The 72,089-nt window shown below is 39.7% G+C and overlaps 2 protein-coding genes across 4 annotated transcripts; one reads left to right on the top strand and one right to left on the bottom strand.

Annotated features, from left to right (window-relative positions):
- Positions 1 to 6,802: 6,802 nt before the first annotated feature.
- LOC140863764 (protein HIGH CHLOROPHYLL FLUORESCENCE PHENOTYPE 173, chloroplastic) lies at positions 6,803 to 11,483 on the top strand. Its single transcript, XM_073267405.1, has 13 exons — positions 6,803 to 7,524; positions 7,942 to 8,154; positions 8,802 to 9,006; positions 9,113 to 9,188; positions 9,526 to 9,661; positions 9,772 to 9,876; positions 9,979 to 10,059; positions 10,210 to 10,299; positions 10,379 to 10,444; positions 10,552 to 10,608; positions 10,686 to 10,763; positions 10,938 to 10,985; positions 11,254 to 11,483. Exons 1-13 carry the CDS (start codon positions 6,979 to 6,981, stop codon positions 11,323 to 11,325), a joined length of 1,773 nt encoding a protein of 590 aa, XP_073123506.1. The 5' UTR covers positions 6,803 to 6,978; the 3' UTR covers positions 11,326 to 11,483.
- Positions 11,484 to 13,913: 2,430 nt separating this feature from the next.
- On the bottom strand, positions 13,914 to 16,936 carry LOC140863884 (protein HIGH CHLOROPHYLL FLUORESCENCE PHENOTYPE 173, chloroplastic-like). 3 transcript variants are annotated; one of them, XM_073267658.1, is made up of 10 exons: positions 16,273 to 16,936; positions 16,017 to 16,152; positions 15,813 to 15,917; positions 15,666 to 15,739; positions 15,510 to 15,559; positions 15,365 to 15,430; positions 15,201 to 15,257; positions 14,799 to 15,123; positions 14,478 to 14,529; positions 13,914 to 14,204 (listed from the first exon to the last, which is right to left on the bottom strand). In XM_073267658.1, exons 2-4 carry the CDS (start codon positions 16,140 to 16,142, stop codon positions 15,692 to 15,694), a joined length of 279 nt encoding a protein of 92 aa, XP_073123759.1. In that variant the 5' UTR covers positions 16,143 to 16,152; positions 16,273 to 16,936; the 3' UTR covers positions 13,914 to 14,204; positions 14,478 to 14,529; positions 14,799 to 15,123; positions 15,201 to 15,257; positions 15,365 to 15,430; positions 15,510 to 15,559; positions 15,666 to 15,691. The 3 variants fall into 3 exon arrangements, with proteins under 3 accessions (XP_073123759.1, XP_073123760.1, XP_073123758.1); XM_073267659.1 differs by lacking the exon at positions 14,799 to 15,123; XM_073267657.1 differs by having other exon boundaries at positions 14,478 to 15,123.
- Positions 16,937 to 72,089: the final 55,153 nt, after the last annotated feature.

Consider the following 72,089-nt stretch of genomic DNA (forward strand, 5'->3'; position numbering starts at 1 on the left):
CGCATAGACCCATACTTCTTTTTCACGAACAGAACAGGCGCTCCCCAAGGAGAAACACTAGGATGAGTGTAACCCTTGTCCAACAAATCCTGAAGCTGCTGCTTCAATTCACGCATCTCTGACGGATCCAGACGATACGGTGCTCGAGAAATAGGCGAAGTCCCTAGAATCAAATCTATGCCGAACTCAACTTTACGTACTGGAGAAAATCCCGAAATCTCATCTAGAAACACATATGGGAGTTCATTCACAACTGGTAAAGCTTCTATACCAACACTTCCAGTGGATGTATTGACTGCATAAATGAGGTAGCCTTCCCTGCCAGACTCCAGAGCTCGACAAGCTCTCATAGCGGATACCAAAGGCATCTAAGGTTGCGCCCCCTCACCATAGAAGAACCAGCTATCATCACCAACTGGATGAAAATGCACTAGTCTCTGATAACAATCCACTTAACCTCGGTATGTTGTAAACATATCAATTCCCAGAATGAAATCAAAATCTTTCATTGCTAAAATCATGAGATTTTCCATCAAAACATTCCCTTAGAACTCTAAAGGGCAACCAAATAATAAATGCTTAGCCGACGCAGATTGAACCATCGGAGTAGAGACAATAACCACTGTGTCTAGAGATATATATGGCAACTTATGTATCTTAACAAAATGTGCAGAAATTAGAGAATGAGATGCACCAGTGTCAATGAGTACAAAAGCAGATATATCAAATAACAGAAACGTACCCGCTATAACCTTCTCATTCTCATACAATTCTTGGTCATGCCTCAATGAAAACACCTGACTAGAGGTATGAGATTTCATATTAGAACCTTCTGTCGACTGTCCCTGTGGCCTCTGCTCCACTGACGCCTAAGAATCAGAACCAGAACAAGATCGGAGCCACCGATGGAGTTTGGAAGATACGGGCGAGTTCGGTGCGTCCGTACGTAGATCGGACCATCCGATCTCAATGTCATGCACGTGGCCAAAAGGTTTGCACACGTAGCTGCATGCAAGCAGATCGGAGCCTCCAAAGTTGGATTGGAGCGTCCGATCTTACCCGATCGGAACGTTGCACCCATGCATGGATCGGAGCATCCGATCCCAAGCCTATATATAGGGGTCGAGGAGGCCTTATTTTGACTCACTCCTACCCTCTTCTTGGCCCATGTTAGCTTGATTTTAAGAGCTTTTGGGTACTCTTATTTTAAGAGTTGGAGTAGGTAGTAGTTTTTATATTACGGACAGTGTTCGTAGTAGTGGCCAGGCGGCGGAGCTCTGACGAGGTGTCCAAGATTCGAAGATAGGATGTGCCCAAGCTCTGGGGCATGCGTCATCAGGGGGCTGACGATAGACAAAGGTATGGTTCTGGCTCCTTATAGGAAATAGGGAGTATGCTATAGTTTAATTTAGGATTTTAGAGCATGATAGGTGATGTTTGACATGCTAGATAATACATGGTATTTATGTATTGTAGAGCTGCATGGCAGGCTTGGACCTAGAGGGAAGCTTCTAGGTTTCTGCCTTAGTAAGGTACGGAAGTATTATTCGAGATATCCAGATTGAGTATGCATGTATTATGTGTTTGCATGTATTATGTGATTGTACGATTTATTTGATACAACATATCATGACTGTATGGTGCATACATGAGAATATTGATCCAGTATCCTTGAGATATCTTGTTGTAGTAGGGCGCTCACCCTACGAGTTATGGATGGTTGGATACGTAAGTCTTGTGTCAGGTCACCATTATGGTTGGACACTTGTACTAGCATCAGGTCACCATTATCCACTGTGTATATGAGCCACCTTCTGATGCGACGACGTGACGTGCTATATACCCTGGTCCCGGTCTATGAGCTAGTTTCTTGACCTGAGTGTCTTGGTACCCAGTTCATTTGCATACATGCACGTATAATACCGTATACTCATACTATCGTACTGAGCATTTTATGCTCACTTCCAATTATTTTTCTGTTGTCTGGATACCCCATTCAATGGGACAGATTGCAGGTAGTACTCTTGAGGACAGGGAGATTAGGTTGTGACCAAGGCAGGATTGCAGGGTTGACCATTGGATTTTACTATTCTGGTATTGGTTTATTTAGTTTCCGCAGTTTATGTCTGATTAAGTTTATTATTGATTAATTGCATGCTTAATCTTCTGATAGTAGGTGATCACAGTGCGGATCACTATATTTATGGTATCAGAGCATGCAATAAAGATTCTTTGGGACATAGTAATTGATTTTAGGTTATCCTTTGTTGGATTACGAGTCGGATTCAATGACGATAAAAGTATCGGGAATTGGAATAGCAGAATATCTAAGCTTTTCCAAGATCGTCATTGCCAAAGTTGGCATCAGAAGTTCGTATTATGTGGATTCTAGTAGGATGGAGATGGAAAAGAAGATCCAGTTTTCAATGCCAGGCGCTTCTCAGGGTTGAATGGAATGTGTGACATATAGTCATCCACTCAACTTTGTCCAAGGAATTCACCCCTGAAGACTCTCCACTAGTAGTTGGAGAGTTTGTTAGAAAAATCTTCTCTCATCTACCAGATAAGGAACCCAACAATATTAGAAGGATTTGATAGATTAGTGAGATTTAATCTTTTAGATCTTGTGAGGAAGAAGGTCTGATGACATGATGCTTTAGTGTGTGGCACACGAAAAGCCTCATGTTTAAGATCAGTAGACGGAATGAAATATTTTTGCATTTAGTCAGATTGTAAGATTTTAGTTGTATTGGGTTTTAAATATTGTATTAAGTTTTGTTGTAAACAGTATTTCAGTTGTAATCAGTTGAATCAGATGTATTGAAGATTTCAATTATTTGATGTACTGAGTTATTATTATTATTTTTTACATCTTTCAGTGTAATATTTTTATTAAGTTATGTATTACATCGGATTGTAATAAAGATTGTATTAGAACCTAGATTTGTTGTCCAAGTATTGTAATCTTTGAGATTATTTTGGTTATATTAAATAATGTATTGATTGTATGTTTAAATGTGTACCTGGAACTTAATTATGCATGTTTCAGATGAATAGTTCTAGATGTTTTACCTAGAATATTTTAGTAAGCTAAGTGTTTTCTAGGGATGATGTGTATCATCAGGGGAATTATGAGAAATTATACTAAGTACTGTGGACTGTGTGAATAGATGATTAGACGGAGAAGATAGCGCGACCCTAGGCTTGTACTACTCTGGAAGTCTCTCATGTTTTCAGATGGTTATTCAGGGGGAGGCTACCTTAGTCTAGTTTTTTTCAATAGTCATAGTGTAAGTATAATGATATTGGGAAGTATTTTGTGAAGATTTAGAGATTCGATATCAAAGATAATTTTTTATAATCTGATTTCTTCAGTGATATATATATATCGAGAAATTCTGTGGTCAGAACAGTCTTGGAAGGAAATTGTCCTCGACAGGTAATCATTCTGAACAGATAAAGTTTGGCCTTTGAATTGGGATTTCGGGATTTTTAATCCAAGTGCATTAGTTGAAGCGGTATTCAACATGATTGATTGACAGATGCTTGCAGACTTGAGATTTGAGTTGTGCTTCTGTAAAATTATGAAAATTTTCCTTGATCAATGATTTTGGTTCGGATAGGATTTATCAGAGACTCAGGGATGAGTTATACCTGGATGCTGATGATTGTCGGGCTCCGAGATGGTATAGTAAGTACGACCTTATGCCGGTGTACTCTGGAAGGATTGTTCTATTCCAGTTTGGCATTATAAAAAGAATTACCTCAGTTTCGATGAATGCACATTCATAACAATAGGTATAACTACCAAGAGGACATTCAAATTTTATTTGAGTCTTTTATAGATTATTCATGGTGCAAGGTTTGTACCAAGAGATGCGATGAGTTATCGTCTGACTTCGTCAGATATATATATTTTAGTTTCTGTTGATAGAATAGTCTTGGAAAGAATTCCTTGACAAATATTTATTCTGGACGGATAGTTCTCGCACGTGATAATCGAGGAGAACCAAGATGTTTGACCAGTATTGTATGATTATATCAGAGATACAGCTAGAGATCAGAGTCTTGATCATCATGATTAATTGGGATTCTAAGTGATGGATTTACTTAGGTAAGTTTTCCTGTAAGAATTGAAATTTGATTGTTGGGTTGTCAGGTAATGTAGTAACCCGGTTCCATTTTACAAGATTAAAGGATTTAAACGTGATTAAGGAATTAATTAAGTGACTAAATTGCAAAATGTACTCGGACAGGATCGGACCGTCAATTCTAGGATCGGAGCATCCGATGAGGTGTCAAGTTGGAGCTGACACATGGCGGAGATTGGAGCGTCCGATCGATGCCTATAAATAGGGGTCCGAATTCCTCATTTTGAATTGCAATTTATCTTCTACTTGGCACATATTAGCTCGATTTTAAGAGCTTTTGGGTACTCTTATTTTAAGAGTTGGAGTAGGTAGTAATTTTTATATAACGGACAGTGTCCGTAGTGGTGGCCAGACAGCGGAGCTCTGACGAGGTGTCCAGGGTTCATAGCTTGGCTATGCCCAGGCTCTAGGGCATGCGTCATCAACGGGCTGACGATGGACGAAGGTATGACTCCAGATGTATTTCCAGATTCTGGGAGAGTTTGTAACATGATAAGGATACTGTTCATGGCTCGAGTGCTGCTTATAATCCGGAGACTGATGATTAGTCGAAACTCACGATTCATACTCTTGGAGATATGTTACAAGTATGAACTTTGGTCTAGCTTAACAAGATCAGTTGCCACTGATTGATTTCACGTACAACAACAGTTTTCACAATAGTAATGATGTGACACTATTTGAGGCGTTGTACGGATGATGATGTCATACTCCACTATTATGAGAAGAAGTGGGGGAAACGATAGGTTTAGGGACCAAAATTAATTCAACCAAGGATTGATACAGTTGATTTACCATAAAGATATCTCTAGAGTTTATTGGTCCAATTGGAATGATGGAAAGTAAATGAGATATAATACAGATTAGCATAATATGATGTGTTCCATGTATCACTGTGGTAGTGAATTGTGGTAAACGAGTCTTACATCTTGCAATCATCCAAGATACAGTGGATAAAGATTTGACATGTGTGGAGAAACCATGTTGTTAATGAATCATAAGAAATAGTATTTTGGAATAAGATGTTCCTTTTGTGGTCCAGTTTCAGTATTGAGACACTACTGACGATTCTTTGGATTTCAGTGAGATCTTGTAAAATGATGTGAGAGAATAAGAATCTGTTGATATTATTCAAGTTCATTCGGTACTTAAGATATGATTTCAATGATGAAATCTCTTAAGTGGGGGAGAATGTAGTAGCCCCGTTCCATTTTACAATATTAATGGATTTAAACATGATTAAGGAATTAATTAAGGGAATAAATTACAAAATGTACTCAGACAGGATTGGAGCGTCTGATGAGGTGTCAAGTCGGAGCTGACACGTGGTGGATATCTCCGATCCCTTCTTCGGAAGCTCCGATCTCCTACGTGTCCAAACTCCTTGACACGACTTAAGTGTTCATGGCATAACACTGATCGGAAGTTCCGATCTTACTTCGGAAGTTTCGATCCGAATGTAGCCTCCGAACTTCCAACATTGCTTCCGAACTGATCGGAAGCTCCGATCCTGAGTTCGGACACTCCGAACTTCCCTTAGCCAAAATTTCTTATTTTTTCTGATTAATTCTAAATTAAGCCCCTATCTGTGCTTAGCCATTTTTACTTAATCAATCTTGTAAAATTGAACCGGTCTATTACAGTTTATTTTTGATTGGGTTGTATTAATTAACTCTTGGGTTTCAGTTTGATTCCGGTTGCATTCTGTTGGGTTGTTATTTATTTAAGTTCCGCAGTTTGCTCTAATTATGGTTATCTGTTTATGTTAATTGCATGCTTAAGTTCTGATGAGTATGATTCGAGACGGGTCAATAGATATAATAATTTTTCAAGAAAATGGAGAGGGTTGTGGCCCCACCCATCCATCCAAAAATTGGGTATCAATATTTTTTACACGAAAAATTAGAAATTTAGTCCCAAATGTTGTCTATTTTTTGTTTTGGTCATATATGTTATCATGTTTGAAAAGAGGTACAATAAGCCGATTATTTTTTGGATTTTATCACGTGTCATCGGAACTCGAGAGACTGCCAAAATGTTCTTTGAATTTATTATCTAAGAAGGATATATAGAATACGATTTGGATGATTTTAGAGCCGACCATTTAATTAGGTTTTTCTTTGTGTGAGATTTGTTTGAGGTAAATGATTCACATATTTTTTTCTTATATTTTCAAGTATCTTGTTTGTTTTTTTAAATATTTAATTCTGTTTATATGGAACATAACTTATACCACATGATAATTAATAGGTGTCAGGTAGTTAACCTCTTATGCTACTAAGAGAAACTCAGCAATTCTCTCGAATTTCGACAACACGTGATGTAATCCCAAAAAAAATTACAAATTATTATATATTTTTCCAAAACATAACAACACACGTGAACATACCGAACTAAATCGCCATATTTAACTTATTTTTTTAACCTTGTTATCTTATTTAATCGAAACATATCAGAAAATTATTTTTAAAATAGAATTATCGTTTTTTATAAGATATATATATATATATATATATAAACTTACAAGTTAATTTATTAAAATCCTTAACTGAAAAAAGGATTGTTGGATTCAATTCAAAGTCGTTATCAAACAAGAAGAAGAAACTAGAATATATGTATGTATATCCAATATTGAGAGGACCTGGACATATGTGCGTGTCATGTTCAAATTTGGTGCTTGGAAACGCACAACCAAATCCAAGTTTCGGATTGGCCAAATCTTATGTGGTCTGGAATCACAGCCCGTCGCTTTCCAAGCTGACTCCCTAACTCACATTTTCGATCATCTCTCGCAAGAAATTACCAGCGAGGAAAAACTGGAACAAGAATGAGTACAGCTGCTTCTGCGGCTTTGACATCTTCAATCTTTGGCAGTAATCATAGATTGAATTGGAGAGAGCTGCAGTACTCTAGCCCGCCGGCGGCAAAAGTATGCCAGAGGTCGTTTGTAACAAGGGCCGCCTCTTCAGTTGACAAGCAGAAGAAGAGGAAGAGCAAGAGCAAGAGGAAAGAGGTGCAAGAAGAGGGGAAATTGCCGCAAGAGAGTGGAGATCAGGTTCTGGAAGTTTTGCCTGCTGCTTCTTCGGTTTCGTCTATCAAGAATAGGATCGAAGAGGTGAGTCCGATAGGTCTGGGGCGGCGGTCGAGGCAGATATTCGACGAGGTGTGGCGGAAGTTTTCTGGGCTGGGGCAGATTTCGAGGACCACTCGAACTGATGACGATGAGGCGGCGCTCTTGTTGAGGGAAGGTGGACCCATGTGTGAATTCGCTATTCCTGGTGCGCAGAACACCACCGTGCTTGTGGTCGGCGCCACCAGCAGCGTCGGCCGCATTGTGGTTCGTAAACTCATGCTCAGGGGTTACACTGTCAAGGTATATCCATTGCTTCTTATCTGACATATGATGTTGCATTTCAAACTCAGATGAATGATTTATCTTTATTTGTTATTGTGCTCAACTATAGTAATTTAATGTTTCATGCTTTACCTTCTATTCGTTTTTGGCTCAAATGCAAGTGCTTTATTATAATGCATTTGGCTCATCCTTTTGCATATGATTGGCATTACCAAAGGAGTTACTCTTTGTGAAAAGCGTTCATTTTTCATGAATAATTTGGCAAAATGACATATCATGCTTCAAGAGTTGGTCCATCACGGCGAAAACACCTCATGGTTCAATGGCCACCATGTCATTTATGAAAACACACGCAGTGCTCTTCTAAATATCTTTCGGATGTGGTGAAAATCGGGTTTGATTTGTGAATGGATTTGGATCTTTAATCATTAACAGGCTTTAGTCAGGAATGATGATAAAGAAGTGGTGGAAATGCTTCCAACTGCTGTCGAGGTAGTGAAAGGGGATGTTGGCGAGCCTTCAACACTAAAAACCGCTGTTGAGGGATGCAATAAGGTTATTTATTGTGCCACGGCGCGATCCTCTATCACTGGGGATCTTAATAGGGTCGATCATCTTGGAGTTTATAATATCACCAAAGCACTTCAGGTTTGATATCCTTTGTTATATAAACTTATCTTATACTGCAAAAGAAGACTCTTGAGTTGTCGGTTGAATGTTGTTAAGGTTCACATCCATAATTTTGAAGGAAACCTTTTATCCTTGTCTAAAATAACGAGTCCCTGCAACTTTCAAAGGACGATTTTGTTGCGCTAAGGCTTGTTTTGAATGTGGGCGTATCTCAAAAAGCACTGAACTTGGAAAGTCAAAACGGGATTTTTGATTTGACTTGAATGAATTTTCCATCATTGCACGAAATTTGTTAGCATGATTCTTGATAGGAATCAAATAATATACTTAAATCCGCTTTAATGTTATTAAAATTATGATTTTATTGTTAAGAAAGATTTGCTATCAAATTTTATTTCAAGGTATTTTCACCTTTATAAAGGAGTAACAATATTAGTAAGAAAGATTAATACAGTTTTCACCCTTCGGTATTGTGTCAATGTACGTATGTAATTATTTATGTCTGAGCCATGTAAATTCTGCATTGGGTTCTATAGACTGGTCACCGTATTCTTTCTATTTAAATTTTAAAAAATTACATTCACAATGGTCTTTGATTTGGTAAGTTTACTGTTACACAATCCGAAAAATTCCACAGTTGATTCTTTATCGCTTCTGAATTGTAGGACTACAACAATAAACTTGCACAACTGCGGGCTGGAAAAAGCAGCAAAAGCAAGCTTTTAATTTCGAAATTCAAGTCTGAGGATGCATTGGATGGCTGGGAAATTCGTCAAGGCACTTATTTTCAGGATGTTATTGCGGCCAAATATGATGGAGGAATGGATGCCAAATTCGAGTTCACTGAAGAGGGAGCTGCTGTTTTCTCTGGTAAAACATAGTTCACATAAGTTGAGAAATCTTGCCTAGCTAGTCCATAACTACAGAATACCGTAAGTCACATATGATGCTTTACACTCGTTTTTGTTTTTAAAAGGATATGTTTTCACAAGAGGAGGCTATATTGAACTGTCCAAGAAACTTTCGCTCCCTTTGGGATGTACTCTTGACAGGTAAACAACTGATAAAAAACCTTCTTCCAATTCCTATTTTTGGGTTATATGGTTCGGGTTTATGACTAGCTTCTCAGATTGCATGCATATTTCATATGGTGTAGCACTCTTACTGCATGTGTAAGCAAGAGGCAAGAGCCCACTTGGGTCACATGGATGGTAGATCAGAAACTGTAACTCCTTTTTAAAAATTCTCTTTAACTATTTTCTTAAAGTGTATAGCAGTCAAAGTACGAGCATTTCAACATATTGATCGTGGGATGTTGATTCTTTGTTAGTAAAAAAAATCATTCAACTTCCAAATTAACGAATCAATTTGTTTGTTGTTGTCACTTAGGTACGAGGGTATAGTATTCTCAGTTGGTGGGAATGGAAGATCATATGTTATAATCCTTGAAGCTGGCCCTCTCGCTGACATGTCAAAAAGCAAATTGTACTTTGCCAGAATTAGCACAAAAGCTGGCTTTTGCAGGGTAAGCTTAAATCACAAAGCTGAAAATAATATAAGCTTCATCTTTCTATGAATCAGCTCAAGTTTTCATTTATAAAGTCAAAATATTGACAAGTTATTTCTTCTTTTTAGGTAAGAGTGCCATTTTCATCTTTCAGACCGGTGAATCCCGAAGATCCAATGCTAGATCCATTCCTTGTGCATACTTTGACTATTCGTTTTGAGCCAAGACGGCAGGTTTGCTCCAAATGTTGTTTTTCCTCATAGCTATTTATGTATGTTTGACCTTTGCTGATAAGTATATATACCTGAACTTTTTACTGAGATGCTACATTGCAGAAACCTGTTGATGGACCTGTTGGGGGGAAGCAAGACTTGAGAAGTTTCCAGTTGATTCTTGAATACATCAAAGCTCTGCCCGTAAGCACCAGTTTATATTCTTGGAAACTATTTTGTTGAATTTAGATTGTACTTATTGCACGCACAGGATATACAAATTTGAGATTCTTGATTAAAATGTTTCCTATCATATCCCGTTCTGATATTTGAGTGGATTTCTTATTGCGGCAGACGGGACAAGAAACAGATTTTGTCTTAGTTTCATGTACAGGGTCAGGAATTGAGCCCACCAGAAGAGAGCAGGTTCTGAAAGCGAAGAAGGTCTCTATCTTCACAATTTTCTGTGCTCATACTGAACATTCTACTATTGCAGCTGATTTTCATCGTGATCAAAATTTAGGCTGGTGAAGATTCACTCAGAAGATCGGGACTTGGGTACACGATTATTCGTCCTGGTCCCTTGATGGTAAGTTTATGGACCCAAAAACTCTCTGTATTCATTTGTCCACCGCTCCTAAAATTATGCATTCATTGATCTTCGTGTGCATTCACTAGGCATTTTTTTTTTTGCAGGAAGAACCCGGTGGGCAGCGGGCTCTGATTTTTGACCAAGGGAATCGTATATCACAGGTATAAACATGTTGTCTATTTGCACTTGTTTTTATAATTGGACCTTTGGTTTGCTTATATTTGGAAAAATTGCGCAGGGAATAAGCTGTGCGGATGTGGCTGATATATGTGTGAAAGCATTGCACGACTCAACAGCAAGAAACAAGAGCTTCGATGTGAGTATCGTTCAACTCATTCATTGTGTTACGAAGTTTGCCCCAACCAATTAGCTTATTTTTCTCATTTAAAGTGCTCTGCTGCGCCACATTTTGAATATCAAGTTCGTTCAATATATCTATTTCCTTGATTTATATAAGCACATGCAGCTAAGCATTTGTTTGACTGACCAGGTTTGTTATGAGTATGTAGCTGATCCTGGGAAGGAGCTTTATGAGCTGGTAAGAACCGAGTCCGAACTAGTTTACCTAGTTGCTCGAGCTCAATTCAAATGACAATAAATATAGTTACTTGAATCCGACATATGTAATAACCATTTCGCTATACTCAAAAAGACAACTCGAGTTTTGTCAAAATTGAGCTCGAGTTGGTCCAAACCATTCACAAGCGTCTGACTAGCAACTCGCCTAGCTTCTACCATATTGCACAACACGGATTTATCAAATCATTCATGAAATTTAACAATGTAGAATGTTGTTTTTTTGACAGGTTGCTCATTTACCAGACAAAGCGAATAACTATCTAACCCCGGCTCTCTCGGTTCTTGAGAAGAACACCTAATCTATACGTACAGGCTCTTTTTCGAAGGAAGGTACACGTTGTAAAGTAGTGTATATTTGTATAATTTTTTTTCAAGAATTTTATTAATTTTTCATTGTGCTGTTACATGAGCTATGTAAACCAAATCCCAATCATTTAAAGTAAATATCGGTTATCAAGTTGCATGCAATGTTTATCTGATAAGCACGAGTTGTATTGGCGTTCTTCATGCGTTTTATTATTACATTTGTGCTTACCTATTTTATTTTATCCCGAATTTTTGACTGTATGGTAGACTCGTAGTGCTCTTCTTTATTTTGTAAGGTAGTGTTTGAGATTGCTTCCAAAATTTTGTGAATGAAAAGCTAAAAAGCAGTTTTTGGAAATAACCTCAAACAGTACTACCTTAAGTCACGAATATGAAAGTAAATTAATTACACTGAAAAAACTAGAAACAAGCACAGCTGCACAAATAGTTACGGCTTCGTGGCTAGTCCAGATCACACACCGGAGGTGGCCAAGAAGCCGTGTGCTATGAAGTGTAATCGTGAAAGAAAGAAGCCTTGGACCGTCGTTGAATCTGCGGTGGGTAGGTGTGAGCATAATTTCGATTAAACCGAAATAACTGACCGAATCGAAGGAATTCGAAAATTCGATTTTAGTGTTAGAAAATTTCGGTTAATTCGGTTCAGTTTTCGGTTTTCGTCCAAAAAAATTTGGTTAAGCGAATTAACCGTATTATAAATAATTAAGTTTTGAATTTTTTTATTAGGATTTACATATAAGGGCAATTTGGGGATTTTATTTACATATAAGGGCAATTTGTTGAAAAATCCCCAAATGCAAACATGTTTTACTTTAGGCTCCCTAGTTTTAAAATGTGGTACAACATCATACATCATGTGGTACAAAATCATATAATGTGATACAAATTAACAAAAATTGTGGTACAAAAAGTGTTTAGGAAGTTCAGAGCAAAACATGTTTGCATTTGAGATTTTTCAGCAATTTACCGTACATATAATTTATAATATTTTTTAATGTGTTTATATTTAATATTGTAATTAATTTTTGTTATTTTAGTTTTTTTAAAGTTTAATGTGTTTTATTATGATAAAAATATCATATTTCAATCATTAATTTTATAAAATTTTGAATTTTTTAATTTATTTTGTAAAATAATCGGTTAATTCGATGACTGATCGAATTAACCGATTTTAATTCGGTTCGGTTATATCGATTTTAACATAAATTCGGTTTAATTAACCTAAAAATAATTTGGTTAATTCAGTTTCAATTAATTCGGTTCGATTTTTAACCGAATTAACCGAATGTTCACACATAGCCGTGGAGGCGTGGGAGCTACTACCCGAACCATGAACATGTACATGCTTGAAACCATGGATTCCTTGGAAGTTCAAGGAGTCGTCCGAGAAACGAAATTACAATGGGATAATAAAAACTAACGGTTTCAGTCTTACTATATCCTATTTTCCTTATTGCAATCTTTTTAATTTTTAAAAAATCTAAATACTCTTAAGGTACCGTTTGGTTCGAGTGATAGGATAAATAATACATGAATAAATAATATAATGTAATATAAAATAAATAAAAAAATAATAGTTTTTTTTAATCAATAAAAAATGATAGTTAATATAGTATTTGATTTGATTAATATATTATAGCTTATTTGATCTGATTGATTAAATTTTATATAAAAAATGATAAATTACCATTTTGTCTTTTTAAGAATAAATAAAATATGAATAATATTATTTATAATTGTAATATAGTAATTTAAATTTAATAATTTGATTGATGTAAGATAAATGATTAATAATTTGATTGATATAAAATAAATAATTAATAGATGGATAAATAGTATGACGAGAATAACGCGTGATTGAATATGATAAGTTATACATGGACAAATAATACTCGCACCAAATGGTACCTTAGGTACCGTTTGGTAGCATATATTATTAATCTATGTATAACTTATCATATCCAATCTCGTGTTCTTCTCGTCATATTATTTATCCATCTAGTAATTATTTATTTTACATCAATTAAATCATTGAATTTAAATTATTATATTACCCCTTATAAATAATATTATTAATATTTTATTTATGGTTAAAAGAACAAAATGGTAATTTATCATGTTTATATAAAATTTAATCAATCAAATCAAATACTGTATTAACTATCATTTGTTATTTATTTTTTTATTACATTATATCACTTATCTATGCATTATTTATCCCATCATACCTACCAAACGATATCTTAAGTGTGTTATTAATGATTAATTGACTTTCATATTCGTGACTTATGTAGTTTTTGGAAGAGTTTCGATAAAACACTTTTCATTTTTTCTTAACAAAATTTTGAAATTTTGTGAAATTTTATTGAAGAAAAGCTAAAAAGTGTTTTCTATATAAAAGTTCTTCCAAACACTAAGATAATGTTTGAGATTATTTACAAAAACAATTTTTGAGTTTTCTTTCACAAAATTTTGGAAGCAATCTCAAACACTACCTTACAAAATAAAGAAAAGCACCACGACAATAAAAAACTCGGGATAAAATAAAGTAGGTAAGCTCAAATATAATAATAAAACGCATAAAGAACGCCAATACAACTCGTGCTTATCAGATAAACATTGTATGCAATTTGATAACCGATATTTACTTTAACTGATTGGGATTGATTTGGTTTACATAGCTCATGTAACAGCACAATGAAAAATTTTTGAAAAAAATTATACAAATATACACTACTTTACAACGTGTACCTTCCTTTGAAAAAGAGCCTGTACGTATAGATTAGGTGTTCTTCTCAAGAACCGAGAGAGCCGGGCTTAGATAGTTATTCGCTTTGTCTGGTAAATGAGCAACCTGTCAAAAAAACAACATTCTACATTGTTAAATTTCGTGTATGATTTAATAAATCCGGGTTGTGCACTATGGTGGAAGCTAGTCTGAGTTGCTAGTCGGACGCTTGTGAATGGTAATTTGGACCAACTCGAGCTCAATTTTGACAGAACTCAGAGTTGTCTTTTTTAGTATAGCGAAATGGTTATTACATTTGTCGGATTCAAGTAACTATATTTATTGTCATTTGAATTGAGCTCGAGCAACTAGGTAAACAAGTTCGGACTCGGTTCTTACCAGCTCATAAATTAAGCTCCTTCGCAGGCTCAGCTACATACTCATAACAAACCTGGTGATCAGTCAAACAAATGCTTTAGCTGCATGTGCTTTATATAAATCAAGGAAATAGATATATTGAACGAACTTGATATTCATAACGGGGCGCAGCAGAGCACTTTAAATGAGAAAAATAAGCTAATAGGTTGGGGCAAACTTCATAACACAATGAAAGAATGAGTTGAACGATACTCCCATCGAAGCCCTAGTTTCTTGCTGTTGAGTCATGTGTAAGAGAATTGGGGTTGCACATAAACAGTTTGAGGTGTTGTGTCAACAAACCTAAAACTAAAGAGTTGAAAATCTTGATGCCAAAAACTTGTAGACACGAAAACAATTGATCTTCAAGTGCTCTTCAAAGCATCAAGCTAGAACACGACCTCAACTAAGCTTTATAAGATCTTCAGAATAATCTATGTTGTATGCACAGAAAGCTCTAACACAAATCTCTCTATCGGTCACGCCTATCTCCTTATATAGGCTAGAATCCTCCTTGTAGACATAGCAAAAGATCAAATCAAAATTAGAAAAGATTTAAGGAATAAAAATTCCTTTCATCATGCAATGCTTTTACGCCTATATCAGCCACATCCGCACAGCTTATTCCCTGCGCAATTTTTCCAAATATAAGCAAACTAAAGGTCCAACTATAAAAACAACCGCAAACAGACAGCATGTTTATACCTGTGATATACGATTCCCTTGGTCAAAAATCAGAGCCCGCTGCCCACCGGGTTCTTCCTGCAAAAAAAACCATGTCTTGTGAATGCACACGAAGATCGATGAATGCATAATTTTAGGAGCGGTGAACAAATGAATACAGAGAGTTTTTGGGTCCAAAAACTTACCATCAAGGGACCAGGACAAATAATCATGTACCCAAGTCCCGATCTTCTGAGTGAATCTTCACCAGCCTAAATTTTGATCACGATGAAAATCAGCTGCAATAGTAGAATGCTCAGTATGAGCATAGAAAATTGTGAAGATAGAGACCTTCTTCGCTTTCAGAACCTGCTCTCTTCTGGTGGGCTCAATTCCTGACCCTGTACATGAAACTAAGAATCTCAAATCTGTATATCCTGTGAATGCGATAAGTACAATTTAAATTCAACAAAATAGTTTTCCAAGAATATATAGACTGGTGCTTACGGGCAGAGCTTTGATGTATTCAAGAATCAATTAACTGGAAACTTCTCAAGTCTTGCTTCCCCATCAACAGGTTTCTGCAATGTTACTTATCAGCAAAGGTCAAACATACATAAATAGCTATGAGGAAAAACAACACTTTGAGCAAACCTGCCGTCTTGGCTCAAAACGAATAGTCAAAGTATGCACAAGGAATGGATCCAGCATTGGATCTTCGGGATTCACCGGTCTGAAAGATGAAAATGGCACTCTTACCTAAAAAGAAGAAATAACTTGTCAATAATTTGACTTTATGAATGAAAACATAAGCTGATTCATAGAAAGATGAAGCTTATATTATTTTTTCAGCTTTACCCTGCAAAAGCCAGCTTTTGTGCTAATTCTGGCAAAGTACAATTTGCTTTGTGACATGTCAGCGAGAGGGCCAGCTTCAAGGATTATAACATATGATCTTCCATTCCCACCAACTGAGAATACCATACCCTCGTACCTAAGTAGTGACAACAAACAAATTGATTCGTTAATTTGGAAGTTGAATGAAATTTTTTACTAACAAAGAATCAACATCCCACAATCAATATGTTGAAATGCTCCCCAAGTGGGCTCTTGCCTCTTGCTTATGTGAAACCTCGAACTTGGCCTCCAAGTTTATTCAATTATATTCAATTACTTGGCCTCCAAGTTGAATTTGGGTCTTCTATTTAAATGCAAGAACCGCTTCCCTTCAGCTCTATTTCTCTCGCTCAAAACCATCAGCAATACAACTCCCGAAAGCCTCTCATAATCTCTTTAATTTCGAACTCGGGGCTGCTCGAGGTTCGAACGTCGTGACTGCTAGAAATTTTCGAGCCTTGGCACTGAGAAATTTCGAACCCAGCTGGTCAAGTTTCAAACCCCGGGCTGCTCAAACTTTGAATATCGTATCTGCTACATCTTCGAACCAAGGTGGCTGAAATCTCAAGGTGTGCTCGGCGTGCTGGGTCGAAGGCTTGGTACTCGGTTGGGTCATCGAGAGTCAGTTACGGCTAAGGATTTAGGGAAAGGAAATTGCTCAACTACGTCAGATCAAAATTAGACAATCTCGGTTCAAGGTGAGTCAATCAATTTCTCAAACGCTTCGAGAAACTAATGGATTTTTTTTTGCAAAGTTTTGGGCCAATTCTTTTTCCTTCACTTACACGTGTGTGTTGGTCTAGAAATTGATAGGATTCTGGCTCAAAAAAAAAGATATTGATAGGATTAATTCTCAAAAGTTTTCAGAAGACAAGTGCGAATTTGATCCAAAGTGTGAGTCAAATTTTTCCTTCACTTACACGTGGGTTTTGTCAAGTGATAAGATTATTGCTCAAAAATTCGGTAGTCTGCCAAATTCTTGAAGAAGCAAAGTGGAAATTTCGAGTGTTTACTTTTAGTGTTTTCGGTCAAAGCTCCACGAAATTGTACTATTTGATCTCGCAAGTATAGTACGGTAAGTGGGCTTATGTTTTAAAATTATATGTATGTTTTAAAAATTCGTTCATTTATGTTAATCGTTGGAATTTTGTTATTTAATATTGTTCATGAAGATGTTTTGATGAAAATATGTTTTGACACTGTTAGGACTCAAATTATGAGTGGAAAGTAAATTTTCGAACCATGTTATGTTATGACTCTGATGCGGTGGGTAATAATAACCGTTCTATAACCTCATCCCTTAGAGAGATTACATATAGGGGACTAATCAGTTAGCCACGATTAATGAGAGGAATTTCAGTGTCTGGCCAATTTATGCTATGTCATGTCAAGTATGTTATGATGATGTTCATGTTATGTTTTGTTGAAACATGATATGAAATGTTTATATTTGGAATTATGCTATGAATTTTTGAAATAAATATATATATGTAGATATTTTGGTATGATCGATCGGCCCCCACTTGCTGAGTGTTTTCCAAAACACTCACCCCTTACTTTTTCCCTTCCAGATGATGAAGATGACGACTTAGAGGATCGTGAACAAGATATGTTTTGGAGGTGGTGATAGATGAATAATAAGACTAAATTTCGTTATGTTTATTTTTGGGATTTTTTTTGACATTAATATTTTGTTATTATGTTTTAGACGCTTTCGCAGTTGTTTTGTTATTTTGGATTTATCGAGTTGTAAAGACTATGTCTTGGAGTTTATTTATAATAATAGACTGGTTTGGTTTATAATGTATTACGAGGCTGGTTTTTTTATAATTTTAAATTTGAAACAACGCCGGTGGCACGTCTCGGTCTCGGGGCGTGACATTGAAGTGGTATCAGAGCCGCCAGGTTCATAAATCCGGATGGGATTCTGTACCGAAACTTCTGACGACGTCAAATTTCGACCCAAGATCAACGTATTCTGACCTGAAACGACCCTCTCATTGAATATTTTCTGATCAAGTATAAATCTAAAAATTTTTTGTTTTTGGAAAATTTTCCGAAAAATACCCTATCATAAGAAATTGTCCACGAAATAATAATTTTCCTAATTATTTATTTTATGATCTGTATCCTAAGCCTTTCCATTTGTACTTTCAGGAAATGACACCAAGTTTTTCTCGTACACGTGCCCATGTCATCTTTCACATGAGAATCAATAAAATGAATTATATTCTTTTGATCAATTATTGATTCGTTTGTTCCGCTATTTCTTTCCTTCATTAAATATCATGTTTCGACAAACTCTTAGAACTCCTTTACTGTAGAAAATGGTCGGAGCACCCCCTAGAAACACTCGCAACAACAACAACAACCAAGGGGATAATGCGAATCCACATCCAAGAGTCAACCTTAGTAGAGAAGACCTTGCAGCTATTGCAACAATAGGGGCAACAACTGTCCAAGGGATGGGAAACACTAACGGAAACGGCAATGGCAATCCGCCACCTCCACCACCTGCCCAAAATGGAGTCAAATTTCATTATGAGTCCCTCCGTAAGAATCAAACTGAAATGTTCAAAGGAGACGCCGACCCTGAAGTAGGACGAAACTGGATGAAGAAGATGGAGGACCAACTGCGGTTATTAGAGGTTCCTGAGGCACTTAAAGTGGATGTGACAATTCTTTTTCTGGAGGACAAAACAAGAAAATGGTGGGAAGCCATTTCACCTGCTATGCTAGCTGCTGAACCAGTCACATGGCAGCAGTTCCGTACCGCATTCCTGAAGCAATACTTTCCCGCTGAGGTTCGAATGCAGAAGCTGAGCGACTTCGAAAATCTCACGCAAACGTCAGATATGACAGTGGTGGAATATACCTCCAAGTTCAATGAGCTCGGGTCTTATGCCCCAACAATTATGGGAGACGATGATCTGAAGCTGCACCGTTTCAAAAAGGGGTTGAATAGCCGAATCCAGTCGGCGTTAGCAATTTTTCAGCCTGCCAACTTTGAAGACTTGATGGGAGTAGCTATCCGAGTTGAATCGGATATCAAGCGTCGGGAAGACGACTTCAAGAAAAAACAACCTCTGTCTGGTCAATCTTCTGCTATCGGGAAAATACCCAAGCTGTAGTAGCCCGTACCCGAAATCAATGATTAAGAGATTAATCAACTCTAATTAAACAAATTGGGTATCAGACAGATCGGAAGCTCCGATGAGCGATCGGAAGCTCCGATCGAATTACGTCAGGCATGACGTGTGGCAGGATCGGAAGCTCCGATCACCCTATCCGAAGTCAACCAGTGATATTTTGACACGTGGCAGATAACGATGTTCGGAAGCTCCGATGGCAGGATCGGAGGTTCCGATCGTGGATCGGAGGTTCCGATCTTGGTCTATAAATAGAAGGCTAAGGCTTCATTCTGATTTGCCAATTCAGAGATTTCCCTCTCCATTCTAGTCTTATTTTCTTAGTTCTAGTCTTCCTAGGCTTGATCCGGGGGTCGGCGAGGCGTTCGGTAGTCGCAGCGGAGTTGTAGTAGCCCGTAACCAAAATCGGTGATTAAGGAATTAATCAACGCTAATTAAATAGATTGGGTACCGGACGGATCGGAAGCTCCGATGTAGGATCGGACGTTCCGATCGAGATCGGAAGCTCCGATGCAGGATCGGAAGCTTCGATTGTATTACGTCAGGCATGACATATGGCAGGATCGGAAGCTCCGATCGCCCCTATCCGAAGTCAACCAGTGATATTTTGACACGTGGCAGATGAGGATCTTCGGAATCTCCGATGGCAGGATCAGACGTTCCGATCGAGGATCGGAGGTTCCGATCGATGTCTATAAATAGAAGGCCGAGGCTTCACTTTCAATTGCCAATTCCGTGGACCTAGAGTTGGTAGAGCTTGCACTGATTTGAGGTACGAAAGTACTGTTCGAGATATCCTGACTGAGTATGCATGTATTATGTGACTGCATGGTTTATATGTCATTGATTTATGCTGCATTCATTTGCATACTGAGCTATCTCCTTCGAGATGTCTATTAGTAGGGTTGTACCCTATCCTGTTAGTGGATGGACTTCCATGGCTTTGGGTCCGGTAAATCCACTGGTATTATGGTATGGGAGCCACCTCCTGAAGCGACGGCACAACGTGCTACATACCAGGGCCCGGTTTGTCTCTGTTATCTGATCCTTGACCTCGAGCTATAGGGAGTTCACTTTTCATGAATGTATACTCATACTCTTGTACTGAGCGTTTTATGCTCACGTCTCGTACTCTGTGTTTCTGGACACCCTATTCCATGGTGCAGGTTTGCGATTGGACGAGGCGGGTGGATCCAAGAGGGTCTAGGCAGTGGTTGGCCAGCTGGAGTTTCGCCTAGGTTTTATTCTGTTGTTATTGGATTGATACAACTATTCGATTGGGTTGTATTATTTTTGGGTATTTACAGATTCCTTACCTTGGGATTGTATAATGTTTATGGTTTCCGTAGTTTTATTCTGATATCCATTTAAATAAGTTAATTGCATGCCTAAGTTCTGTTTAGTTGGTGATCCGGGTAAGGGTCACTACATTTATGGTATCAGAGCATGCAAAGTATTCTTGGGATTTAGATTCTACATAAGATAACCGTTAGGTTAATTTTGTAGATGGCAGATCGTGACGACCAGAGTTCTCATGGCAGTATTGGTGGGCGTTGGGGTGATGCCGACCGGGAGCCTCGTCAGGAATGCCGCCATCGTCATCGAGATGAGGACCGTTTCAGCTCTATTTCTCTCGCTCAAAACCATCAGAAATACAACTCCCGAAAGCCTCTCATAATCTCTTTAATTTTGAACTCGAGGCTGCTCGAGGTTTGAACGTCGTGACTGCTAGAAATTTTCGAGCCTTGGCACTGAGAAATTTCGAACCCAGCTGGTCAAGTTTCAAACCCCGGGCTGCTCAAACTTTGAATATCGTATATGCTACATCTTCGAACCAAGGTGGCTGAAATCTCAAGGTGTGCTCGGCGTGCTCGGTCGAAGGCTTGGTACTCGGTTGGGTCATCGAGAGTCAGTTACGGCTAAGGATTTAGGGAAAGGAAATTGCTCAACTACGTCAGATCAAAATTAGACAATCTCGGTTCAAGGTGAGTCAATCAATTTCTCAAACGCTTCGAGAAACTAATGGCTTTTTTATGCAAAGTTTTGGGACAATTCTTTTTCCTTCACTTACACGTGTGTGTTGTTCTAGAAATTGATAGGATTAATTCTCAAAAGTTTCCAGAAGACAAGTGCGAATTTGATCCAAAGTGTGAGTCAAATTTTTCCTTCACTTACACGTGGGTTTTGTCAAGTGATAAGATTATTGTAGTGACTCTGCATGGTATCACCTACTAACTGGCAACTAATAGCATGCATTAAACTTAATACAGCAAAATAACTTAACAGAGTAAGACATGCGAAAACAAAATCATAGTTTAGTAACATAATCCAGACTTAAATCTGCAGTGATACAACCAAATCGAAATCTTAAACAGTAACCATTATACAGCTATATCGAATCCTGCTGTATAATAAAGTCCTCAAGGCTCCTGCTCCCTAGTCCTGCCTTGAACTACCAGCTCCGTCCATCCTGCGACCTGCCCCATGGAATAGGGTGTCCAAGATAACAACTAGGACGTGAGCGCTACGCCCAGTACATAAACATGAGTAAGCATATGTATATAATGCATGCAACATGATGACTGGTAAAAGATCATCTGAAAAGTCATGCTCAGAACCGGCGCCATATGAGTGCTGCCACCGCTCGGATCAACCTCTGGGTGCAACCACACTCGTCTAGTACACCAGAGTAGACAGACATAAATGCCCCCGCCGTCGCGGTACTCTCAGTGACAGACTATCGAGTATAGAGTTGAGCGGCTCTATAATCAGGTATAACAAGGAATAGGCTCAACGTGTATATGCACATGACATATGAGTATAGAAAACGGTAAATCATACATCATGCCATATAATAATGCCAAATAAATGCAACATATAAACACGTATACTCGCTGGCAATCTCAGTCAATGTGTACGTACCTCTAGGCTAGATCAAGTATAATAGGATCCTAGGTTCCAACCTATATTCAAAAGTTCACCGTATCACTACATAAATTCTATAAGCCTTAACTAAGCTAATAAGTACTCCCAAAACTTAAATAGATTCCCGAACCATACCTTCATCCGTAGTTAGCCCTTTGGAGTCGCTAGTCCCGGATGACTATAACCACCCCTTGGTTATTTCAGAACCTCTATTATAACCGATAGGGCCCTCAAGTGTATATCTCACACTATATAACTGAAGAATAAAACTCGGGAATTCGTAATTGAAAATGAACTCTGAACGGCCCTATTTATAGCCAAATTTCTCGGCCAGGATCGGAACTTCCGATTTCAGAATCGGAGCTTCCGATCCAGCTCATTGCGTGCATGTCTGCCACGCCAGGATCGGAACTTCCGATCTACGATCGGAGCTTCCGATCTGCTCTATGATCGACACTTGTCAAAACTCGCGATTGAGTCATCGATCATTTCTGGCAGCTGGGGATCGGAACTTCTGTTCCAGGATCGGAGCTTCCGTTCCGATCGGAGCTTACTATCCGGGATCGGAGCTTACTATCCAGCCCAAAATTAAAAAGCCCAAATTTTACTTCTGAAGTCCAATAACACTCCAAAATTGGTTAAATACCAACCCTTAATCATGTTTAACATATTATTATCTTAAAATGGTATCTGGGTTACTACATTCTCCCCACCTTTAGATATTTCGTCCGCGAAATAACATCTAAAGACAGTAAAGATAACAATATGAAACATCAAACCATGTCTTATTACAACAACGGTAATTACATCTTACATGGTAATGAAAAATACAAAGCAAACAACTCAGGATATTCTGCTCGCATACGACTCTCAGTTTCCCAAGTTTCTTCTTCAATGCCTCGGCGCTGCCACTGTACCATCACAAGTGGTATAGTCTTGTTCCGAAGAACTTTCTCCTTCCTGTCTAGGATACAGATTGGTCGTTCAACAAAAGACAGATCTGGCTCTAGCTGAATATCAGTAGACTGAATCACATGAGATTCATCAGCTATGTACTGTCGAAGCAACGACACATGAAAAACATTGTGTATACTGGAAAGAGATGGCGGTAAAGCCAAACGATAAGCAACATCTCCGATCTTCTCCAGTATCTGGAAAGGCCCAATGTAACGAGGAGACAACTTGCCTTTCACACCGAATCTCATCACCTTCCTGAAAGGTGATACTCGCAGAAAAACATATTCACCAGGCTCAAACTGAAATGGCCTGCGGCGAATATTCGCATAACTGGCTTGTCTATCTTGAGCAACTTTGATCCTATGCTTGATCAAATCTACCTTGTCTACAATCTGCTGCACCAATTCAGGACCCTCGACTTGCCGTTCCCCGACTTCATCTCAGAATAATGGAGTACGACACCGTCGACCATACAATGCCTCAAAAGGTGCCATATCAATACTACGATGATAACTGTTATTGTAGGCAAATTCAATCAAAGGTAACTGATCCTGCCAAGATAAACCAAAGTCCATGACAGAAGAACGTAGCATATCCTCCAGCGTACGAATAGTGCGCTCTGACTGCCCATCAGTCTCCGGATGATACGCAGTGCTCAAACTCAGAGTGGTACCCAACGCTTGCTGAAAACTACCCCAAAAACGTGAAGTAAATCGCGGATCTCTATCACTGACAATACTCACTGGAATCCCATGTAATCGCACAATCTCCTGGATATATAAGCGTGCCATGCGATCATAAGAATACTCCCGGTTATAAGGAATGAAATGTGCTGATTTTGTCAAACGGTCAACGACAACCCAGATAGCATCACACTGACGTGAAGTCATAGGCAAGTGGGTAACAAAATCCATAGTCACGTGCTCCCACTTCCATTCGTGAATCTCAAGATTCTGCAGTAATCCATCTGGTCGTCGATGTTCAGCCTTGACCTGTTGACAAACCAAACATCTCGAAACAAATTGATACACACTTCGCTTCATCCCCTTCCACCAAAATCTAGTTCGCAAGTCCTTATACATTTTCATACTTCCAGGATGAACTGATAATCGACTCTTGTGAGCTTGAGATAGAATATCATTCCTGAGCTCCGCAACATTAGGTACAACCACTCTATTGGATAGGCACAATAAACCATCTGCCTGAAAATGGAATCCAGATGTATTAACTCCATTGGCTAGACGTGCCAATCGCTGAGTCTTAACATCAGATATCTGAGCATCTCTGATCCGAGAATACAATGCTGGCTCAGATAGAATAGTATACAAACAAATCCCATTCCTCCCTTTCTTGTGCTTGAGCATAAAACTCAATGAACAGCACTCTTGAATCATATGAGATATTTCATTAGTCTGAAGTGCAGACAGTCTCACCTGCCGACTCAAGGCATCAGCAGTAAGATTAGCAGAACCTGGATGATATTTGATTTCACAATCATAATCCTTCAGGAGATCCATCCAGCGTCTCTGTCGCATATTCAACTCTGCCTGAGTGAATAAATACTTCAAACTCTTGTGATCCGTAAATATCTCAAATTTCTCGCCATAAAGATAATGTCTCCAAATCTTGAGCGCAAATACAATGGCGGCTAACTCGAGATCATGCACTGGATAATTACTCTCATGTGACTTCAACTGTCGAGAAGCATAGGCAATAACATGTCCATGCTGTGTCAAAACACATCCTAACCCCTGACCAGAGACATCAGTATAGACAACATAACCTCCTGATCCAGAAGGTAGAGCTAACACAGGTGCAGTAGTAAGACGTCTACGCAGCTCGTGAAATGACTCCTCACAATCCGAAGACCAAATGAAGGCAACATCTTTCCGTGTAAGCTGAGTCAAAGGCCTTGCCAACTGTGCAAAATTCTCGATGAACCGACGGTAATATCCAGCTAGACCCAAGAAACTACGAATCTCAGCAACTGTCGTTGGTCGAGACCAGTTCAGCACTGCCTCTATCTTACTAGGATCAACAGATATCCCTTCATTAGAAATCACATGACCGAGAAATACTACCCGATCAAGCCAGAATTCACACTTGCTCAATTTCGCATATAACTGCTTATCTCGTAACGTCTGTAGAACAATCCTCAAATGTTGTGCATGCTCATCCTTGTCATGAGAATAAACAAGAATATCATCTATGAAGACGATGACAAATCTATCCAGATAATCTCAAAATACCTGATTCATCAGATTCATAAAGACTGCCGGTGCATTCGTCAAACCAAATGGCATCACCAGAAACTCATAATGCCCGTATCTGGTCCTGAAAGCAGTCGTAGATATATCTGAGTCTCGTACCCGCATCTGATGGTATCCAGATCTCAGATCTATCTTCGAATAAACAGAAGTACCCTGTAGTTGATCAAACAGATCATCAATCCGCGGCAAAGGATACTTATTCTTGATGGTGACACGATTCAACTGCCTGTAATCAATACATAATCGCATCGATCCATCCTTTTTCTTGACAAACAAAACAGGTGCTCCCCACGGAGAAACACTCGGACGAATATATCCCTTATCAAGCAGATCCTGTAACTGCTATTTCAATTCCCTCATCTCTGAAGGTGCCAGACGATAAGGTGCTCGGATATAGGCGTAGTTCCTGGTACTAGATCAATACCAAATTCAACCTCTTGCACCGGAGGAAAACCAGGAATCTCATCAGGGAATACGTCAGGAAACTCGCTGACAATCGGTAGCTGATCAATACCCGGACTACTCGCAGACATATCAACCGCATAGATGAGGTAGCCCTCCCCACCTGACTCCAAGACATGACATGCCTTCAGAGCCGAAACAAGTGGCATCGGAGGTCGCGCACCCTCACCATAAAAGTACCAGCTATCACCCTCAACAGGATGAAACTGTACCAGACGCTGATAACAATCCACAGTAGCGTGATACAAAGTCAGCATATCTATTCCCAAAATACAATCAAAATCCGTCATCGCTAATATCATCAAATTAGCCGATAACACATTACCCTCAAATTCCAGAAGGCAACCCATCACTAGACGCTTAGTTACTACCTCCTGCTCTAATGGAGTAGATAAAACTAAATCCATATCTAATGATACGTAAGGTAATCTATGTCTCTTAACGAAGCGACTAGAAATAAAGGAATGCGATGCTCCAGTATCAATTAATACAAGTGCAGGAATACCACATAACAAGAAGTTACCTGCCAACATGCGATCTCTTCCCTCAGTAGCCTGCTCCTGAGACAGAGCAAACACCTGCCCTTGAGTCTGGGGATGATAACCAGAAGAACTCTGTGGTGCTGGCTGCTGACGTGGAAAAGTAGAAGCCTGAGATCCAACCTGTGATCCCGATCCACTAGCAGAACCCATGCGCTGAGGACAATCTCTCCGCAGATGTCCCTGCTGACCACAAATATAACAAGCCCCAGTAGCTCTCCGACATGAAGCTGCAGGATGCTTCCCACCACAGTGGCTACAAAACTCCTCCTTCTTCTTCTTCTTCCCAAAGCGGAAAGTACCTCGTGAACCACGAGAACCAGACCAAGTAGTAGGAGTAGAAGAAGACGTAGGTACAGATGACACAACAGATTGAGCTCGAGGCTCAACAAATCCACTAGGCTGTGCTGGCATCATCAACTGTCCACGCCTGTTGCTGGTCTCCACAAGACGGCAACGGTTCACCAAAGTCTCATAAGACACCGGGTCGTCACAGACGACAACCTGTGCGTAGATATCTTGGTTCAGGCCTTGCAGAAAGATATCATACTTCGACGCATCACTCGCATTAATATGAGGACTGAAAGGTAGCAGATCAAGAAATCGCTGTTGATACTGATCAATAGTCATTGATCCTTGCCTCAAAGTAAGCAACTCCATAGATCGTGCTTGGCGAACAGCCGGAGGAAAATATAATTTCTGAAACTCCCGACAGAAATCCCCCCAAGTCACCTGTCCTCTCTCAGTACGTGCCTGAGCAACCTTGGCATCCCACCAAAAACGTGCTCTATCCTCTAGAACGAATTCTAGAACTTCCAGTTTCTGCTCCTCAGTACACTCAAAAGCTCGGAACGTGCTCTCAAGTTTAGACATCCAGCTTCTAGCTTGTTCAGGATTCTCGCCTCCCACTAAGGGTTTCGGTCCTGCCTGCATGAACTTATTAATAGTATAGCGACGTCGACCCTCATGAGGACGATGCTGATCATCCTGATGATGATGGCGACGATGATGATGACCACCTCCCTGGCCAACACTACCGTGACTCTCGTCAGCCATATCCTGAAAATAATTGCACATTAAAATCCCAAATGCGCAAGAATTATTCTAACTAATTCTAAATCCCAAGTACTAATCCCAAAATCTAAGCATGCTCTGATACCAAAAATATAGTGACCCTGCATGGTATCACCTACTAACTGGCAACTAATAGCATGCATTAAACTTAATACAGCAAAATAACTTAACAGAGTAAGACATGCGAAAACAAAACCATAATTTAGTAACATAATCCAGACTTAAATCTGTAGTGATACAACCAAATCAAAATCTTAAACAGTAACCATTATACAGCTATATCGAATCCTGCTGTATAATAAAGTCCTCAAGGCTCCTGCTCCCTAGTCCTGCCTTGAACTACCAGCTCCGTCCATCCTGCGACCTGCCCCATGGAATAGGGTGTCCAAGATAACAACTAGGACGTGAGCGCTACGCCCAGTACATAAACATGAGTAAGCATATGTATATAATGCATGCAACATGATGATTGGTAAAAGATCATCTGAAAAGTCATGCTCAGAACCGGCGCCATATGAGTGCTGCCACCGCTCGGATCAACCTCTGGGTGCAACCACACTCGTCTAGTACACCAGAGTAGACAGACATAAATGCCCCGCCGTCACGGTACTCTCAGTGACAGACTATCGAGTATAGAGCTGAGCGGCTCTATAATCAGGTATAATAAGGAATAGGCTCAATGTGTATATGCACATGACATATGAGTATAGAAAACGGTAAATCATACATCATGCCATATAATAATGCCAAATAAATGCAACATATAAACATGTATACTCGCTGGCAATCTCAGTCAATGTGTACGTACCTCTAGGCTAGTTCAAGTATAATAGGATCCTAGGTTCCAAGCCTATATTCAAAAGTTCACCGTATCACTACATAAATTCTATAAGCCTTAACTAAGCTAATAAGTACTCCCAAAACTTAAATAGATTCCCGAACCATACCTTCGTCCGTAGTTAGCCCTTTGGAGTCGCTAGTCCCGGATGACTATAACCACCCCTTGGTTATTCCAGAACCTTTATTATAACCGATAGGGCCCTCAAGTGTATATCTCACACTATATAACTGAAGAAGAAAACTCGGGAATTCGTAATTGAAAATGAACTATGAACGGCCCTATTTATAGCCAAATTTCTCGGCCAGGATCGGAACTTCCAATTTCAGAATCGGAGCTTCCGATCCAGCTCATTGCGTGCATGTCTGCCACACCAGGATCGGAACTTCCGATCTACGATCGGAGCTTTCGATCTGCTCTATGATCGACACTTGTCAAAACTCGCGACTGAGTCATCGATCATTTCTGGCAGCTGGGGATCGGAACTTCCGTTCCAGGATCGGAGCTTCCGTTCCGATCGGAGCTTACTATCCGGGATCGGAGCTTACTATCCGGCCCAAAATTAAAAAGCCCAAATTTTACTTCTGAAGTCCAATAACACTCCGAAATTGGTTAAATACCAACCCTTAATCATGTTTAACATATTATTATCTTAAAATGGTATCTGGGTTACTACAATTATTGCTCAAAAATTCGGTAGTCTGCCAAATTCTTGAAGAAGCAAAGTGGAAATTTCAAGTGTTTACTTTTAGTGTTTTCGGTCAAAGCTCCACGAAATTGTACTATTTGATCTTGCAAGTATAGCACGGTAAGTGGGCTTATGTTTTAAAATTATATGCATGTTTTACAAATTCGATCGTTCATGTTAATCGTTGAAATTTTGTTATTTAATATTGTTCATTAAGATGTTTTGATGAAAATATGTTTTGACACTGTTAGGACTCAAATTATGAGTGGAAAGGAAATTTCGAACCATGTTATGTTATGACTCTGATGCGGTGGGTAATAATAACCATTCTATGACCTCACACTGTCTGGCCAATTTATGATATGTCATGTCAAGTATGTTATGATGATGTTCATGTTATGTTTTGTTGAGACATGATATGAAATGTTTATATTTGGAATTATGCTATGAGTTTTTGAAATAAATATATATATGTATATATTTTGGTATGATCGATCGGCCCCCACTTGCTTACTTTTTCCCTTCCAGATGATGAAGATGACGACTTAAAGGATCGTGAACAAGATATGTTTTGGGGGTGGTGATAGATGAATAATAAGACTAAATTTCGTTATGTTTATTTTTGGATTTTTTTTGGCATTAATATTTTGTTATTAAGTTTTAGACGCTTCCGCAGTTGTTTTGTTATTTTGGATTTATCGAGTTGTAAAGACTATGTCTTGGAGTTTATTTATAATAATAGACTGGTTTGGTTTATACTGTACTACGAGGCTGGTTGTTTTATAATTTTGAATTTGAAACAACGCCGAAGGCACGTCTCGGTCTCGGCGCGTGACATTGAAGTGGTATCAGAGCCGCCAGGTTCATAAATCCGTATGGGATTCTGTACCGAAACATTTGACGACGTCAAATTTCGACCCAAGATCAACGTATCCTGACCCGAAACGACCCTCTCATTGAATATTTTCTGATCAAGTATAAATCTAAAATTTTTTTGTTTTTGGAAAATTTTCCGAAAAATACCCTATCATAAGAAATTGTCCACTAAATAATAATTTTCCTAATTATTATTTTATTATGTATCCTAAGCCTTTCTATTTGTACTTTCAGGAAATGACACCAAGTTTTTCTCGTACACGTGCCCATGTCATCTTTCACATGAGATTCAATAAAATGAATTATATTCTTTTGATCAATTATTGATTCGTTTGTTCCGCTATTTCTTTCCTTCATTAAATATCATGTTTCGACAAACTCTTAGAACTCCTTAACTGTAGAAAATGGCTGGAGCACCCCTAGAAACACTCGCAACAACAACAACAACCAAGGGGATAATGCGAATCCACATCCAAGAGTCAACCTTAGTAGAGAAGACCTTGTGGCTATTGCAACAATAGGGGCAACAACTATACAAGGGATGGGAAACACTAACGGAAACCTGCAGGTGTGTCGGTTGCCATAGAAGAATCTCACCCACCTGAGGAAGATCAATATATCAATCCCAGAGGCTATGGAAATTATCGAGGTAACCCTCCACCCAATACTTATCATCCTGGCTTACGTAACCATGAAAACTTTTCCTATGCCAACAACAAAAATGTGTTGAAACCCCCTCCGGGATTCAATACAAATCAAGGTGAAGGTAAAGCGTCTTTGGAGGATGTTGTGTCTACATTTGTTACAGAATCTAACAAGCGGATGTCGAGGATTGAAACTCGAATGGACAGCATGGAGACACATATGTGCAGTTTGGGGGCTATGATGAAATCTATGGAAACACATATTGGGCAGCTTGCACTTGTGTTGAAGGATCAAAATCGAGGACAGTTTCCCAGCAATACTGAAGTGAACCCAAAAGAGCAGTACAAAGTGGTGGAGTTAAGAAGTGGTAAGAAGTTAGAGGCTGACGAACAGAGAAAAACCAAGGAAGTTGAAGCACCAGTGGTTGAAGAAATCGTGGTTGAAGAACCCAAGAAAGAAACTGAAGCAAAACCGATGTATAAGCCACAACTTTCGTATCCTCAGCGATTCAAGAACAAGGCACTTGATGAGCAGTTTTCCAAGTTCCTAGACATCTTCAAGAAGATACATATCAATATTCTATTTGCAGATGCGTTGGAACAAATGCCCAACTATTCCAGGTTCATCAAAGATGTAATGTCTAAGAAGAGGAGATTGCAAGACAATGAAGTGGTGAATCTGACAGAAGAGTGCAGTGCAATCCTACAGAAAAAGTTGCCACAAAAGCTTAAGGATCCAGGGAGTTTTACTAGCCCTTGTTTTATTGGTGGTTCTAATGTAAATCGAGCTTTATGTGATTTAGGAGCAAGTATTAATTTGATGCCTTTTTCTTTATACAGGACTTTGGAGCTCGGAGAATTCAGGGCGACCACCATCACATTACAACTGGCTGATCGAAGTATTACATATCCACGGGTATTGTGGAGGATGTTTTGGTGAAGGTCGACAAGTTCATATTTCCAGCAGATTTCGTGATTTTGGACATGGATGAAGATGAAGAAACTCCTTTGATTTTTGGGAGACCTTTTCTAGCTACTTCACGTGCACTGATCGATGTCCACGAGGGAGAGCTCACACTTCGAGTTGTTGGTGAAGCGGTGATTTTTAATATTTATCACACCATGAGGGGACCAAACGAGGTAAGTACATGTAAAAGTATTGAAATTGTTAATTCTCATAATTCTTTTTCATGTGCAGGAATTACTGATCCACTCGAAAGATGTTTGGTGGCAGATGAGGTGCTTGATAAGGAAGAGGATTGAGAGTTACATGAACAAAAAGCAATCCTTGACAGTGCTCCAAAAGAAAAAATGGTAAGTCCTAAGGAATCTGAAGCATTGGAAAATAGTGCACCAGAGGTATCTACTGAAACTCATGATCTTAAAGAATTGCCTGCGCACTTATGTTATGCATTCCTTGGTGAAAATTCTACTTATCCTGTTATTATATCTGCTCATTTGTCTGCTGTAGAAAAAAATAAGTTGTTGAGAGTTCTGAGAAATTTTAAAACTGCTTTAGGATGGTCAATTTCTGACATTAAGGGTATTAGTCCAACAATTTGCATGCATAAAATTTTGATGGAAGAATCTTATACTCCTTATGTTGATCATCAGAGGCGATTGAATCCCGCTATGAAAGAAGTAGTTAAGAAAGAGGTTTTAAAGTTGTTGAATGAGGGAGTGATTTATGCTATTTCTGACAGTAGTTGGGTATCTCCTGTTCAAGTGGTGTCTAAGAAGGGTGGGATTACTGTGGTTAAAAACGAAAATAATGAGTTAATCTCCACACGTACAGTAACTGGCTGGCGAGTATGTATAGATTATAGGAAGTTGAACAAAGCTACTCGTAAGGATCATTTTCCACTTCCTTTCATTGATCAAATGCTTGATAGACTTGCTGGTTATTGCTATTATTGCTTCTTAGATGGTTATTCAGGTTATAATCAAATTTCTATCGCACCGGAGGATCAGGAAAAGACTACTTTTGCGTGTCCCTATGGCACGTTTGCTTTCAGAGGATGCCGTTTGGACTGTGTAATGCACCTGCAACTTTTCAGCGGTGTATGATGGCGATTTTTGCGGATATGGTGGAGGAAGTGATGTAAGTTTTTATGGATGACTTTTCAGTATTTGGTTCCTCTTTTGATAATTGCTTGCATAATCTGTCTCTTGTTTTGCAGAGGTTCCAGGAAAAGAATTTAGTCCTAAATTGGGAAAAATGTCACTTTATGGTTCAAGAGGGCATTGTCCTTGGACATAAAGTGTCATCAAATGGGTTAGAGGTGGATCGAGCCAAAGTGGTTGCCATTGAGAAGCTTCCACCTCCAAAGAATATCAAAGGCATCAGAAGTTTTTTAGGCCATGCAGGGTTTTATCGGCGATTCATCAAGGATTTCTCTAAAATTACAAAACCCCTGTGTAATTTGCTTGAAAAAGATTCTACATTCATATTTGATGATGCTTGTTTGCAGACCTTTGAAAAGATCAAGACAACGTTGATCACAACACCCATCATGATTGTGCCGGATTGGAAGGAGCCCTTTGAGCTTATGTGCGATTCTAGTGACTATGCAGTCGGCGATGTATTAGGCCAGAGGAGAGATAAGATGTTTCGAGCCATATATTTTGCCAGTCACACCATGGATGCCGCACAGCAAAACTACACTACTACAGAAAAAGAGATGCTTGCAGTAGTTTTTGCTTTTGATAAATTTCGTCCATATTTAATTGGTACTAAAGTAGTTGTTTATACTGACCATGCAGCGATTCGCTACTTGTTTGCAAAAAAGGATGCCAAGCCACGCTTGATAAGGTGGATTCTACTGTTACAAGAGTTTGATTTTGAGATCAAGGATAAGAAGGGTAGTGAAAATCAAGTTGCTGACCACTTGTCGAGATTGGAGTTAGAGGATGTTAAGGAGGAGGAGAGCATAAAGGAATTGTTTCCGGATGAACAGATCTTTCTGGTAAATTCCTCCATTCCGTGGTTTGTTGATTTTGCAAATTTTTTGTCTTGTGGTGTTATGCCTCCAGAGTTGAACCGACATCAGAAGAAGAAGTTTTTTCATGACGTTAAGTTCTACCTATGGGATGATCCCTACATTTTCAAACGTTGTGCTGATCAAGTGATTCGAAGATGTGTGGCGGGGCAAGAGGCAAATGAAATTTTGGAACAATGCAATTCCTCACCCTATGGAGGACATTTTGGAGCAACCCGGACTGCCGCTAAGGTACTAAAATCTGGTTTTTATTGGCCTATGTTGTTTAGAGATAGTTATACCTTAGTGAAATCATGTGATAAGTGTCAACGAACGGGGAATATATCTAGAAGGCATGAATTACCCCTCACAAATATTTTAGAAGTGAAATTGTTTGATGTGTGGGGTATAGATTTTATGGGTCCCTTTCCACCTTCTTTTGGGTACACTTATATCTTATTGGCAGTCGATTATGTGTCGAAATAGGTGGAAGCAATTGCCACCTCTACTAATGATGCTCGTGTTGTAGTAAAGTTTTTGCAGAAGAACATTTTTACAAGGTTTGGAACACCACGAGCAATAATCAGTGATGAAGGTACGCACTTTTGTAATAAAATTTTTAATACCTTGCTCACTAAGTATGGTGTCAGGCATAAGGTGGCGTGTGCATATCATCCGCAAACCAATGGTCAAGCGGAAATCTCTAACCGAGAAATCAAGCAAATATTGGAGAAGACGGTGAAGACGAATAGAAAAGATTGGGCAATCAAGCTGGATGACGCGTTATGGGCCTACCGCACTGCGTTTAAAACACCGATTGGGATGTCGCCCTACAGGTTGGTGTTTGGTAAGGCATGTCATTTGCCTTTGGAGTTAGAGCACAAAGCGTTTAGGGCTGTCAAGAAGCTGAATATGGATATCGAAGCATCTGGGATGTTGCGTGAATTACAATTGACGGAATTGGATGAGTTTCAAAGTGAGGCATATGAGAATGCCAAGATATACAAGGAGCAAACAAAGAAGTGGCATGACAAAAACATTATAGCTCGAGAATTTGAACCAGGTCAGAAAATATTATTGTTTAACTCCCGTCTGAAATTGTTTCCAGGAAAATTGAAGTCCAGATGGTCTGGACCATTTACGGTGGAGAAGGTGTATCCGCACGGTGCAATTGAGCTTCGATGTACAGATGGAAGGGTATTCAAAGTGAACGGGCAAAGGGTGAAACATTATTTTGGTACCAAAGCACGAAGTAATGAGAGTACTCTACTCACAGACCCGGCTTAAAACTGGTGCAAGTCCGGCTGAAAACTTTAAACCAAGCGCTAAATGGGAGGCAACCCATATTTTCTTTTTGTTTCTTTTTAATTTCTATTTCATTTTTTGAGTTTAATTTTGTTATTTTCACGCTTTGAGTCTTTATTTTTTTTCTCAGGAATGAAATTCCAGCATATTATGCGCGCCCGCCTGTCCTTAGGCGTGCCCGCGCGTTCAAAAAAAAAAAATACAAAAATCAAAGCAATGGTCCAGAGCTCTATGCGCGCCCGCCTGTCACTCTGGCGCGCCCGCCTGTGAAAAAGTGTGCATAATATAAAATTCCAGAGCTCTATGCGCACCCGCCTGTCTCTCTGGTGCGCCCGCGCGTCGTCTTGCGCAGATATATATTACATGAGCAGTGTTCTATGCGCGCCCGCCCCGTCTGAATCTAAACACCGATTTCTTTCCTTCCTTTCTCATTCTCTCTTCTAATTTTACCCTATCTTTCCTTTCCTTTCCTTTCCTTTTTTCTCCAAATCGCCATTCCCAATCTCAATTCCTTTCTCTCGTTTTGTGTTCTTCATACTCCTCCTTCTTTCTCTCATTCTTCTTCTCAGCCACAAGGGAGACGACAGGCTAGGGCACCACGAGATTTCTTTCTGGCTCGTGCTGCAATTGCTCTTGTTTAAGTGGTAAGTCTCTATGATTAAGGGTTCTTAAATTCTCCGTTTTATTGGATTGTTGAGATAGTGGAGATTGTGGCGTGGATTTGTATCTGAGTTGTGGGGTTTCTTGAGTTCTTGTTGATGCTCGTTTCACTTTGAAGAGAAGAGTGTGTTGTGACTTGAATTCCTAAGTTTGGGGGCGTCACGGTTGTTGATCTATTCTTGTTGAATTGAGAATTATTATTGTGCCATCTAAGTGTTTGACATATGGCTCCAAATAAGAAAACAAAGTTGGGCAAATCCTCTTCTTTGGCCCCTACTTTCGATAATCATCGTTTCTGGGATAAACAGGCCGAAGAGAATTATCATGCGTTGCTATCTAAGAATATATTGCCTGAGAGAGGGTTCGATACAAAAATTGGATTTGAGCCGAATGGGGTTATTAAGTGTAATGTCGGGGATGAAGTGCTCGAGCGGCAGTGGCTTCAATTGTTTAAGCAGCACCAAGAAGCAGTTATTTCATTGGTGAGGGAATTTTATGCAAATCTGAAGGTTAAGCACGTTGACTTCAAGGTATTGGTGCGAGGCCAGATGGTGCCGTTTGATTCGGTTGCGATTAACACTCTATTTCATATCCCGCCAGTGGACAATGATGAATATGTTGCATGTAAGTCTGGGGATATTGATTATGCTGCCATTATTCAATCCATCTGTGTCGCGGGAGCCGTATGGAGGCTGGGAAGTGATCTTAAACCGTCCAAGCTGAGGAAGGTAGATTTGAAGAGGGATGCCAAGAGGTGGTATGCTTTGGTTTGCGCTAGACTTAAACCCACTGACCATGATCATAAGGTCACAAGGGAAAGGGCGATTCTCGTATATTGCATTGTTGAAGGCATGTCTATGGATTTAGGCCATATTTGTCAAGAGACTATTCAGAACGTTTTCACTGGTCGTTTGAGGGGGGGGGGTGGGGGGCTCGCTTTGCCATCGATTATTACGGATTTATGTGAAGCAGTAAGTGTTGATTGGAGCCCTAATGAAGAGTTGTTGAAGCCCACGGCCCTTATACCCGGTGGTGGTTCTTCTACTCACCATCCATATGATAGTGAACTGCGAGAACGTGCAGCCCGACGAGCGTTCAATGCTAGCGCAACGGCTAGTAGAGCTTCTGTACCACAGACTCAGACGCCTCCATATTTGGAAGCACGTGTTACATCTCTTGAGGAGGATCTGCGCCAGCATCGTCAAGAGTTCCATCACTTTCAGCGGAGAAATGGAGTTTTCATGGATTATATGATGGGATTCACTGGTGCATTGAGCCACCAATTTCCTCATGCTGTGAGCTCGGCTCATCCTTTTCCTCCTTATCCCCAGTGGCCACCTACTTTTGGTGCTTCAAACCCGGCACCTGTTGTTGATCGTGATGATGAGAGTGAAGAAAGCGACGACCACTGACGGTCGTCGTTTGAGGTACATGTCCTTATTCTTTCTTGTTTAAATCATTGAGGACACTGATTGTACTTAGTTTGGGGGGATTTTTGCTGATTTTGCTTTAAAATTGCTGAAACTTGTTCCTGAGTTTTATTTTATTTTTTTTGCGTTTTGTTTTTTTTTATTTTGTTTAGTCTTCTGTGTTGTGTTGGTGGTGAGATGGATTTTGTCACAAGAATAGTATGTGAGGTTGGGAAAGTATGAATTGTTGTGTGGATGCGAGTTAAATTTAAGAAACAATGAAAGAAATGAAAAGACATTGGCCAATGATGCAAATGACTGTTTTTATCTCAACTCCATGATCGGAATTAAAAGAATTTTTATTGGTGAACTAATGAGATGAATGAATCCCTACATATTCTGTGATTGTGCTTAAGTTTGAGTTAAAACATACAAACATAGAAATGAATGAGGTAATTTTTGGGATCCTTGGGCCTGATTTTTATTGAAATTATTTTATCCTTAGTTGCCCTTCGAGCCTTCACAAGATATACATGAGTACTTTAGGTACATGATCTGAGTCTTGTTGAAAATCATCGTTTCCTGTTGATGATTACGTCTTTTCTACACTGGTTAAAATTCATGTGATTTACTTGTGAATTGAGATTGTCTAGAACTAGTTCGGACATCCTTTGAGGCGCAATACGGGCATAACTGTGATTAGGAATGATTTAGGTAATTTTTCTGAAATCGTTTGAGCCTTTCAAGCTACCCTATTTTTACATGTTATCTCTAGTACCTTGTTTGTGCCTTATTGAAAATTGAATGTCATGCGTGTAAACGTGTGATTAAACCCCCATTCGTCATTATTTCAAGGTCCTACATTGACTACCTGAATAGCCTAAACACTAATTACTACCTTTAAAAGAGTAATTTGAATGCTAAAATGTTATATGCTCCAAGTTTTTATTTGTGAAAATGGAATGGTATGGTGGAAGATTTGAAAAGAAAATCATTAAGAAAGAGGTAGTAGAGTTGTGAAAAGAGTTGTGAAAGAAGTTGTGAAAAAGATGAAAGTTGAAAAAATCAATGAATTGAAGAAGTTGTGAATTGTGAATGGAAGGAGTTGAAGTTAGATTGAGCAGAAATATAAATTACTCCTTATTTTGAATTTTTTATCCTTCATTTGTAGCCATGAGCCAGGCCTTACATTACAAGCTAATTAAGTCCTTCTGACCGAGTCACAGTTGCCTAATATACTAGTGGAGAAGGGTTGCGAGAATCTAGCCTATGGAAGATTGATTGAACCTTTTAATGAATATGATTTTTTGACCAAAACACGTACACGTTTCTTTTGTGAAATAATCTGATTTTTGCGTGTTTTTCAAATTTAATTTATCCTGTCGTTGATCCTTTTGCCTTATAAAGTCCCCATAATTTATGAATGTATGAATTGATTTGGATAAGAGTACTTTGAACGTGAGTTGCGGGATTTGTAAGTTTTGGAGGTTCACTAGCATGTGTTTGTTGAAAATTAAAAAGTGAGAGTTCAATATGATTGGATGAAATTTTCTGAATATTTTGCTGAGGCCATTGTTTCATAGTAATTCTTGGTTGGTCTTGATTTGTTGAGTGAGTATTGTATGTTTTGTGCTTGAGTTTTGATTGGTTTTGCTCGGGACTAGCAAACATTTAAGTTTGGGAGAATTTGATAAGTGCATTTTGTGCACTTAATTTGTGTTGATATTATTGGATAATTGTTTGGTTTCGAGCGGAATTATGTGGAATTTGTTGTTGTTTATGTTAGATGTCAGGAAATACAGGAAATGTTGAACTTATGATGGATGGAATCAAATGAGTCAAGAAAATGGCGAAGCAAGCGAAGATGGTTCATGATTTTGAAGAGTAGATGAAGATGGGACAGAATACCATGCGCGCCCGCGCCTGGATCAGGCGCGCCCGCTCGTCAACTGAAGATAAGTGTTGGAAAATATCCAGAGAGCCATGTGCGCCCGCTCCAGGGATGACGCGCGCCCGCGCGTGATGGAGTCATTTGAATTATCGGGACAGAAGGCTATGCGCGCCCGCGCGTGAGGGTGGCGCGCCCGCGTGTCGCTGTGTAGTAACCCGTATCCAGAATTAGTGATTAATACGTATATTAATCATGTAATCATGTTTAGATTAAGTAAAACATGATTAAGAAAATTTAAAAGGGGTTAACGGAGTTCATAAATGGATCCGGGACACTCGAAAATGGCTTGTAAGACCCCAAGACTCGAGTGGGATCGGAACCACCGATCCAGGATCGGAGCTTCCGATCTTGATAACATCGGAACCAAATCGGAACCACATCGGAAGCATGGAGATCGGAACTTCCGATCAGCAATCGGAGCATCCGATCGACTGTCGGTGATAGGTGTGTGGTTGCATGTGGTTGAGATTGACACGTTGCATCGGAACGGAGCTTCCGATCTGCACGTTCGGAGCTTCCGATCAGGGAACGGAACTTCCGATCGACGTCTATAAATATAGGGTCCGAGATCCTCATTTCTTGCCAATTCCAAATTCCTCTCCTTGGCCCTAGTAGCTCTATTTTGGGCTTTGGGTACTCTTATTTTAGAGTTGGAGTAGGAAATATACTTTAGTATAGTCAGACAGTGTCTGACATAGTAGCGGGGCAGTGCTCGTGTAGCGGAGCAGTGCTCGAGACTGTGGAGCTGCAGCAGGGGTGTAACCCTAGTTGCGAGATAGTCGCCATCAGCGGGCTGACGACGGACGTAGGTATAGCTATGGTCTCCTTAAATTATTTAGGAGTATGCAATAGCTTATTTAAGGCTTTTAGAGCTTAAATACTGATGCATGGATATTTGCATTGTAGAGTTGATGATAGGCTTGGAACCTAGAGTGGGACTGCTAGGAACTGCCTGTAGTAAGGTACATAAGTACAGACTGAGATTTCCAGTGGGTTTTGCATGCTTATATGTTGCATTTTGTATGTCATTTATTATGCAGCATGTGCATATCATATTGTGCCTGTCCATCTTGTGAGATGAGCCATGTAGGGTCGCTCAACCCTGTCTGGACGGTTGATGTCTAGGGCCTATTGACTGACGGGTCATGGGTGGCTAGCATCGGGGGACACGGTCCACGTCCTGTAGGAATGAGCAGTGTACGCAGGGTTTGCTTCTCGGGTTGTACCACTCATATCCTAGGCGCCATTACTGAGCAGTTATATACAGTTATCCTAGATATGGATACCCTATCATTTGCATGCATCATATTTGTATGTTTTACCCAGTACTTTCGTATTGAGCTTAGAGCTCATGTCCAGTCTTTTCTGTGTATTTGGACACCTCATTCGACGGGGCAGGTGTAGGTGCAGGATTGAGCACCAGGAGCTTGGAGTAGCCAGTGACCAAGTGAAGACAGCAGGATTAGCTGTAGGTTTTGCCTTTAGGCTATTTATTCGATTTGGTTGTATAAAATTGGTTTAACCGGTTGTATTCCGCCGGTCTGCTTTTATTTAAGTCTTCCGCAGCGATTTATTTAATGCATGTTTAATTATGCTCTTAACTCTGATTAGGTAGCGGATCCGGGTAGGGTCGCTACATTTATTGGTATCAGAGCATATGCATGCAAGAGACTTGAGATATAGTAATAAGAATTTGGGTTATCCTTATAGGATGGATGAGACCTTGGAAGAGGTGATGATGCGGCAATTAGTTTGCCCAGAGATTATCATCATCGGCAGGATTTTTGAAGATTTGGCTTATGGGATTCCAGCAAGTGCAGACAGGAGTGATGGATCGTATCCAAATTTTCAAGACTTCTACTCATGTGGATCCTAGTTTCGGATCGAGTACCGGATGTCAGAGGCAGTGGCAGAACATTGGATGGGACGCACTTGATGCTTGCATCTGTATCGTCCATACCATGATGACACTACTCTGAAGATTCTCCAGTCATAGTTGGAGAGATTGTCAGATAGACCTTCACCAGAGAATGCTTCGAGTGCCTAAAGCATGACAGGTTTCGAGAGTGAGGTCTTTAACCTCATGCAGAACATGGTTTTGCCGGTATGCTTGTATCAATGCTTTCGGTAGGCACACGGTAAACTTCATGTTCAAAAGCATGATATGAATACAAGAAGAAGGCTGATGGTAGATCGTGAGCAGAAGAGGTCGACTGACTTGCACTGACGCAGAGCATAGCTGATTAGCTATCACGAGCCATTTCTCCGGAGTTCTTCGTAGGAGGACATGTAGAGGGACTTGGTCAGGAGTATGCTTGTATCGATGCGTGTGTTGATTTGAAGCTTCATGCTCAAGAAACGAAGACTTGTACGATGATTTTAAATACTGTATCGTTGTAGTTGTAAACAGTATTTCAGTTGTAAATGAATCATCATACTTTAGTTGTATCATTTCAAGTTCGATTGTACATTTCATTGTATTTTGAATACTGTATGTATTACATGGGATTGTAATTGAGAAATTGTACATAAATGGAAACAATGGTACATGTTTTATTTATCCAGCAATTTGTGAATGATTGCGAGTGATTTTGCTAGGATTGGCATTGTTTTAGTTGATTAGTGTTCAAACTGTGGTAACTCATGGGAATTAAGTGGGCCGACTATGACTATTTGACTTGCGGTTAGTCTAGGCGTTTCCTAGGATTGACCTAGTTAGTCAGTGGACTATGTTAGTGCCAGCGATGAGTGGACTCATCTAGAGGCATTAAGGGTATTGTTCGGTTTAGAACATTTGGGCTTTGTTCTAGGTTGTTTCCTTGAGAATAGTAGGCTATCTGACCTTTGTTAGGTTGAGACTTGTGATGATGGGTTTTCATCGGGATACCAGGTCCAGTATATACCGAGAGTTGTGGACTATGACCATGACTAGACGTGATAAGGCGCGACCCTATGCCAATGTTACTCTGGGAGTCCTTGTACTTCAGAGGTTATCTGGGAGCCTTGGTGCTTCAGGATTGGCGGTGGGAAGGCTACTCAGTCTAGGAATTTGGTAGCAGTCACGACGAGGTATGACCTTGGATTAGATGTCAGGTTTGACATCGATGGTTCGATATCGTCTGGTGTGCCAGAGATATTGTTTATGTTCTGCTGTGGGAACCAGTCGTGGGGGGGGGGGTTTATTTCCTTGACGAGTGTGTACTCTGAGCAGATAGGTTTTAACCTTTGGGTTACTGCTAGACGTATGGATCTAGTAGGTGGACGGATTTCTACCAACGATGACTAGGGGTTGTCATCAGAGTTGTGGTTAGAATTTTCTTGTGATAGGAATTATCCAAGATACTGGATGGAATATTGTTTTAAGACTTAGACTCGAATGTGAGGACTACTCCATGATGAATGACTTCATCTGTGAGGGATTATATCAGATGTTGAAGATTGTACATGACTATTTAAGATGTGAGAGAAGCATGACCTATGACCGTGAAACCTTGGTGGTTGTCCAGGTGGGTTATTGAGGTAAGTTACCTTAGTCATGAACTGTGGCACAATATTAACAAGGGATATGATCAGGAGAGTGTCCGAAGATTGTGGAAATCTTTGGGATTCTTTACTTATTCTTCTTGGACTTGACGAGCCGTGGTGTTCATTCTGGATGGACGAAGCAAGGATAGTTAGTGCAGTGTTTGCGCTAAGTACTGTCTGATATTTTCAGAGAGTGAGCGTAGGATTTTTCATGGGAAGGAAATGGACTTAGTGTTGGAACACGGTCATTCTCCGGATCGAAAAAGAAAGTGATACCCGGTGCAGCGGAAGTTTTAAATTTTTATATGGAACGATTCCATATGGGTATCAAATTCCTACGATTAAAATTGATAATATAAAATTTAAACAATATAAATTTTACCTTAAAATCTCGAAACGATATTATGGACACCAACAGATTAAACTGCTCTTGTTGTATATCCCAGGAACTGATGAACGAACAATTCTTAAATCAGGTCCACGAACAGAAGATTAATCCCTCTGATAGACTGCACTAGAAAGTCTATCAGAAGTTTCTACGAAGAGATAGAACAGATATGATTTGCTAATTCAGACTGCAAATTCGAAATTCGCAGACTGAAAATTCTCTAAGACAGAGAGAGGGGGGCGGCCGAAATTCCTAGACTAGAGGCTAGGGTTTTCAAAAATCTGAGTGTAAGTTGTGTATAATTTCTGTACTGCAATAACTTATTTATAATGTGGGCTGCTAACAGCTTAGGGCCCATTAGTCCTAAGTTCAAGCCTGACAAGCAAAGCCCGCATGTTCAGAAATTAATATAAAATTCATCGTGACTTAGATTGATAAACCAATTTCACCAATGTGCACAGAAACCATTTCTGCATCTTTTAAAGTCAAGATAAATTTTCTGAATCCGAATTCAGTGGTTTCCAAAAATGTCCATCACTATGTCATTTTAGGAAATCTTACTCCCTCTACTCTTAAATAAGAAGTCCCACTTCTTTATTCACTAAATTTAACTCTTTAAATTTAATTATCTCAACGGGGATTAAAAATCCATTACTTGTGTGACCCTCAATGGTTCAGGGATACAGCTAGCCGTGGGCTCACAACTCCTTGTGACTCGGAACAACAATTTCCGACTTGCCCATCGAATCATGGTAAGAGCGCCTAGCAACATCGCCCCATGATTCCCTAGGTATCACTGATAGTGCCTGCAAGAACCAATAGATTTTGGTTAGCGTACAGTACGGTCCCTTCATCCATATATCCCGATCGAATCAACAACCATTGGTAAATCGAGAGTCGTTCGAGATTCGATAACTATGCAATGCATCTTGAAGATCAAATAATGACATCGCATGTGCTACTAAGAAACCATTTCTTAAAACACATCATGTACTTTGGCCAGAGATTCGTCACACTAATATCTTTTCAGATTGAATAGGATATCCACACTCGCAAGTATGTGGTGAATCCTTGACAACAAAGCATCGACTCCTATATGTGTCGTAACTGTACCCAATCCCGACACCTGATGACCCCAATAGAGTCGGCAAATGAGTCAAAGTACTGTACTAGCATATAGAGTCTCAATGATGTTTCAAGTAGTAAGGACTAATGGTGTACAACCAAAACCGCGGACTTTATCCACTCGATAAGTGATAACCACTTGAAAAGTCCGGATAGGGTAGTTCGATCATTCATCGTATGAATATCCATTTGCATGATTTGAACATCTCTATGTTCCATACCAATGAAACGTGGTACTCGGCATCGCAAATGCTAGTCTCAATCTCGAGCGATCCTTATCCTTATTAACGGATGACTCAATCGACTAGGAACTGTTTAGAATATACAGTGACTATAAGATGTGTTTCATGATAGCCATCCCCATGTGCCACCACATCTTACATACACTATAGTATATTCAAGGTCTTCATCTAAACATCTTATAGTATGTCACAACATAATAATATGATAAAAGATAAAGTAAATGCCATTATAAAAGTGTAAATTATATTAAACAAAAGATTGTTTATACATAGAGTCATAAAAGCCCTTAGCCACAAGTTGGCTCACCGGGCACCCACTCTTTCAATCTCCCACTTGCCCTAAAGCCAACTAGTCATACTACGTAGTCCCATTGCTTCGCGATGTTTGTCAAATAATGGTCCTGGCAAGGGCTTAGTAAGTGGATCAGCGATATTGTCTGCAGAGGCCACTCTCTCGACAGTGATGTCTCCTCTTTCCACGATCTCCCGGATGATGTGGTATTTCCTCAGTACGTGTTTGGATCTTTGATGAGACCTTGGTTCCTTTGCCTGAGCAACGGCACCCGTGTTGTCACAGTACACCGGGACTGGACCAACAGCTTCAGGAATAACGCCCAACTCTTGGACGAAATTTCTCATCCAAACGGCCTCTTTAGCAGCAGCTGATGCCGCAATGTATTCTGCCTCAGTGGTGGAATCCGCTGTGGTGTCCTGCTTGGAACTCTTTCAAGAGACAGCACCGCCATTGAGCATGAACACAAATCCAGAGGTTGACTTCGAGTCATCCACGTCACTTTGGAAGCCAGAGTCGGTATAGCCTTCCAATTTCAGTTCTCTTCCTCCATAAACCATGAATACATTCTTAGTTCTTCTCAAGTACTTAAGAATATCCTTCACGGCTTTCCAATGCATTTGACCGGGATTGGCTTGATATCTGCTCGTGACACTCAGAGCAAATTCCACATCCGGTCTGGTGGATATCATCCCATACATGATACTCCCTATGGCTGATGCATATGGTATGTGTGTCATTTTCTCTATCTCTTCGTCAGTCTTGGGACACATAGACTTGGATAGAGAGACTCCATGACACATAGGTAGATGTCCTCTCTTGGACTCATCCATTGAAAACCTTTTCAATATAGTGTCGATGTAGGTAGCTTGAGTAAGTCCTATCATTCTCTTAGATCTATCTCTATAGATCTGTATCCCTAGAATATAGGACGCATCACCCAAATCCTTCATCGAGAATCTACCTGATAACCATATCTTTTGTTGACTGCAACATCCCTACATCATTCCCAATGAGTAAGATGTCATCAACATAAAGTACTAAGAATGTCACAACATCCTTAACTACTTTGTTGTACACGCACGGTTCCTCCGGGTTCTTGATGAAACCAAAATCCTTTATTGTTTCATCAAATTTCTGGTTCCAACTTTTTGATGCTTGTTTGAGACCATAGATCGATCTCTGAAGCTTGCATACCTTATGCTCGCTTCCCATGGATGTTAATCCCTCGGGCTGCATCATATAGATTTCTTCCTTAATGTTTCCATTAAGAAATGTAGTCTTCACATCCATTTGCCATATCTCATAGTCATACCATGCTGCTATGGCAATAAGAATTCTTATGGACTTGAACATTGCGACTGGTGAAAAATTTTCATCATAGTCAACTCCTTGTCTTTGAGTATAACCTTTTACAACCAATCGTGCCTTGTAGGTCAGTACCTTTCCATCAGGCCCAAGTTTTCTCTTATAGATCCATTTACACCCTATTGGAACAATTCCATTGGGAGGATCTACTAAAGTCCAAACTTGGTTTGTATGCATCGAATCTATTTCCAACTGCATAGCTTCAAGCCATAAATTCGAATCTGCATCAGAAATTGCTTCCTTGAAGTTTCTTGGATCACATCCAATGTCGGGTTCGTTTTGATCCCCTTCAAGAAGAAAACCATATCTAATAGGAGGCCTAGAAGTCCTCTCGGATCTTCTAATAATAGGCGTGTCAATCAATGGTTCCTGAGGTGTAGGATCATTATTTTGTACCTTGGGTTCTTCTCGAATTTCTTCGAGTTCCATCATCTTGCCTTTCTTATCCAATAAGAACTCCTTCTCCAAGAAGGTGGCATTCCTTGAAACAAACACTTTTGTTTCAGTAGGATGATAGAAATAATATCCGATTGAATTCTTTGGATACCCTACAAAATAACATAAGGTGGATCGACTATCCAACTTATCTCCCACTGTCTGCTTCACGTAAGCAGGACATCCCCAAATCCTCAAGTACGGATACTTAGGAGCTTTGCCATTCCATAACTCGTATGGTGTTTTGTTCACTGCTTTAGTGTGAACGTTGTTCAACAAAAATACCGCAGTTTCAAGAGCATAGCCCCAAAACGAAGGTGGGAGCTCAGTGAAGCTCATCATGGATCGAACCATGTCCAACAAAGTTCGATTGCAACGCTCCGAAACACCATTAAGCTGAGGTGTCATAGGAGGAGTCCACTGAGAGAGAATCTCATTCTCTTTTAGATAGCTCAAAAACTCGGTACAAGTATTCTCCACCTCGATCTGATCGAAGTGCTTTAATCCTCTTACCTAGTTTGTTTTCTACTTCAGCCTTGAATTCTTTGAACTTTTCAAATGATTCAGACTTATATTTCATCAAATATAAGTACCCATACCTAGAATAATCATCAGTAAAGGTAATGAAGTAGGTGTGACCAAATTTTGTACCAATACTAAATGGTCCGCAAACATCCGTATGGATCAAATCCAATAGATTTTGACTACGCTCAGGTTTTCCTTTGAAAGGAGATTTAGTCATTTTTCCTTTCAGGCAGGACTCACAGGTAGGTAGAGAGTTAATATCAGACATATCAAACATGCCCTCTCCCACTAGCTTGTTCATCCTCCTTGATGAAATATGACCTAGCCTAGCATGCCAAAGGTTTGCCGGGTTTTGACTATCGATTTTCCTTTTGTTCGTTGTTACCGGTTTATCAACATAATTTATTGGAACGTCTTTTAATTTTAAGTTATATAGATCGTTTTCAAGTTGTCCATTTCCAATCAAACATTCATTCTTGTAAATATTGCAAATCCCATTCACAAAATTGCAAGAAAAACCATCTCTATCAAGCATAGAAACAGAAATAATGTTTTTAATCAAGTCTGGAACAAATAAAACATATGTCAAAAGTAACTTAAAATCGTTCTGCAAAATTAAATAAACGTCTCCCACAGCTTTGGCTTCAACTCTAGAACCATTTCCGAGCCTCAGCTGGGTCTCACCCATTCTAAGCTTGCGACTTCTTGTCATCACCTGCAAATCATTGCAAATGTGAGATCCACATCCGGTATCCAATACCCAAGAAGTAGTATTAAGTGAAACATTTATTTCAAAATAAAACATACCCTTCGCAGTTCGCAACTGCTCTAGATATTCCTTGCAGTTACGTTTCCAATGACCGGGTTTCTTGCAGTGATGGCAAACATCCTTGGACTTTTTCATGTTTGAAGCCTTTGTCTTGTTCTTCTTCTCGGGTCCGGTTTTCTTGGATGGGGCAGAACGTTTCTTACCCTTTGTACTTGGCTCCTTCTTAGCAGAAGAAGAGGAGCCCACCAAGAGAACCGGTTTATCCTTCTTTAAAGTGGATTCATAAGTTACAAGCATATTGACCATCTCTTCAAGGGAGGCCTCTATCTTGTTCATATTGAAATTCACCACAAAACCGTCAAACGATGAAGAAAGAGAGAGAAGTAATAAGTCCACATTGAGTTCATGCTCCAATACCAATTCAAGCGTTACCAACTTCTGAATGAGCCAAATCACGCGTACCCCATGATCACGGACTGAAGTCCCTTCACGCATGCGACACGTCATTAACTCTTTTACAGTAGCGAACCTTTCATCTCTTGATTGAGCCCCAAAAAGTTCCTTGAGTTGTACGTGAATGTCAGCAGCATTCACGGTATCCTCAAATCGCCTCTGGAGTTCATCAGACATCGAAGCTTGCATATAGCATTTGGCCTTGATATCATGGTCCCACCATTTATCAAGTTTGGCCAACTCTTCCGGACTTATATCAGCTGGTGCTTCCTTCGGAGGAGATTTTTCTAACACGTAGAACATCTTCTCCGAGGTCAAGACAATCTTCAACTTACGGAACCATTCCGTATAGTTTGCGCCAGTCAGTTTATTTTGTTCGAGAATAGAGAATAGTGGATTGCGCGAATTCATCTTAATGAAATACTGAAAAGAAACAAACAATAATCAGTGATTGTTTAATTAATTTACTAAGACATAAAATAGGCGAAATTTATTTTATGAATCTCACTCCCACTATTTTAACGATTTCACTACCCTCTAGTGAAAACGAGAAACATTTTCTTTAGTGGGAACATGAAGTCCAATTGACAAACTATAGTCCCGAATAATATTAGCCAACCATAATTTTCAAAAGGTAGAGCCCAATTGCTTCCAAAGCAACCTCCATATTTTTACCTCATGTCCAATAAGGGCCCAATAATATGACGCCGTTTATTGTGACATGTCAAGATGACCCATCAATATCAAGTTGTGATGGACGGTCGCCATGTGGATCCCTAATAATATGAGCCAATCCCATGGGAGTTCCATCCAACTTACAACATGTGTCGATCCAATGTACAGCTTTCCGACGAACGGGCCCCCCCCCAATAATATGAGCCGGACCGTATCCGCGGGTAGCATCTCATACATTGATCGTTGATGGAAGGTAGGAACATTTAAACAATATTTAAATTTCCTTTATTTATCTTGATATCAATTTTAAATCATATTTAAAATGAGGGATTTTAATTTTGAAAATTTGTCTCATCATTTAAAATTTGTATGCTTGCGGGATTCATACAATTTAGTCTAAACATGCATACAACGATAATATCATATATTATATTTTAGGATGATCGATTCCATTACTAATCGACCCGTGGTTGCCAATCACGAGTCCAAGTCCAATCCTAGGTGATATGCAAGTATGCAATGCAATCCTATTACATTGTGCTTCCAATTGACATTTCTTCAGTCTTTATCATTGCTTGCTGGTCCCACCTCCATCTTCAAAAACTCCCACTATTTCTAGTGAATTTACAATAAATTACTATGACAAATAAAGGGATACATTGTAGGGGTGGGAACGGGCCATAAACCAGGCCCACTTTTATTACAAATGATAAAATCAAATTTGGGCCATAAACCAGGCCCATTAATAAAACCCAACAATCAATAATAAAGTCAAATGTAAACAACCTAACATACACCTATAATTTTGGTCATGGCAATCGATCATCCTTATCCAATAATATTTAATTCAAAAATTAATTTATTGGATATCATGCAATGACAATAAATATAAATAGATAAAATCATATTTCATACATAAAATCTTATTTTATATATAAAATCATATTTTATCTAGTTTATCCATAAAATCATATTTTACATATAAAATCCAATTTTATACATGAAATCATATTTTATTATCAATTGTACCAAAATTAATAATTAAAGATTTAATTTATGGGATTAAATTTATAAATTTCCAAAATTCAAAATTTATCCAAAAATTAATTTTCTTAAAAATTTTGGGCTCAAACAATTTTGACCCATTGCCTCGTGGACCAACTGAAACAATTTTCAATCGGGCCAAAAACTGGGCCCAAAACCATTTTGGGCTAGAATTCATAATTCACGAAAAAATTTAATTTTTAATAAAAAATTTTTTTGGGCAGCCCGGGACAATCCCGAGCTGCCCGCCCGTCGCTGGGCTGGACTCGTCCAGCCCAGCTGCGCGGGCTAGGGCAACGCTTGCCCTAGCTCGCGCAGGGCTGCTGCGTGCAGCCCATCTGCGCGCAGGGCTGCACGCGGCGCTGCTCGCTGCCTTCGGGCAGCGGGCAGCCCCGAAAATATATATATATTTTTTTCTTTTCCGTTTTATTTTTCTGAAAAATCGAGGCTTTGTACAATCGATAAAATTTTAATCGTAAAATCCGAGAACAGCCTGGCTTTGATACCACTGTTGGAACACGGTCGTTCTCCGGATCGAAAAAGAAAGTGATACCCGGTGCAGCGGAAGTTTTAAATTTTTATATGGAACGATTCCATATGGGTATCAAATTCCTACGATTAAAATTGATAATATAAAATTTAAACAATATAAATTTTACCTTAAAATCTCGAAACGAGATTATGGACACCAACAGATTAAACTGCTCTTGTTGTATATAAACCAGGAACTGATGAACGAACAATTCTTCAATCAGGTCCATGAACAGAAGTTTAATCCCTCTGATAGACTGCACTAGAAATTCTATCAGAAGTTTCTACAAAGAGATAGAACAGATATGATCTGCTAATTCAGACTGCAAATTCGAAATTCGCAGACTGAAAATTCTCTAAGACAGAGAGAGGGGGGCGGCCGAAATTCCTAGACTAGAGGCTAGGGTTTTCGAAAATCTGAGTGTAAGTTGTGTATAATTTCTGTACTGCAATAACTTATTTATAATGTGGGCTGCTAACAGCTTAGGGCCCATTAGTCCTAAGTTCAAGCCTGACAAGCAAAGCCCGCATGTTCAGAAATTAATATAAAATTCATTGTGACTTAGATTGATAAACCAATTTCACCAATGTGCACAGAAACCATTTCTGCATCTTTTAAAGTCAAGATAAATTTTCTGAATCCGAATTCAGTGGTTTCCAAAAATGTCCATCACTATGTCATTTTAGGAAATCTTACTCCCTCTACTCTTAAATAAGAAGTCCCACTTCTTTATTCACTAAATTTAACTCTTTAAATTTAATTATCTCAACGGGGATTAAAAATCCATTACTTGTGTGACCCTCAATGGTTCAGGGATACAGCTAGCCGTGGGCTCACAACTCCTTGTGACTTGGAACAACAATTTCCGACTTGTCCATCGAATCATGGTAAGAGCGCCTAGAAACATCGCCCCATGATTCCCTAGGTATCACTGATAGTGCCTGCAAGAACCAATAGATTTTGGTTAGCGTACAGTACGGCCCCTTCATCCATATATCCCGATCGAATCAACAACCATTGGTAAATCGAGAGTCGTTCGAGATTCGATAACTATGCAATGCATCTTGAAGATCAAATAGTGACATCGCATGTGCTACTAAGAAACCATTTCTTAAAACACATCATGTACTCTGGCCAGAGATTCGTCACACTAATATCTTCTCAGATTGCATAGGATATCCACACTCGCAAGTATGTGGTGAATCCTTGACAACAAAGCATCGACTCCTATATGTGTCGTAACTGTACCCAATCCCGACACCTGATGACCCCAATAGAGTCGGCAAACGAGTCAAAGTACTGTACTAGCATATAGAGTCTCAGTGATGTTTCAAGTAGTAAGGACTAATGGTGTACAACCAAAACCGCGGACTTTATCCACTCGATAAGTGATAACCACTTGGAAAGTCCGGATAGGGTAGTTCGATCATTCATCGTATGAATATCCATTTGCATGCTTTGAACATCTCTATGTTCCATACCAATGAAACGTGGTACTCGGCATCGCAAATGCTAGTCTCAATCTCGAGCGATCCTTATCCTTATTAACGGACGGCTCAATCGACTAGGAACTGTTTAGAATATACAGTGACTATAAGATGTGTTTCATGATAGCCATCCCCATGTGCCACCACATCTTACATACACTATAGTATATTCAAGGTCTTCATATAAACATCTTATAGTATGTCACAACATAATAATATGATAAAAGATAAAGTAAATGCCATTATAAAAGTGTAAATTATATTAAACAAAAGATTGTTTATACATAGAGTCATAAAAGCCCTTAGCCACAAGTTGGCTCACCGGGCACCCACTCTTTCACTTAGCTTATCTTGATGTTTGCCTTGGGTGAACAAGACAAAGATTTGTAGTGCTAAGGTGGCACGGGATCTGTGTTAGTGACTACTAGTGGTTATTGGGTAACTCTGTCAGAGTTAGGATGATTAAGTTCAGAATACGAAGCAGCGGTTAGTAGTGCTGAAAAGGCGCAGGACTTGTGCCAAGTAGACTACTTATTTACTATGATCTGACACTGTTTGGAAATGGTTCCTTGTGGCAGCTAAGTCATGGTTATTGACCGAGCCATGTAGGTTGGATGATCAGTGGTGGTCTGATATGATAAGTGCGAGCTTAAGTAGATCGACAAATTCGATTGGTTGAGCCAATCAGGGTTGATCAGGATGTAGCAATTAAGAAATACTTGGGATAGTATTTTGTCGAGTAATGCTTATGGGAAGAGTACTGAATACCATATCAGAGAAATTGGAGATTTGAGTTATTTAGTCTCAATGATCGCCAGAGATGAATCTTCTGGGATTGCTGTAATCGGGAACGATTACAAGTGGACTTGTATGATCAAGTTAGGTGCTAACTTGACAGTGGAGACAAGCAAGTGAGTTGGTAGCTTCCAGTATAGTGAATTCTTGTTAAGAAAGAAGCTGATATTGATTCAATCAATTGCTTAGTGATAGCAATAGGTCAGGAAAGGATCATGTTGTTGTTTCATGTGAGGTTTTCCATTGAACAACAATAGTGAAGAGTGTCAACCGGACATTTCGATGAAATGTTCCTGCGAGGACACCTATATATACCGTTGTGTTTGGATCCGACGAGTAGTTAGAAATGCTAATGGACATTAGCAAGGAAATATCAGTTGTCTGATCTGTGTAACATTAGCTAGGATCTGATCCTCGAGATCTAGCAGGTTGTGTCACTAATCTTCAGCTAGTGATGTGCGATGTGTGACTGAGATAGTTAAGGATCGACTTAGTAGCCAACGAGGTTTGCCTTTGGGGTCGAAGATTTCGCAAGATCGTGACGGATCAAAATTGTTTTTTCGAGTTAGTGAGTCACATCTATACAGACTGTTGGTCAAGGAATATTGCGTTGTATCAATAAACGACAATCAGAGACGCATTGTGTGGCAAGTTACTTCGAGCACAAGTGTTTCCCAGGATTGACTAGGGAATCGACGAATTAGATCGTTCAGTGCTGAGACTGATGCGTTCGGCAAGGGAGCGATTTGACTATTGAGAATCCGTTGGGATTTAGTTCCAGGATCAGTATGTTCAACCTTGGGAGATTGGTATGAGCTGATGGTATTATCAGAGACTCTGAGTTGAGTTATACAAGGTGCAAAGACTGTCGAGTTTCGAGACGGAATAGGAAGCGTTTCCATATGTCTGTGTACTGTGGAAAGTCCCAGTCGAGCATATTGGTGAGAGCTTGCCTTAGTCTTGATGAGCGTACAGTGATTGCGAGTGTGTATAACTATCAGGAGGATGTCTATCGATTGAAATTCACGAGGTGAATAACCTATGATCGAGATGATGAAGATCATCAGAGATGTAATAACTTCTATTGCAATGTATGCGTGATTTCGCAGGCCAATGGCTAGGAGATGACGTAGCGTCATGAATTGCAAGTGATGATAGTTATCATCAGGGCACAGTGTTGAGGTTATACTAAGAAACGTGGACAGCAGAATGTACTAAACATGATGGTTTAAGTTCCCAGTATTCCTTGGAAAGCCGGTTGTGTTTCAGGGAGAGTGGGGAGGATAACCCGTCTAGGGAACATTGCGAGCAGTTACGTTGAAGTATAGACTTGAACAACTAGATTCTCTTGAGGAGAATTTGGGCTTTGCTGTGTCAGCACAAGGTTGGGATTAGTGTTTTCCTGACTAGAGGTGTTGAACACCGAAAACTTTTGGAACCATTAGATGGTTAGATTCGATAAGTAATTTGACAAATGCAGTAAAACCAGTCAGGTTATGACTTGGTCTTCGTCAGTATAAGATTTCTTTTGAGACGATAATCTTGATCAAATGGGTGTTTGCATCCTTCGTGATCAGTGAGTTCGTGGTTACGACAGAGTACGTATCGGTGCTGTGATACGTTAGTGTCAAGGAATATTGGTTGTCATCAAGTAGCGCAGAAATTTTCAGCTGGGAAAATGTTAATGCGGTTCAGCGTTAATGAAGCTTGCAGAGAATTCGACGGGAGTCTGAGTGTGTCGGAGGATATTTCGACCAGACACTCGAGCAAGGGTTTCTTGTACGTTCTCGAGATTTTACCCTAGATTTCGAGGACGAAATCTTTTAAGGGGGGGAGAATGTAATAACCCGTATCCAGAATTAGAGATTAATACGTATATTTATCATGTAATCATGTTTAGATTAAGTAAAACATGATTAAGAAAATTTAAAAGGGGTTAACAGAGTTCATAAATGGATCCGGGACACTCGAAAATGGCTTGGAAGACCCCAAGACTCGAGTGGGATCGGAACCACCGATCCAGGATCGGAGATTCCGATCTTGATAACATCGGAACCAAATCGGAACCACATCAGAAGCATGGAGATCGGAACTTCCGATCAGCAATTGGAGCGTCCTATCGACTGTCGGTGACAGGTGTGTGGTTGCATGTGGTTGAGATTGACACGTGGCATCGGAACATCCGATTGGAGGAACGGAGCTTCCAATCTGCACGTTCGGAGCTTCCGATCAGGGAACAGAACTTCCGATCGACGTCTATAAATATAGGGTCCGAGATCCTCATTTCTTGCCAATTCCGAATTCCTCTCCTTCGCCCTAGTAGCTCTATTTTGGGCTTTGGGTACTCTTATTTTAGAGTTGGAGTAGGAAATATACTTTAGTATAGTCAGACAGTGTCTGACATAGTAGCGGGGCAGTGCTCGAGACTGTGGAGCTGCAGCATAGGTGTAACCCTAGTTGCGAGATAGTCGCCATCAGCAGGCTGACGACGGATGCAGGTATAGCTATGGTCTCCTTAAATTATTTAGGAGTATGCAATAGCTTAGTTAAGGCTTTTAGAGCTTAAATACTGATGCATGGATATTTGCATTGTAGAGTTGATGATAGGCTTGGAACCTAGAGTGGGACTGCTAGGAACTGCCTGTAGTAAGGTACGTAAGTACAGACTGAGATTGCCAGCGGGTTTTGCATGCTTATATGTTGCATTTTGTATGTCATTTATTATGCAGCAAGTGCATATCATATTGTGCCTGTCCATCTTGTAAAATGAGCCACATAGGGTCGCTCAACCCTGTCTGGACGGTTGATGTCTAGGGCCTATTGACTGACGGGTCATGGGTGGCTAGCATCGGGGGACACGGTCCACATCCTGTAGGAATGAGCAGTGTACACAGGGTTTGCTTCCCGGGTTGTACCACTCATATCCTAGGCGCCATTACTGAGCAGTTATATACAGTTATCCTAGATATGGATACCCTATCATTTGCATGCATCATATTTGTATGTTTTACCCAGTACTTTCGTATTGAGCTTAGAGCTCATGTCCAATCTTTTCTGTGTATTTGGACACCCCATTCGACGGGGCAGGTGTAGGTGCAGGATTGAGCACCAGGAGCTTGGAGTAGCCAGTGACCAAGTGAAGACATCAGGATTAGCTGTAGGTTTTGCCTTTAGGCTATTTATTCGATTTGGTTGTATAAAATTGGTTTAACCGGTTGTATTCCGCCGGTCTGCTTTTATTTAAGTCTTCCGCAGCGATTTATTTAATGCATGTTTAATTATGCTCTTAACTCTGATTAGGTAGCGGATCCGGGTAGGGTCGCTACACGCTGTGTTGGAAAACGCGGCTCTCAGATCAATCACGATTGATACCCGGTGCAGCGGAAGTTTAAAAATTTTGTTATGGAACAATTCCATAGTGTGGGTATCAACCGTTCAACGATTAAATTATTAGTGTGTAAAATTCAAATAACAATTAATTAAATTTTACCTCCAATCTCGCAACGAGATTAATGGACACCAACAGATTTGATCTGCTCTTGTTGTCTCTCCCTGGAACCGATGAACTCCTTCAATCAGGTCCACGAACAGAGGTTTAATCCCTCTGATAGATTGCACTAGAAAATATATCAGAAGTTTTCTGCGAAGAGAATAAACGAATCTGATTCGCTATTCCAGACTGCAATTCAAAATCACAGACCGGAAAATCTCGGGCAGAGGGGGAGGGGTCGGCCGAACAGAGAGAGAGAGCTAGGGTTCGAAAATTTTCTCTGTCTCAAAAATTATGACCTGTTGTGTAATTTCTGTACTGCAATAACTTATTTATAATGCAGGCCACTAACACCTTAGGGCCCATTAATCATAAGCTGGGGCCCGACAAGCAAAGCCCGCTCGTTCAGAAATTAATATAAAATTCATCGTGACTCCGATTGATGAAACGATTTCACCAATGTGCACAGAAACCATTTCTGCACGTTTTAAAGTCAAAATAAATTTTCCTGAATCCGAATTCAGTGGTTTCCAAAAATGTCCATCCCTATGTCATTTTAGGAAATCCTACTCCCTTACTCTTATTTAAGAAGTCCAACTCCTTAGTTCATTAAATTTAACTCTTTAAATTTAACTATCTCAACGGGGATTAAAACTCCATTACACTGTGTGACCCTCAATGGTTCAGGGATACAGCTAGCCGTGGGCTCACAACTCCTTGTGACTCGGAACAACACTTTCCGACTTGCCCAACGAATCATGGTAAAGCGCCTAGCAACATCGCCCCATGATTCCCTAGGTATCACTGATAGTGCCTACAAGAACCAGTAGATTTTGGTTAGCGTACAGTACGGTCCCTTCATCCATATATCCCGATCGAATCAACAACCATTGGTATATCGAGAGTCGCTCAAGATTCGATAACTATGCAATACATCTTGAAGATCAAATTAGTGACATCGCATGTGCTACTAAGAAACCATTTCTTAAATCACATCAAGTACTCTGGCCAGAGATTCGTCACACTGATATCTCCTCAGATCGCATAGGATATCCACACTCGCAAGTATGTGGTGAATCCTTGACAACAATGCATCGACTCCTATATGTGTCGTAACTGTACCCAATCTCGACACCTGATGACCCCCATAGAGTCGGTAAACGAGTCAAAGCACAGCACTAGCATATAGAGTCTCCATGATGTTTCAAGTCGTAAGGACTAATGGTGTACAACCAAAACCGCGGACTTTATCCACTCGATAAGTGATAACCACTTGGAAAGTCCGGATAGGGTAGTTCGATTATTCATCCTATGAATATCCATTTGCATGCTTCGAACATCTCTATGTTCCCTACCAATGAAACGTGGTACTCCGCATCGCAAATGCTAGTCTCAAACTCGAGCGATCCTTATCCTTATTATCGGACGGCTCAATCGACTAGGAACAGTTTAGAATATACAGTGACTATAAGATGTATTTCATGATAGACATCTCCATGTTCTACCACATCTTACATACACTATGGTATATTCAAGGTCTTTATCAAAACAACAATAGTATATCACAATATAACAATATGAAGTAATATAAAGTCATTGCCATTAATAAAAGTGTAAATTACATTAAACAAAAGATTGTTTTTACAAAGAGTCATCAAAGCCCATAGCCACAAGTTGGCTCACTGGGCACCCACTCTTTCAATCTCCCACTTGCCCTATAGCCAACTAGTCATACTACGTAGACCCATTGCTTCGCGATGTTTGTCAAACAATGGTCCTGGCAAGGGCTTAGTAAGCGGATCAGCGATATTGTCTGCAGAGGCCACTCGTTCGACAGTGATGTCTCCTCTTTCCACAATCTCCCGGATGATGTGGTATTTCCTCAGTACGTGTTTGGATCTTTGATGAGACCTTGGTTCCTTTGCTTGAGCAACGGCACCCGTGTTGTCGCAGTACACCGGGACTGGACCAACAAATTCAGGAATGACGCCCAACTCTTGGACGAAATTCCTCATCCAAACGGCCTCTTTAGCAGCAGCTGATGCTGCAATGTATTCAGCCTCAGTGGTGGAATCCGCTGTGGTGTCCTGCTTGGAACTCTTCCAAGAGACAGCACCGCCATTGAGCATGAACACAAATCCAGAGGTTGACTTCGAGTCATCCACGTCACTTTGGAAGCTAGAGTCGGTATAGCCTTCCAATTTGAGTTCTCGTCCTCCATAAACCATGAACATATTCTTAGTCCTTCGCAAGTACTTAAGAATGTCCTTCACGGCTTTCCAATGCATTTGACCAGGATTAGACTGATATCTGCTCGTGACACTCAGAGCAAATGCTACATCCGGTCTAGTAGATATCATCCCATACATGATACTACCTATAGCTGACGCATATGGTACATGTGTCATATTCTCTATCTCTGCATCAGTCTTGGGACACATAGACTTGGATAGAGAAACTCCATGACACATGGGTAGATGTCCTCTCTTGGACCCATCCATTGAAAACCGTTTCAATATGGTGTCGATGTAGGTTGATTGTGTGAGTCCTATCATTCTCTTAGATCTATCTCTATAGATCTGTATCCCAAGAATGTAGGATGCCTCACCCAAATCCTTCATCGAGAATCTACCTGATAACCATATCTTTGTTGACTGCAACATCCCTACATCATTCCCAATGAGTAGGATGTCATCAACATAAAGTACTAAGAATGTCACAGCATCCTTAACTACTTTCTTGTACACGCACGGTTCCTCCGGGTTCTTGATGAAACCAAAATCTTTTATTGTTTCATCAAATTTCTGGTTCCAACTTCTTGATGCTTGTTTTAGACCATAAATTGATCTCTGAAGCTTGCATACCTTATGCTCGCTTCCCATGGATGTGAACCCCTCTGGCTGCTTCATATAGATTTCTTCCTTAATGTCTCCATTAAGAAAAGTAGTCTTCACATCCATTTGCCATATCTCATAGTCATACCATGCAGCTATGGCAATAAGGATTCTTATGGACTTGAACATAGCAACTGGTGAAAAGGTTTCATCATAGTCAACTCCTTGCCTTTGAGTATAACCTTTCGCCACCAATCGCGCCTTGTAGGTCAATACCTTACCATCAGGCCCAAGCTTTCTCTTGTAGATCCATTTACACCCTATTGGAACAATTCCATCGGGAGGATCTACTAAAGACCAGACTTGGTTCGTATGCATCGAATCCAATTCTGACTGCATAGCTTCAAGCCATAAATTCGAATCCGCATCAGAAATTGCTTCCTTGAAGTTTCTTGGATCACATCCAATTTCGGGTTCATGTTGATCCCCTTCAAGAAGAAGACCATATCGAATAGGAGGTCTAGAAGTCCTCTCGGATCTTCTAGGTTCAGGCGTGTCCAGCAATGGTTCCTGAGGTGTAGGATCGTTATTTTGTATTTCGGGCTCTTCTCGAACTTCTTCGAGTTCCATCATCTCGCCTTTCTTATCCAATAAGAATTCCTTCTCCAAGAAGGTGGCATTCCGTGAAACAAACACCTTTGTTTCAGCAGGATAATAGAAATAATATCCGATTGAATTCTTCGGATACCCTACAAAATAACATAAACTGGATCGACTATCCAACTTATCTCCCACTGTCCGCTTCACGTAAGCGGGACATCCCCAAATCCTCAAGTACGAATACTTAGGAGCTTTGCCATTCCATAACTCGTATGGTGTTTTGTCCACTGCTTTAGTGTGGACGTTGTTCAACAACAATACCGCCGTTTCAAGCGCATAGCCCCAAAACGAAGGTGGAAGCTCAGTGAAGCTCATCATAGATCAAACCATGTCCAACAAAGTTCGATTACGACGCTCCGATACACCATTCAGCTGTGGTGTCATAGGAGGAGTCCACTGAGAGAGAATCCCATTCTCTTTTAGATAGTCCAAAAACTCGGTACTTAAGTATTCTCCACCTCGATCCGATCGAAGTGCTTTAATACTTTTACCTAGCTTGTTTTCTACTTCAGCCTTGAATTCTTTGAACTTTTCAAATGCTTCAGACTTATATTTCATTAAATATAAATACCCATACCTTGAATAATCATCAGTAAAGGTAATGAAGTAGGTGTGGCCATGTTGAGTCCCTACTCTAAATGGACCACAAACATCTGTATGGATCAAATCCAACAGATTTTGACTACGCTCAGGCTTCCCCTTAAAATGAGATTTAGTCATTTTTCCTTTTAGGCAGGATTCACAAGTAGGTAGAGAGTTAATATCAGACATATCAAACATGCCCTCTCCCACTAGCTTGTTCATCCTCCTTGAGGAAATATGACCTAGTCTAGCGTGCCAAAGGTTTGCCGGGTTTTGACTATCGATTTTCCTTTTGTTTGTTGTCGCCGGTTTGTCAATACAATTCACTGGAACGTCTTTTAGTTTTAAATTGTATAGATCGTTTTCAAGTTGTCCATTTCCAATTAAACATTCATTCTTGTAAATATTGCAAATCCCATTCACAAAATTACAAGAATAACCATCTCTATCAAGCATAGAAATAGAAATAATGTTTTTAATTAAATCTGGCACAAATAAAACATCTCTCAACAATAATTTAAAACCATTCTGCAAAATCAAACAAACATCTCCAATGGCCGTAGCTTCAACTCTGGAACCATTCCCGAGCCTCAGCTGGGTCTCACCCATTCTAAGCCTGCGACTTCTTGTCATCACCTGCAAATCATTGCAAATGTGAGATCCACATCCGGTATCCAATACCCAAGAAGTTGTATTAAGTGACATGTTTATTTCAATATAGAACATACCCTTTGCAGTTCCTAACTGCTCAAGATACTCCTTGCAGTTGCGCTTCCAATGACCCGGCTTCTTGCAGTAATGGCAAACATCCTTGGATTTTCCATTGTTTGAAGCCTTTGTCTTTTGCTTCTTCTCGGGCTCGACTTTCTTGGGTGGGGTAGAACGTTTCTTGCCCTTCATACTTGGCCCCTTCTTCGCAGAAGATGAGGAGCCCACCAAGAAAGCTGGCTTATCCTTCTTAAGTGTGGATTCATATGTAACGAGCATATTGACCATCTCTTCAAGGGTGGCCTCTATCTTGTTCATATTAAAATTTATCACAAATCCATCAAATGAAGAAGGAAGAGACAGAAGCAATAAATCCACATTGAGTTCATGCTCCAACACCAAATCTAGGGTCGCCAACTTCTGTATGAGCCAAATCACTCGTACCCCATGATCACGGACCGAAGTCCCTTCACGCATGCGGCACGTCATCAACTCCTTAACAGTAGCGAACCTTTCAGCCCTCGACTGAGCCCCAAAAAGTTCCTTGAGTTGCGCATGAATGTCAGCAGCATTCACCGTGTCCTCAAATCGCCTCTGGAGTTCATCAGACATCGAGGCTTGCATATAGCATTTGGTCTTGATGTCATGGTCACACCATGCATCAAGTTTGGCCAATTCCTCCGGACTTATGTCAGCTGGTGCTTCCTTCGGAGGTGCTTTCTCTAACACGTAGAGCATTTTCTCCGAAGTTAAGACAATCTTCAACTTCCGGAACCATTCCGTATAGTTGGCGCCAGTCAATTTGTTTTGTTCGAGGATCGAGAATAATGGATTTCGCGAATTCATTGTATGAAATACTGAAAAGAAAAACAGACATATATCAATGATTGTTTAACAATTTACTAAGACATAAAATAGGCGAATTTAATTTTATGAATCTCACTCCCACTATTTTAACGATTTCACCACCCTCTAGTGAAAACGGGAAACTTTTTCCTTAGTGAGAACATGGAGTCCAATTGACAAACTTATGGTCCCGAATAATATCAGCCAACCATAATTCTCAAAAGGTAGAGCCCAATTGCTTCCAAAGCAACCCCTATGTTTTTACCTCATGTCCAATAAGGGCCCAATAATATGACGCCGTTTAAAGTGACATGTCAAGATGACCCATCAATATTAAGTTGTGATGGACGGTCGCCATGTGGATCCCCCAATAATATGAGCCGATCCCATGGGAGTTCCACCCAACTTACAACATTTGTCGATCCAATGTACAGCTTTCCGACGGACGGGCCCCCCCAATAATATGAGCCGGACCGTATCCGCGGGTAGCGTCACATACATTGACCGTTGATGGAAGGTAGGAACATTTAAACAATATTTAAATTTCCTTTATTTATCTTGATATAAATTTTAAATTATATTTAAAATGAGGGATTTTATTTATAAAAATATTTGTCTCATCATATTTAATTTATTGCATGCATTGCCGGATTCACGCAATTTATGTCTAAACATGCATACAATCATAATATCACATATTATATAGGATGATCGATTCCATTTCTAATTGACCCCTGGTTGCCAATCACGGGTCTTAGTCCAATCCTAGGTAATATGCAGTATGCAAATGCAATCCTATTACATATGCTTCCAATTTACATTTCTTCAGTCTTCATTGTCTGCTGGGCCCACCATCTTCAAATCTTGATCTCCCACTAAATCTAATGTATTTACAATAAATAACAATGACAAGTAGGGGATACATTTTTAGGGGGTGGGAACGGGCTATAAACCAAGCCCACTTTTATTACATATGACATTCATATCGGGCCATAAACCAGGCCCATTAATAAAACCAACAATAATAAAGACAAAATGTAAATTCCTAACATACACCTACAAAATTGGTCATGGCAATCGATCATCCTTATCCAATAACATTTAATTCAAAATTAATTTATTGGATAACATGCTGTGGCAATTCAAATTTAAACAAGATAAAATCATATTTTATATATAAAATCTCATTTCACATATAAAATCATATTTTATCTCTATATCAAATAAAATCATATTTTATCTATAAAATCCAATTTTACAAATAAAATCATATTTTACTTAATATATCATAAGATCATATCTTATCATCAATTGTACCAAAATAATTGATTTCAAAATTCAATTTACGGATAAAATATTAAAATTTTCCAAAAATTCAAATTTATCCAAAATCAATTTTAAAATTTACGGACTCGAACAATTCGATCCGAAATCTCGTGAACCAATCAAAAACAATTTTTGACCGGACCAAAAATAAAATTTTAAATATTAAAATTAATTTTTAAATAAAAATATAATTTTTCCCGCGGGCCGCCCGGGACACTCCCGGGCCGGCCCGCACCCGTGGCGCGGGCCGGGGGCAGCCCGGGACACTCCCGGGCCGGCCCGCACCCGTGGCGCGGGCCGGGGGCAGCCCGGCTGCCCCCTTAGGGCAGCAACAATTGCTGCCCTGGCGGCGCCGTGCGTCGCCCTGGGCGGTGCCGAGCGCCGCCCCTGGGCAGCGCCGAGCGCTGCCCTGGGCGCTGCGCTGGGCAGCGCACAGCGCTGTCCTGGGCGGCGACGGTCGCCGCCCTGGGCGGCGACGTGCGCCTCCCCCGGGGGCAGCGACCATCGCCGCCCCCTCCGGGCAGCGATCCAATCGCTGCCCGGGTTTTGCCCCGAAAATTTTTTTTTTTTTTAATTAAAAAATATTTATTTTGTTTCAAAAACCGAGACTCAAAAATTTTGTACAATTGATTAATTCAATCGTTTGATCTGAGCAACCTGGCTTTGATACCATTGTTGGAAAACGCGGCTCTCAGATCAATCACGATTGATACCCGGTGCAGCGGAAGTTTAAAAATTTTGTTATGGAACAATTCCATAGTGTGGGTATCAACCGTTCAACGATTAAATTATTAGTGTGTAAAATTCAAATAACAATTAATTAAATTTTACCTCCAATCTCGCAACGAGATTAATGGACACCAACAGATTTGATCTGCTCTTGTTGTCTCTCCCTGGAACCGATGAACTCCTTCAATCAGGTCCACGAACAGAGGTTTAATCCCTCTGATAGATTGCACTAGAAAATCTATCAGAAGTTTTCTGCGAAGAGAATAAACGAATCTGATTCGCTATTCCAGACTGCAATTCAAAATCACAGACCGGAAAATCTCGGGCAGAGGGGGAGGGGTCGGCCGAACAGAGAGAGAGAGCTAGGGTTCGAAAATTTTCTCTGTCTCAAAAATTATGACCTGTTGTGTGTAATTTCTGTACTGCAATAACTTATTTATAATGCAGGCCACTAACACCTTAGGGCCCATTAATCATAAGCTGGGGCCCGACAAGCAAAGCCCGCTCGTTCAGAAATTAATATAAAATTCATCGTGACTCCGATTGATGAAACGATTTCACCAATGTGCACAGAAACCATTTCTGCACGTTTTAAAGTCAAAATAAATTTTCCTGAATCCGAATTCAGTGGTTTCCAAAAATGTCCATCCCTATGTCATTTTAGGAAATCCTACTCCCTTACTCTTATTTAAGAAGTCCAACTCCTTAGTTCATTAAATTTAACTCTTTAAATTTAACTATCTCAACGGGGATTAAAACTCCATTACACTGTGTGACCCTCAATGGTTCAGGGATACAGCTAGCCGTGGGCTCACAACTCCTTGTGACTCGGAACAACACTTTCCGACTTGCCCAACGAATCATGGTAAAGCGCCTAGCAACATCGCCCCATGATTCCCTAGGTATCACTGATAGTGCCTACAAGAACCAGTAGATTTTGGTTAGCGTACAGTACGGTCCCTTCATCCATATATCCCGATCGAATCAACAACCATTGGTATATCGAGAGTCGCTCAAGATTCGATAACTATGCAATACATCTTGAAGATCAAATTAGTGACATCGCATGTGCTACTAAGAAACCATTTCTTAAATCACATCAAGTACTCTGGCCAGAGATTCGTCACACTAATATCTCCTCAGATCGCATAGGATATCCACACTCGCAAGTATGTGGTGAATCCTTGACAACAATGCATCGACTCCTATATGTGTCGTAACTGTACCCAATCTCGACACCTGATGACCCCCATAGAGTCGGTAAACGAGTCAAAGCACAGCACTAGCATATAGAGTCTCCATGATGTTTCAAGTCGTAAGGACTAATGGTGTACAACCAAAACCGCGGACTTTATCCACTCGATAAGTGATAACCACTTGGAAAGTCCGGATAGGGTAGTTCGATTATTCATCCTATGAATATCCATTTGCATGCTTCGAACATCTCTATGTTCCCTACCAATGAAACGTGGTACTCCGCATCGCAAATGCTAGTCTCAAACTCGAGCGATCCTTATCCTTATTATCGGACGGCTCAATCGACTAGGAACAGTTTAGAATATACAGTGACTATAAGATGTATTTCATGATAGACATCTCCATGTTCTACCACATCTTACATACACTATGGTATATTCAAGGTCTTTATCAAAACAACAATAGTATATCACAATATAACAATATGAAGTAATATAAAGTCATTGCCATTAATAAAAGTGTAAATTACATTAAACAAAAGATTGTTTTTACAAAGAGTCATCAAAGCCCATAGCCACAAGTTGGCTCACTGGGCACCCACTCTTTCACGCTGTATATTTGACGAGGTGTTTGTGTATTTTTGGAAACTTTGGGATATCTTTGGAATTATTTTGGACAAATTTTAGGGGAGTATTTAAGGGATTTTTTAGACCTAATGTAGGGATTATCTAGCCGCCAATACACAATAATCTTGAGAGAAATTTTGTGAGATTTTTGGTATCAAGATTTGAAGATTTCTTGGAACGAAGACGAAGACTTTTCAACCGGACACGGAAGAAAGACTACGTCTTTGTTATTCCTTCTTTATTTATTTCTTTTGATTGTTGAATTATGTTTGAATTCTTAAACATGATTTGGGTTGTTATGAATTTTTCTATGAACTAAACTTTTTAAGTCTAGAGGTTGATGTAGCCTGGTCAAGACATATTTATGAATTATTGATTTTAATGATTTGAGTTCTTCTAAATTAATTGTGATTCTAGTTTTGAGAGTATTTTCAATTTACTGGCCATAAATTGATTTGTCATATTTATTCAGAATCCGACACTCGGGAGAGGGGATTTAGAATAGGATAAATGGAATTCACACTATTAATTGTTTATATGACTCGAGAGAGCTTATAGCTTTAATAGAGCCTAGAAAGAACATTGTTTTACACATATCATTACAATTAGATTTTTAATAGGGATATTGGAATCGATGATTGATTAGGAATGAATATGGTCGAGACCAGGTGAAATCAAACCTCTAGACTATTTTTCTCTGATTGATAATCTCGTAAGGATTGTGTGTGCGCGTGCTTTACAACCTTCTTTATTTATTTAATTTGTTACAAACCTCTAAAGTTCAATTTTCTAAATAAAATTAAGACTATTTTAATTACAAGTATTGAATATTTTCAATTTACTCCTTGTGGGATCGACACTCTCTCTATCACTATATTAAAACTTGACACTCGTACGCTTGCGAGTAATTTTCACAACAGTAGAATTTGATGTCATCCTTGGGATGGATTGGTTATCTAGAAACCATGCAGTGGTTAGCTGTCGGGATAAGAATGTTAAACTTCGAACCCCAAACCACGAAGAAATCGCATTCCAAGGCAAGACCAAGATGAAAAAACCCCTCTTATCAGCCTCCCAAGCATGGAAGGCGATAAAAGGTGGCGAAGAAGTTTACCTGGCTATGGTAAGCAAGGTAAAGGAAGAACTAGAGCTTAAAATAGAAGACATTCCGATCGTACGAGAGTTTTCGGATGTCTTTCTAGAAGAACTACCCGGAATGGTTCTAGATCGGGAAATTGAATTTGAGATTCAGTTAGAATCTGGTGCCACCTCGATTTCAAAAGCTGCATACCAAATGTCACCAGCGGAACTCAAGGAATTGAAAGAGCAACTGCAAGAGTTGTTGGACAAGAAACAAGTTAGACCGAGTGCATCCCCGTGGGGAGCCCCCGTCTTATTCGTTAAGAAAAAGGATGGAAGCATCAGGATGTGTATAGATTACAGAGAGCTCAACAAGATCACAATCAAGAACAAGTATCCTCTCCCTAGGATAGACGATCTGTTTGATCAACTCAAAGGAGCCACTGTTTTCTCCAAGTTGGATCTGCGGTCGGGCTATCATCAATTGAAGGTCAAGGCCGAAGATATTGCAAAGACAACTTTCTGAACGAGGTATGGGCATTACAAATTTATGGTAATGCCGTTTGGCTTGACAAATGCTCCAGCAGCATTTATGGACCTCATGAACCGTGTGTTCAAACCATTTCTTGACAGATTCATGGTTGTTTTTATCGACGACATCCTTGTTTACTCACCCAGTGAGGAAGACCATGAAGAGCATCTCCGAATTACATTGCAAACCTTAAGGGAGAATAAACTTTATGCCAAGTTCAAGAAGTGTGAATTTTGCTTGAAAAACGTAGCATTTTTGGGACACATAATCTCAACAGCCGGAGTGTCCATCGATCCCATGAAAGTTGAAGTGATAACAGACTGGACCAGACCCAAGTCAGTGACTGGAATTCAAAGCTTCCTGGGATTAGCTGGCTATTATCGAAAATTTGTTGAAGGATTTTCCTCAATATCTATACCTCTTACGAAACTCACTCAAAAGAACGTAAAGTTCGATTGGAATGAAGACTTTGAAAAGAGTTTTGGGACCTTGAAGGAAAGGTTAGCATCTACACCAGTCCTAGTGCTACCCGAGGAAGGAAAAAATTTGCAATCTATAGTGATGCTTCGAAGGAAGGTTTAGGATGCGTGTTAATGCAAGAAGGGAGAGTTATCGCCTACGTATCTAGGCAGCTGAAACCTTATGAGAAGAACTATCCCAGTCATGATCTTGAGTTAGCAGCAGTAGTGTTCGCACTGAAAATTTGGAGGCATTACCTCTACGGTGCCAAGTGTGAAATTTTCACTGACCACCAAAGTCTCAAGTATTTATTCACGCAAAAGGAGCTGAATATGAGACAAAGAAGATGGATAGAACTCTTAAAAGATTACAATATAATCATAAGCTACCATCCAGGTAAGGACAATAAAGTGGCTGATGTATTGAGTCGAAAGAACATGAGCAAGAATGTTCTAGCTTCATTAACGGCTCAACCATGTCTCCAAGAAACAGTCAAATTGAGTCAAGAGCTAGATCCGTCGTAGGCTAAGTTCAAAGATCAAATCAAGGAGGGTAATTTACCAAACATTCAAGTGGATGATAAAGGAGTTTTATGGATGAAAGGACGACTGTGGGTACCAGACGCCAATGAACTTCGGAATGAAGTCATGTCTAAAGCACACATGTCGAAGTTCTCATGTCATTCGGGGAGTACAAAGATGTATAGAGACCTAAAAGGGAATTTTTGGTGGAATGGAATGAAGAAGGATGTCGCAGATTTTGTCTGTAAATGTCAAGTATGCCAACAAGTTAAAGCAGAACATCAGCGACCTGGAGGGCTACTCCAGCCATTAAAAATCCCGGAATGGAAATGGGAACATATTTCCATCGAAATTTTAGTGGGACTCCCTGAATCAAAATAGAGGCATGATGGGATATGGGTAATCATAGATAGACTCACCAAATATGCGCATTTCCTACCGGTACACATGAAGTATAGTTTGGACAAATTAGCTATACTATATATGGATAATGTAGTACTGCTACATGAGGTTCCAGTCAGCATCTTGTCTGACAGAGATCCGAGATTTGTATCGCGCTTTTGGAAGAGATTTCAGCAAGCTATGGGGAGTAAAGTCATGCTCAGTACGGCTTATCACCCTCAAACTGATGGCCAATCTGAGAGGACAATCCAAACCCTTGAAGATATGATTCGCGCATGTGCCTTGGATTTCAGGAACAATTGGAGCGAACATTTACCTTTAATTGAATTCTCTTATAACAACAACTACCATAACAGCATTGGAATGGCTCCGTATGAAGCGCTGTATGGGAGAAAATGTCGTTCACCTCTATATTGGGATGAAGTCGGAGAGAAGGCTGTTATCGGACCCGAAATTATTCAGGAGACAGTGGGAAAATTTGTAATAATCAAGGAGAAACATAAAGCTGCTCAAGATCGTCAAAAGATTTGGGCTAACTTAAAAAGGAGACCATTGGAATTTGAAGTTGGCGAGAAAGCTTATGTCAAACTTTCAACTATGAAAGGAGTCGTGAGATTTTGCAGAGCTGGAAAATTGAACCCGAGATATGTAGGACCTTTCGACATTCTCAAAAAAGTGGGAACATTGGCATATCGACTAGCTTTACCACCTGCTATGTCAAGAGTTCACAATGTGTTCCATGTGTCACAGCAAAGAAAGTATGTTCTTAACCCAAATCATGTTTTGGAAGCTGAGCCACTAGTGACTAATTGTAATATGAATGAAGAACTGAAGTATGAGGAAGTCCGTATTTGAATAGTGGATACCATGGACCAAGTCCTTAGGCGAAGGACCATTCCTTATGTCAAAGTACAATGGTCAAATCACACTAAAAGAGAAGCTACGTGGGAATTGAAGGAAAAGATGCAGGAGAAGTATCCGTACTTATTCGAAGAGCAAGTTAACTCAAGTTTCGAGCACGAAACTTCTCATAAGGAGGGAGGGATATGAAACCTGGAACATGGCCTCCAAGTTTATTCAACTTGGCCTCCAAGTTTATTCAATTACTTGGCCTCCAAGTTGAATTTGGGTCTTCTATTTAAATGCAAGAACCGCTTCCCTTCAGCTCTATTTCTCTCGCTCAAAACCATCAGCAATACAACTCCCAAAAGCCTCTCATTATCTCTCAAATTTTGAACTCGAGGCTGCTCGAGGTTCGAACGTAGTGATTGCTAGAAATTTCGAGCCTTAGCACTGAGAAATTTCAAACCCAGCTGGTCAAGTTTCAAACCCCGGGCTGCTCAAACTTTGAATATCGTATCTGCTACATCTTCGAACCAAGGTGGCTGAAATCTCAAGGTGTGCTCGGAGTTCTCGATTGAAGGCTTGGTACTCGGTTGGGTCATCGAGAGTCAGTTACGGCTAAGGATTTAGGGAAAGGAAATTGCTAATGCTACGTCAGATCAAAATTAGACAATCTCGGTTCAAGGTGAGTCAATCAATTTCTCAAAGGCTTCGATAAACTAATGGCTTTTTGATGCAAAGTTTTGGGCCAATTCTTTTCCTTTCACTTAAACGTGGGTGTTGGTCTAGAAATTGATAGGATTAATTCTCAAAAGTTTCCAGAAGACAAGTGGGAATTTGATCCAAAGTGTGAGTCAAATTTTTCCTCCACTTACAAGTGGGTTTTGTCAAGGAAAGTGATAATATTATTGCTCAAAAATTCGGTCCAGTAGTCTGCAAAATTCTTGAAGAAGCAAAGTGGAAATTTCGAGTGTTTGCTTTTAGAGTTTTCGGTCAAAGCTCCACGAAATTGTACTATTTGATCTCGAAAGTATAGCACGGTAAGTGGGCTTATGTTTTAAAATTATATGTATGTTTTAAAAATTCGATCTTTCATGTTAATCGTTGGAATTTTGTTATTTAATATTGTTCATGAAGATGTTTTGATGAAAATATGTTTTGACACTGTTAGGACTCAAATTATGAGTGGAAAGGAAGTTTTTGAACCATGTTATGTTATGGCCCTGATGCGGTGGGTAATAATAACCGTTCTATGACCTCACCCCTTAGAGGGATTACATTTAGGGGACTGATCAGATAGCCACGATTAATGAGAAGAATTTAAGTGTCTGTCCAATTTATGCTATGTCATGTCAAGTATGTTATGATGATGTTCATGCTATGTTTTGTTGAGACATGATATGAAATGTTTATGTTTGGAATTATGGTATGAGTTTTTGAAATAAATATATATATATATATATATGTATATATTTTGGTATAATCGATCGGCCCCCACTTGCTGAGTGTTTCCCAAAACACTCACCCCTTACTTTTTCCCTTCCAGATGATGAAGATGACGACTTAGAGGATCGTGAACAAGATATGTTTTGGGGATGGTGATAGAGGAATAATAAGACTAAATTTCGTTATGTTTATTTTTGGGATTTTTTTGGCATTAATATTTTGTTATTAAGTTTTAGACGCTTACACAGTTGTTTTGTTATTTTGGATTTATCGAGTTGTAAAGGCTATGTCTTGGAGTTTATTTATAATAATAGACTGGTTTGGTTTATACTGTACTACGAGGCTGGTTGTTTTATAATTTTTGAATTTGAAACAACGCCGGTGGCGCGTCTCGGTCTCGGGGCGTGACAGCTTACGCATGCAGTAAGAGTGTTACACCATATGAAATATGCATGCAGTCTGAGAAGCTAACCATAAACCCGAACCATATAAACCAAAAATAGGAATTGGGAGAAGGTTTTTTATCAGTTTTTTTACCTGTCAAGAGTACATCCCTAAGGGAGCGAAAGTTTCTTGTACAGTTCAATATAGCCTCTACTTGTGAAAACTGTTAGGTTTGGACAGTCTGTGTGGGGCCTCGGGTTGATAATCAAATTTTGGGCAATTAAACTTAATCATGTTCAAGGAAAAAGCTAAGCAAACAACAAAAATGTAAATTGCTTAACTTTTTTTAAGAAAAAATCAACCAAGACATTTGGCGACGCCAAATCAAGTCGCGAAAGGAATTTTTGTTTTTTTTTTCAAATAGGGGTGAGCAATGTTTGTCAAAAACAACGGACCGAGCGCCCCCCCCTCCCAACTCTCAGGTTGGGGAAAAATGGGCTGCGCCCGATCGGCTAAAAAGAGCAGATCGGTTGCTGCTCTGGGTAGCCTGCTGTTCTGATCTCCAACAGCAGTTTTTGATCCTTTCAACTCATTACAATCCATGGATTATCAAGTCTAAACATGCATTGAAGAACAGAACAAGTTCTAAACATAATCTCATGCATATTTAGACATAACAAGAATCATATACAAGTTCCTAAAAGTATAATACAACCCTTGTACATCTAGTTCAAATCTCAAACTAGACCAACAACCTTCTAACATGCATTATCTGAATTCATCATCTTCTTAACCCGAGTCTCCACTCTAAATCTCTCAATCTCGAGCCCTCCAAATCTCGTTCAACTCGCTCCAGCCCTTCCTATTGTCATGCACACATACAAACAAGACAATAGCCGAAAACATCCGGTGAGAATATAATTTCCAGTATAAAAGACATAAACATAACGGTTCATATCAATTATAAATACTCAAATCAATGCTTCAAA

The sequence above is a fragment of the Henckelia pumila genome, chromosome 4, assembly GCF_033568475.1.
Source record: "Henckelia pumila isolate YLH828 chromosome 4, ASM3356847v2, whole genome shotgun sequence".
In the NCBI taxonomy this organism is placed as follows: Eukaryota; Viridiplantae; Streptophyta; class Magnoliopsida; order Lamiales; family Gesneriaceae; genus Henckelia; species Henckelia pumila.

Coding starts and splice junctions, on each gene's coding strand:
- LOC140863764 (XM_073267405.1), top strand. CDS start 6,979: ATGAGTACAGCTGCTTCTGCGGCTTTGACATCTTCAATCTTTGGCAGT. Junction 9,189..9,525: donor TTGGGATGTACTCTTGACAG/GTAAACAACTGA, acceptor GTTGTCACTTAG/GTACGAGGGTATAGTATTCT. Junction 10,764..10,937: donor CAAGAAACAAGAGCTTCGAT/GTGAGTATCGTT, acceptor TTGACTGACCAG/GTTTGTTATGAGTATGTAGC.
- LOC140863884 (XM_073267659.1), bottom strand. CDS start 16,142: ATGGTATTCTCAGTTGGTGGGAATGGAAGATCATATGTTATAATCCTT. Junction 15,918..16,016: donor CAAAAGCTGGCTTTTGCAGG/GTAAAGCTGAAA, acceptor TCTTCTTTTTAG/GTAAGAGTGCCATTTTCATC. Junction 15,740..15,812: donor GTTTTGAGCCAAGACGGCAG/GTTTGCTCAAAG, acceptor GTAACATTGCAG/AAACCTGTTGATGGGGAAGC.